The sequence below is a fragment of the Myxocyprinus asiaticus genome, chromosome 3 (assembly GCF_019703515.2).
Source record: "Myxocyprinus asiaticus isolate MX2 ecotype Aquarium Trade chromosome 3, UBuf_Myxa_2, whole genome shotgun sequence".
Lineage (NCBI taxonomy): Eukaryota > Metazoa > Chordata > Actinopteri > Cypriniformes > Catostomidae > Myxocyprinus > Myxocyprinus asiaticus.
The window spans coordinates 4,199,557-4,260,504 of NC_059346.1; the positions used below are offsets into that span (position 1 = coordinate 4,199,557).

The 60,948-nt window shown below is 36.6% G+C and overlaps 2 protein-coding genes across 3 annotated transcripts in view; one reads left to right on the plus strand and one right to left on the minus strand.

Annotated features, from left to right (window-relative positions):
- mapkap1 (MAPK associated protein 1) overlaps positions 1-15,246 on the plus strand; it is a 54,032-nt gene extending 38,786 nt beyond the window's left edge. For both annotated transcript variants that reach the window (XM_051667711.1, XM_051667720.1), the window contains exons 8-12: positions 4,755-4,862; positions 5,046-5,186; positions 10,990-11,127; positions 11,848-11,945; positions 13,835-15,246. In XM_051667711.1, the coding sequence (XP_051523671.1) occupies positions 4,755-4,862; positions 5,046-5,186; positions 10,990-11,127; positions 11,848-11,945; positions 13,835-13,957 (608 nt within the window). In that variant the 3' untranslated portion in view covers positions 13,958-15,246. The remainder of the gene's footprint in view (positions 1-4,754; positions 4,863-5,045; positions 5,187-10,989; positions 11,128-11,847; positions 11,946-13,834) is intronic.
- Positions 15,247-29,210: 13,964 nt separating this feature from the next.
- On the minus strand, positions 29,211-60,717 carry ajm1 (apical junction component 1 homolog). The gene is made up of 2 exons (XM_051667329.1): positions 60,585-60,717; positions 29,211-35,117 (listed from the first exon to the last, which is right to left on the minus strand). The coding sequence occupies exon 2, from the start codon at positions 35,061-35,063 to the stop codon at positions 31,785-31,787; it is 3,279 nt and encodes a 1,092-aa protein (XP_051523289.1). The 5' UTR covers positions 35,064-35,117; positions 60,585-60,717; the 3' UTR covers positions 29,211-31,784.
- Between the last annotated feature and the right edge of the window lie 231 nt (positions 60,718-60,948).

The window sequence follows — 60,948 nt, forward strand, 5'->3', positions numbered from 1 at the left end:
TGTTGCATACTTGCATTACTTGTGTGGATTTGGGGTATTTACTTAGTATCAGCTGTTTTATTTGGTGCCTGGCTTGATATTTCAAAAGACACACTTGCAGCTAAGCAGGAAAATTAATTTGTAGCTTCATGCGTTGTATCTAAGTCTCTGGTTATTACAGGATCATTATACAATGGATGGTTCCAGCTTTAAAATCTGATTGGATCATGGTTTGAGTATTTCTGTAACTGCTGATCTCCTGGGATTTTCACGCACAACTTTCTCTAGAATTTACTCCGAATGGTGCCAAAACAAAAAATATCCAGTGAGTGGCAGTTCAGTGGACAGAAATGACTTATTGATGAGAGAGGTCAACAGAGAATGGCCAGAATGGTTCGAACAGACAAAGTCTTCAGTAACTCAGATAACCGCTCTGTACAATTGTGGCGAGAAGAATATCATCTCAGAATGCTATTCTGAGATGCGGGTTGGCGCTGATTTGGCGGCATGAAGTGGACCTACACAATATTAGGCAGGTGTGTGTGTGTGTGATATGATGCATTTACGTGTTGCACATCAGTTGAATTATGTATAAATATGCAACACAAATGATACCTCATTATGTGGCTTGTTGAGGAGAGCTGTGTGGTTACTTTTCTAAGTGATCAGACAAGTCAGATAATAAAACTGACAGATTAAAACCATAGACTTACATTGAAGGAGGACTTGAGCTATATCTAGACACCAGAATATCAGAGGGAATTTGGGGTGGATACTTTTGATTCATAAAATTCTTAGATGAAAAAAAACTCGATTTTATCTCATTTAAGATGACTGTTGAATAAAAAGCCCAAATTCTTTACACATGGTTTAGCTTGAGAGGCAAGGTGTCCTAAATTAAAATCACGGGTAGGTGTGGGACCAAACATAATAATCTCAGTTTTATTTTCATTTAAATTTAAAAAGTTTAAGGACATCCATGGTTTTATGTCCTTTTGGCAGGCCATTAGAGGTCTGAGAACATTATTTTCTGAGCGTCTCAGAGGCAGGTAAATTTGGGTATCATCTGCATAACAATGGAAGGACACACCATGTTTCCTAAAAATAGATCCGATTGGTAGCATATATAAAGAAATTAAAACGGGTGCAAGAATGGAGCCTTGAGGCACCCCCCACGGAAGATGTGTTCTAGAGGACGAGAAATTACCAAGGCTAATTGAGAACCTTCTATTTGTCAGATATGATTGAAACCATTTCAAAACGGTTCCTTTCATACCCACATAGTGCTCGAGACGAGTGACAAAAATGTTATGGTCGACCATATCAAATGCTGCACTAAGATCTAAAAGAACAAGGATCACAGAATCACTAGAGTCAACGGTTTGTAAAATATAATTTAAAACACTTAACAAAGCTGACTCTGTACGTATGAAGTGCTCTGAAACCGGACTGAAATGTCTCAAATATTGAATTTGAATTCAGAAAAGACTGCAGTTGTAGTAAACTGTGATATGAAGGGCAAATTTGATATAGGTATATTATTGATTAAATCAGCTGGATCAAGGTTTGGCTTTTTAAGGGATGGTATCACAATAGCATGTTTGAAGTGATCTGGTAAAGTTCCTGTACTAAGACACTTATTTATAATAGATGAAAGACTGGTTTGAGAAAGCATGAGGGGATAGTATCTTGAGAACAAGTGATAGGCTTAAGTTGACCAATAATTTCTGTAAGAATGGGAAAAGAGAGAAACTCAAACTCACTCCAACCAGCAGTAGAAATTGGGGGTTCAGATGGATCATAGGCAGCAGGCAGGATCTGCAATCTCTGAACAGCAATTTTATCAACAAAAAATATCTAAGAAAATTTTCACAGATTGTAGATTTCGTCTCTGGGTGAGCTTTAATTGATGGACTAATTACAGAGTTTATTGTGAAAAAAAAAAAAAAGAGTTCTCTGCCTGTGACAGCTCATTGCAATAATAGCAGAATAATATTTGTCTTTGCTGCCTTTACCATTTTCTGAAAGTTAAATAAGGAGTCCCTTAGAGCTTCATAATACACCTGTAGTTTATGCTTTTTACATTTATTCAACTTGTCTACACATCCAAGTGAACGTGTGGTATCATTAATCCATGGCTCCAATTTAGGTTTCAGGGCCTGTATTCACAAAGATTTTTATCTTACCACTAGCAGTTCTCCAAAGAGTTCCTAGCTAGGAGTTTTTGCTTAACCTATTCACAAAACTGCTAAGAGCAAGTTTTACTAAGTAACGCGGAGTTGACCTCGTTGCTATAGATGACGTCACGTTTTATTAGCGCACTCTTTTAAATCGCTCTCAGTGATTGGTAGACAGGAAACCGCTATTTCTCAGCTAAGACAGACAACGATCGATCGATAGATGGATGGATAGAGGGATGGATGGATGTGTCAAAAGTTCCTCATACATTAAGATGGATGGATGGATAGATGTGTTGTTGAAATGAAATGAGCGTGCATCCCGTCAACAGCATTAAAACACCAGGTTGCCCCACGATTGGCATGATTCCCACGGGAATGCCCCCTTTTTTCTCCGCAGCAAGCATGCATCCACAGGAAAAAAATACACTATGGATTGTCGTATGATATGCGGTCTGGAGAAGGCATAGTTCGATAGATGATTCTGCTGACGAATGACAGAAGTTACAAATTCATATGCGCTACAGTTTTATTTTGATATGGTCAGAGATGTCTCAATGTCACCATTACAGTATTTATAATATTGTAATACTATATTATTAAAATACACTGACACAATTGTGATTCAGGCGTTACCTTCTTAAACGGTCAATGTCATAATAATATTCTAATACATAGAACTCAATAGCAAACACATAGCTACACTCTGGTAACCTAGCAACCACCCAGAACACCCTAGAAACTGCTTGGCTACACTCTGGCAACCTAGCAACTACCCAGAACACCCTAGCAACCGCTTGGTTACACTCTGGCAACCTAGCAACCACCTAGAACATCCTAGCAACAGTGTAGCTATGCTCTGGCATCCTAGCAACCACCCGGAACACCCTAGTAACCGCTTGGTTACTTTCTGGCAACCACCCAAAAAACCCTAACAACCGCTTGGTTACACTCTGGCAACCTAGCAACCACCCAGAACTCCCTAGCAACAGCGTAGCTATGCTCTGTCAACCTAAAGACCACCTAGAACTTAATAGCAAACACATAGCTACACTGTGGCAACCACCCAGAACACCCTAGAAAATGCTTGGCTACACTCTGGCAACCTAGCAACCACCCAGAACAACCTAGCAAATGCGTAGCTATAAACTGACAACATAACAAACACCCAGAACACCCTAGCAACTGCATAGCTACACTCTGGCAACCTAGCAACCACCCAGAACACCCTAGCAACCACATAGCTACACTCTGACAACTTAGTAACCACACAGACAACCCTAGCAACCACGCAGCAACATTCTGGAAACCTAGCAACCACCCAGAACACCCTAGTAACAACTTGGCTACACTCTGGCTACCTTGCAACCACCCAGAACACCCTAGCGACTGCATAGCTACTTTTACCATATTGCTCTTGCTGCTGTGTATAATAAAAGCTATAAGCCCCTCTAAGGCTGTGCGTTACAGTGATTTTACCATGGTAAAATGGTGGTGTTTTACCTCTTAACCATAGTAAAATAATTTTCAACTCTTAAATTGGCTTATTGCTTTATTCAATAATTGAAGAGCTTGACAACAATAAATGCTAAACTCTATCTTTATCTGAGCTACTGATATTTGTAGATCACTCTGTGGCTTTTAAGAGCTCTCAGCTCATTGAGATTAGAGCAGGGAAGTAGGCAGGGCTGGAAAGGTCACATCCCATGTTTCTGAATTAGTCACACTCTCTTGTTCATCAGTGTCATGCCAGTTATAGGGATTCACATTTTCTTCCATAGATTAAGAGAGCTACTGTCTTCACTGCCTCCATATAGTCAACTAGTCCCATACTTGCACTTCAAGCCAAGAATCTGAGAGCTGCATAAAATTTATTCTCTTCTAACTGAAGTTTGTTTTGCTTCAGTTGTGTTCTGATGTATCTCGCATTGTGCTCTAGGGAGTTGAGAACATATTTCTTTCTCAGTGGAGGTTGTCAGCTTTCGGAGGCTCTGGTGACATTTTGGAAATCATGAAATTTGCAAAAGGGTAAATATCGCCCAGAGTGTTTAGATTGGCAGCTGTATTGTTGGTTTTTTCTTCTTCTTTTCTGGAAAAATGAGAGAGTGTCTTGATTCTGCCTCTGGGCATGATTTCTCCTGCATCCCACAAAAAAAGAAGGACCAGTTAAAGCCATGTTTTTGTTTTGTTTGTGTTAAAACCAATTGATTGTTCTTACAAGGCAATAGTTATAAATTGACGTTCACAGCCCTCTATTGCACTAAATTAGTCGAACTTTAATGGCACCAAACGGCATTATTATTTAGAAAAACAAGTGGTGAAAGTTGGCTTTTTATAAAATGCCTGTGTTCAGAGATTTTACACACATACTGGTCTGTTAAGCTTCAGAGTTTCTCGTACTGCTTCGCAGTTTCTTTCCACTATAAAAGCAAATCCTCTTCCGCTGGTTTGCATGACTTCAACAAGAACTGAATATCAATAGAGTAGGATACAGTAAGAATCAAAATGTTCTGTTGAGCTCTGTTGGAGCCTCTTGAATGGGTTTGACCTCATAAGAACCTCATAGCAAATACTAAGTATTTTGTGGGCTTGTTTCAGGTCCCACGTATCGTCTGGAGAAGCAAACTGAACCGAACTTGGCAGTAGATCTGGACAGCACGCTGGAGAACCAGGGAACACTGGAATTCTGCTTGGTCAGGGAAAACAGTAAGTTCTGATGACATTTCAAATACAACACACTTATTTTTTATCTTTGAACACACACATTCTTGGAAAAGCAGCACTTGACAAACTTTTGCAAAATAATGATAACATCAAATGTAAAGTGCGCAAAAACAAAGCTGTGCAGACTTGCTATTTCTCTATTTCCCTTTATTTCTTCATCCGTAGGTTCTAGAGGTGAGGAGAGCTCCGAGGAGGACCCGCCCATAGACATCACAACGGTACAGGACATGTTGAGCAGCCACCACTACAAGTCCTTCAAGATCAGCATGATCCACAAGCTCCGATTCACCACTGACGTACAGCTAGGTACAGTATATGCAACAGGAAGCCTTTTTCAAATCTCTGTATTTTACACTTTCTGCCAATACACAGTCCAACAGCTGACCTCTCTCATCAACAAGGTGTTTCCGTATGCAGAACTTCTGCTTACCGAAAGTGTTTTTTTGTTTTTGGCACCATTCTGAGTAAATTCTAGAGACTGTTGTGTGTGAAAATCTCAGGAGATCAGCAGTTACAGAAATACACAAACCAGCCCGTCTGCCACCAACAATCATGCCACGGTCCAAATCACTGAGATCACATTTTTTCCCCATTCTGATGGTTGATGTGAACATTAACTGAAGTTCCTGACCCGTATCTGCATGATTTTATGCACTTCACTGCTGCCACATGATTGGCTGATTAGATAATCACATGGGTGATTGTTGGTGCCAGATGGGCTGGTTTGAGTATTTCTGTAACTGCTGATCTCCTGGGATTTTCACACACAGCAGTCTCTAGAATTTACTCCGAATGGTGCCAAAAACAAAAAACATCCAGTGAGCGGCAGTTCTGTGGACGGAAACGCCTTGTTGATGAGAGAGGTCAACAGAGAATGGCCAGACTGGTTTGAACTGACAAAGTCTACAGTAACTCAGATAACCACTCTGTACAACTATAGTGAGAAGAATATCATCATCTCTGAATGCTATTCTAAGATGCGGGTTGGTGCTGTTTTGGCGGCACGAGGGGGACCTACACAATATTAGGCAGGTGGTTTTAATGTTGTGACTGATCGGTGTGTGTGTGTGTATGTATGTGTATATATATAAATATATATTAGGGCTGTCAGTCAATTACAATTTTTTATCCCGATTAATTGCAGATTTTGAAAATGCTGAAATTTGACGTCATATATACTTATTTTCCTGTCATAATGCATTTATTTCCATCATAAGAAAGAAAACAACATATTATGGAACAATATAATGCTTTATTAACAGTTTCCAAACAAAGCCTTCCACAATATAAAGACAATGCACTAAAATATCACCAGTTCAAGTAACATTAAACATTTCCCAAATCTAATTGGGAGGTTGACTAATTGAAACAATTAGACCCCACAGGTTGAGCATTCATTCATATTTTCATTCATTTCATATTTCTATATTCATAATTTAAATGTTCATCTCATTATTTATGCATTTGCAACTGCTGTGTACATGTATTTATTCCTGTTCTGTAAAAATACATCTAATTGCCACTTCAGTTGCAGCTTCTGTGTCACCTTTACTGTGTAAAGATGGATTTAGTCCCCATAGGTTTAGTGTTCATTTCAATAGGCATTAAATCTCTTTTTTTCGCCATCCATGTTAACAAATTAGTGTATTTACATTGGAAGCAGAAGCAGCACATGAGCTGCACTGCTGCGGGAGTTTCGGCATCTATTTTTGCTGTGAAGTTGATATGAAAAGGTAGATATTGCACAGAATAAGCATATATTTTTAGTCTAGTGTGTTTTTATTTTAATTACAACTCATAGGAAAACCAAATAATAATAATAATAAAATAAAATCACACAAAAACAATATTACATTATTTTAATTATATATATATATATATATATATATATATATATATATATATATATATATAAAGCAGACATTCGGTTTTATCATTTAAAACTACAAGTCATAGACTTAAAATAAAACTGCCATTTTTTTATACTACTACATTGAGAGCAGGTCTAAAGGGTTAACGACAATACCCATATACAGCCGAGTGTGTTGCCAAATGTAAACAAATGCACCCGACAGCACATGTAGTCGGTAAATTCAGAACTTACCTCAGCCTTGTATTGAAAGACACTTGTATTAAAGTGCTCTATTGCCCTCAACTTTTTATAAGGATTAATTAACAAAGAAAGAAATGTGGGATGCTGTACCTGGCTGTTGGTGAAGATGGTGAGTTAAATGTTTTGGCTGGTGTTTGAACAATGAGATATCGCTATTCCGTGGTTGTACATAATGACTTTATTATTACGCTTTATTATTAAGTGTGATCGAGACAAACTGAGTGGTCAAACCGTCCTCTGTTGTCAGTGGCGTAGATTCCAGGTGGGATGGAGGGGTGTGGGGTATAACCCACCCAGTAATCAAAACAAGCGTGGAAACATGTAAATCCTTCACACTCCCTCCCAACAAGTGTTTATGCTGGCTAATGCTGTATTAATGGTAAATGCGTTAATTGCGATTAAGACAAATGAACGCATCAAACTTTTTTAATTAATCTAATGCGATTAACACGTTAATTCCGACAGCTCTAATAAATGCAGTTCTGGAAAAAATTAAGAGACCACTGGAACATTATCAGTTTCTCTGGATTTACTATTTATAGGTATGTGTTTGAGTAAAATGAACATTTTTGTTTTATTCTATAAAGTACTGACAACATTTCTCCCAAATTCCAAATAGAAATATTGTCATTTAGAGCATTTATTTGCAGAAAATGACAACTGGTCAAAATAACAAAAAAGATGCAGTGTTTTCAGACCTCAAATAATGCAAAGAAAACAAGTTCATATTCATATTTAAACAACATAATACTAATGTTTTAACTTAGGAAGAGTTCAGAAATCAATATTTGGTGGAATAACCCTTGGCATGCTCTCTACCAGTCTTTCACATTGCTGTTGGGTGACTTTTGCCACTCCTGATGCAAAAATTCAAGCAGCTCGGCTTTGTTTGATGGCTTGTGGCCATCCATCTTCCTCTTGATCACATTCCAGAGGTTTTCAATGGGGTTCAGGGCTGGAGATTGGGCTTGACCATGACAGGGTCTTGATCCGGTGCTCCTCCATCCACACCTTGATTGACCTGGCTGTGTGGCATGGAGCATTGTCCTGCTGGAAAAACCAATCCTCAGAGTTGGGGAACATTGTCAGAGCAGAAGGAAGCAAGTTTTCTTCTAGGTTAACCTTGTACGTGTCTTCATTCATGCGTCCTTCACAAAGACGAATCTGCCCGATTTCAGCCTTGTTGAAGCACCCCCAGGTCATCAATGATCCTCCACCAAATTTCACAGTGGGTGCGAGACACTGTGGCTTGAAGGCCTCTCCAGGTCTCCGTCTAACCATCAGATGACCAGGTGGAGGATCGGTGATGATCTGGGGGTGCTGGGGTGGGGGATCTATAAATAGAGTTCTTTGTGAGTGAAATACCCTATCCTTTATGTAAATGTAGGGGCCTGCACAAGCATAGAGCACAAATTACTTTCCTTTTTTCCAGGTAGATGGCGAAAAAGTACAAGCTGTAATAAAACAAGACCACATATTTGTACCAGACATGTGTAAAATTATTGTGAAAAAAGAACAATACTTTGAACCTCAAGTGCATTTACACAAACTGAATCCAATGCACAACTAAACTGTTGCAGCACAGTATCATTGAAAATTATTCGTTTTTTTAAATAAAATTTTTCTATTATTTAATATTAATAATATTGCAATGCACCACCATTAATTTTGTTTGTTTGTTTTTGTTGTTGTTGTTGTTGTTTTTTTGGACAGTTAGCACTTTCAATTTCAGTCTTTATTGTCCTTGGGAGGCATTTCAGTTAGTAGACAGCAGCCAATAACACAAAAACAATTAACATCAAACAAAACAAAAATTATCTTATGAGCTATTTATAAAAATAGGCCTAAATGGCAGAATATAATCAATAAAATTGTCTATCATGCAAATCTCCTTACCAGGGAGCTACTCGCCATCCGCGCAATTTATTTGTTTACAAGAGGATGAAATTATGAAAATGAAAATGGTTATCAGTAAACTCAAGACGCTGTACATTAGACGTCACATTGTGATGTCACTTTGGTCTTAATACGATAATCGAGAGATGTGTGTGAATGTGAGCACAGATTACGGGAAAGCTCTTGCGGTGTGAATGAAAACATTTTTTAGTCCCAGAACAGTTCCTGGAATGATTTTTCCCTGGATTAATGCTGGGATGTCTGTGTGAGAGGGGCTCTGTACTCGCAGGTCGCACGATAATGACACAGTTTTTAAAAAACGTAATGACCAAATGAAAAGTGCATTAAAATCATCGTGGTATTCATGGTGTTGTTTATTTTATATTGTCAGCAAAATCATTGCAAATTTATTGTGATTATTTTATGTATATTAGGCACAAAATAGCATTGTGTAGTATAGTGTAGTCAAGACATTTTTATTTGTATAGTGCTTTTTACAACATACATCATTTCAAAGCAGCTTTACAGAAAATCATGCATTAACAGAAAATGAAGCTGTGATATCTGTAATGTCTTAGAGTCATCGTTGTGCATTGTGTAGTACATCACTAAATACTATATTATAATATAGGTACCATATGTAAGTCTCTCCAGTTCTTTCTTGTTTTTCTTGACTTCTCAGTTTCTCTCTAGCTCTCAAAGCGCATAACTCAATATCGAAGACTTTATTTTTGTTATGAATACACAAAATATTCCAGCCCAGCTGTCAGTTACTACAATCCCAGTTCCATCCCAATTACAGCAGTGCTCCAGGCACAGGAAGCCTGTTTGTGCTGTGGAATCTCTTCTGGAATTTCACTGTGATTGACAGGCTGGAATTTTTCTTCTGACACGCTGATGTTTGCATGCTATTTTTTTTTTTTTTTTATGTCATTTGAATGATGGGCAGCTGTCACATCCATTATGGATAGGCTGTGTGTGTGTTTGTGAGATAGACCTGTAATAATTTTCCAAACCCCTCTCACAATGTTTCATATGGAATGAATGTTTCCCTATTCATATTTAAATTACAGCTTCAGCATATGTTTCATCTTTAAGATGTGGACTTCTTTTGTAAACCGTTTTGATATAAAACACTAATATACATCTTAATTGTCAAATGTTTTTGGGTCATTGACAATAAGGTTGTCTGAGGTGATACATTTTTTTTTTTTTAATCTAGTTTAACACACGTTTCAAGTTCGAAGACATGTAATCTTTGGATTTATGTTAATGTTACAAATTGTTTGAAAAACATTTATAGCATTTTGCGCACAAAAAAGTATTTAATGACTTTAAAAATGTCATGTGGTGCAACTATCATGTAAAAGGTATTAAAATAGTTCTTGCACCTTGAATACGTGTGTACACAACATCATCATTCATTTCAAAAAAAGTTTTCAAACATATGTTTCAAGGTGAAAATGTTTTGTTTTTAAATATTTTTTCATCATTTTTAATTTAAGAATATCAAGAAGTTTTCTCATGGTTGCACCAAATGACCTGAACCAAATGTGGCTTTTCATTAAAATGTCAAAATATTAATATATAATATGACATGACAAAATAATATGTTTTTAAATCTTCACACGGTCTTGCGGGTCTAAAGAGGTCTTCTCTGTTTTATGATTTTTGTCATATAACAAAATTTTTACCTACATGTTGGTTGCACCACGTGACTGATTTGGTGGAAAAAAGTTTTTTGAATATTAATCATACTTTAAAATAAAAATGGTTCACTGCATTTTTTTAAAAGAAATAATAATAAAAGATTATTCAGCACAACTCATGCCAGCTTATTTTTTTTTTTATTTTTTTTTTCATCTTTTAATGAGACTGAATTTTTTTACTGTCTCCAGACGGTTGCACCACATGACATTTTTGGCTTTAAGCCCCAGAAAAAATATTTAAATAACTTTGAACTTTGAAACATGTTCATCATAATAAGTAATTGTTTTGTGTAAAGTGCATTTGTAATGTATTTTTTTAATAACTTATTAGACACGGACAAAAAAATTAGCATCACGTCATTGACCCTTTTACTTTAAAACCCTTCTCCAGGTATTTCCGGTGAAAAGGTAGAGATCGATCCAGTCACCAATCAGAAGACGAGTACGAAATTCTGGATTCGACAGAAGCCGATCTCCATTGACTCTGACCTGCTGTGTGCCTGCGACCTGGTGGAGGAGAAGAGTCCAAGTCAGTTTTGCTCATACTTTAGTAAAATAATAATAATACTATAATTGTAATTAACTTAAAATTCATATTATGATTGTGGATTTATCCAGAAACAGTGGAGAAACACATGCAAAAAAAAATATTTTTGCATGTTCATTTATTAAATATTTTTACTTATTTGATACTCCTTTCAGTTACCATTTAACACATTTTTCCACATTGAAATCCATTTAGCAGATTTTATTCCACCATATGGGGGAAAAAAATCATAGTTAAGTATGTATAATATTCTATATGATCGAATGTATAATATTCTTATAAATTAAGTACAGCACTGCAAATTGGCCAAAGAGATTGCTTTTTTTTTTATTGCACTTGGTGTAAACAGGAAGTCTGTTACTAAAAACAGCATTTACGTCGTCTCTCTTTAAGGTTTGCATTTGTAAGTGATGCAGACATCTCTTGTTAGTTTAGCTCTCCAGATGCACGATGCTAACGGTGATTAATGAAGTGCAGAAAGATTGCTGAATTTGCTATAATCTGCTGTAATCACAGATGCTCCGACCAGAGTCTCACAGTCACTCTCAGTTGAACTATTTAGCGTGTGCTTTGTTTTTCCGCTGGCCATTACGTCTCATTCACAGTCGTGCATTCTAGCCTTTCAAAGTGAACCGCTTTGACCTTGAGTCTGTAAGGACCATTTTTATTTATTTATTTTTTATTTTTTTATTTTTTTTGTAGGTCATGCAATATTTAAGCTGACATATCTTAGCAACCATGACTACAAAGCGCTGTACTTTGAATGTGACGCTGCTACTGTCAACGAGATTGTGCTCAAGGTAAGTTTATTCTCATTCTAAGTCTCTCAATGTTTTTATTCACATTAATGATGGACCAATGTACAGTGTTATTTTCATTAATGAAAACAAAATGAAAACAGTTTAGTTAAAGGAATAGTTCACCCCAAAATGAAAATTCTCTCATCATTTACTCACCCTCATGCCATCCCAGATGTGTATGACTTTCTTTCTTCTGCTGAACACAAAGATTTTTAGAAAAATATCTCTGCTCTGTAGGTCCATACAATGCAAGTGAATGGTGACCAGAACTTTGAAGGTCCAAAAAGCACATAAAGGCAGCATAAAAGTAGTCCATACGAGTCCAGTGGTTCCATATCTATATCCAAATCCATATCTTCAGAAGTGATATGATACGTGTGGGTGAGAAACAGATCAATATTTAAGTCCTTTTTTAATATAAATTCTCCTCCCTGCCCAGTAGTTTGGTGATATGCACAAAGAAAGTGAATCACCAAAAGCAAAAAAAAAAATGTGAAAGTAAAAGTGGAGATTTATAATAAAAAAGGACTTAAGTATTGATCTATTGCTCACCCACACCTATCATATCACTTCTGAAGACATGGATTTAACCACTGGAATTGTATGGATGACTTTTATGCTGCCTTTATGTGTGTTTTGGTCCCTGTTGACTTGCATTGTATGGACCTACAGAGCTGAAATATTCTTCTAAAAATCTGCATTTGTGTTCAGCAGAAGAAAGAAAGTCACACACATCTGGGATTACTTGAGGGTGAGTAAACGATGAGAGAATTTTCATTTTTGGGTGAACTATCCCTTTAAAGCACTGTGGAGGATGTCAAACCTCTATCCCTTTATCTGAAATATAACTAGAAACTAACATGGTTGGACAAAACTGAAAATAAACTAAAATACTTTTTCCAAAACTAAATAAAATAAAATAAAAAACAACCTCAAATTATTTTTAGTTTTTAGTACACTGTATATTATAACATTTTAAACACTGACAATCCGACTTCATTAGACATGCAAATGCTAGAAGATAGAGGTAAGTAAAGACGACCTTCTAAAAGTTTTCGCTTTGTCAGCCATAAAATACTAAAACTAAACTAAAAACGAACTACACTGAACTAAACAGAAGAATCAGAAATTACTCAAACTAACAGTCGGAGTGCAATCTAATGAAAATTAAACTACATCGGAATAACCGATTGAAGATTAAATAATAAGAAAACTAAATAAAAACTATAATAAACCTGCCAAAGGGATTGTTCTCAAATAAGGCCAATCAGAGCAGAGTAGGCTCTCTGAAAGGAGGAGTTTAGAATGAATCCTTTAGAACGGATCATTGAACGAGTCGTTTTTGACACTGGGAAAAAAAGGTAATGCTGCAATTTAAATTATGAGCAAATGAAAGTGTTTTTTGACCTTGGATGCATGTAAATCTATTGTATGAGACCTTTAAAACAAAATTAGGCACGTTCAAAAACCATAATAGGTGCTCTTTAAGCCCTAGAAATAAAATTAAAATGACTTTGAACTCAGAAATTGTAAACATTTTCTTTGTAGAGCTGTATTCAAGTAACTGTTTTGTGTGAATTGCATTTTCAGTGTATTTTTTTTAAATAAATTAATAGATCCAGACAAGAAAAAAAAATAATGTTTGTAAGACATTATCATATTTTCTGATATTTGCTACCAATACAGTTTATAATGTATTTATATTTGCATTACATCAGCCACCCTGCTCTGTAATACTGGCCATAGAAAAAACAACGCATTGATAACACACTAATTCAATCTTAATTGTGAATTTAGACCTCTTTTTTTTTTTTTTTTTTTTTACTATAAATTGTGTATTTGTATAAATTTAGTCCCATTAACAGGAAGTACGTTTTTTCCTCTTTCAGGTGAACTACATCCTGGAGTCTCGTGCCAGCACTTCAAGGGCAGATTACTTCGCCCAGAAACAACGCAAACTGAACCGCCGTACTAGCTTCAGTTTCCAGAAAGACAAGAAGTCGGGCCAGTAGCACACTGGTGACCAAACCAATCAGTAGTCTCTGAACCAACCAGAGCGCGAGATGGGCCTGCGAGAAAAGAGGCAAAGAGAGAGAGGGAAAATCTGGGGGAAATATAAAGGATAGAGGAGGGAATGACTAGGTTAGTAAGAAAGAAAAGATCAAAAGTGAAAGAATATGGGACAGATTGGAGGAAAAGTGATTAGACATTTGTTGTCTCATCTGAATAGTTTTCAGCCTCTGAAGGTTGGCCTTTAACTGGACTGACAGTCCTTAATCATATCAGAGCGTTTGTGCTCTTTGCTGTCACTCGAATGTACTAGCAAGACCAACCAACAATCTAATTGAACAATTATATTAACGTTTGAAGCCACAGCCATCGGCCAGAACATACAGAAGCACTGAGTTCTGGAGCCCAAAACTGAGAACTTGACACGCTGCTGTTTGCGTCAGTTATTTACAAAGACTATTTTTTTTCCACTGCCTACAAATGAACTGTAAATAAATGCACACCAAACGAACGCAGATGGACATCGGAACCTTAAAAGCCGGACAGAGCAAGCAAACTGCATTAGCTATCCCATATAACTGCTGTATCAAAGATGTTAACTTAATCCGCTTTAAACACTGACATGCAAAGGGATCGCATTGGTTTTTTTAACAAAAATGTAAATAGTGACCACATTCAGGGTGGTTTGACAAACCCTCTTTGGCCATAGTACTTCAGTGCCTGCTACAGAACAATAGGACAAATGTTGCATTCATCGAGATTTAAAGCGTCTGCTGGTTTTGTTGAGGAAAAGCCGCCAAACTCTTGTTGCCAACAGAGGGGTCTGGTAGGTTAAAAAGTAGTTGACCTAAAAAGACTTTTCTGTCATGGTTTACTCACAGCTATGTTTTTCAAAACCTGTATGACTTTTTTTTTTTCTATCGAACACAAAATAAGTTATTTATATATGATATAATGTCCAAGCTGCTCTTTTCCATACAAAGAAAGGAAATTGTGACCAAAGTTGTCATTCAAGATTTTCATTGAATACGGCTTAAATTTCAGTCTGTTCCTCACACAAAGCCATCGTATGGCTTCAGAAGACTTGGAATATAGTGTCGTATGGACTTCTTATATGAAGCTTTTATGGTGCTTTTTTGTCCTTTTTGGAGCTTGACAGCCCCTGATCAACATCCATTTTTATTAGATGGAAGAAAGCAGCGTAAACATTCTTCAAAAATTCTCCCTCTGTGTTAAAGGATTAGTTCACCCAAAAATGAAAATTCAGTCATTGTTTAATCACCCTTGGGTTGTTATAACCCTATATGACTTTCTTTCTTTTTCTTAACACAAAGGGAGAAATTGTGAAATAATGTTGTTCTCGGTGATGTCATACAATGGCAGTTTATGGTGACCACCTCTTCAAGCTTCAAAAGGACACAAAAGTATAATTCAGAAGTCTAATAAATTATTCCATGACACTCATGATTGTTATAAAAGCATACGATAAGGTTTAGAGAGAACCAAAATCTAATGTATTATTTAGTAAAACTGTTGACTGACCGTTGATCTCCTGTGCACGTTCATGATAGGGCATGAGAGCAACAGTTCATGCAGCTCCCGCTCGCGATATTGGGGCGTTTAATGAAGACTAGTTTTGTTTATATAAAAACAGGTCCTCCACAGCGATAGTGACACCAGAACACAACACAGCTGCACACAAAACAGAGAACAGAACTTACTAAACATGTCTGAAGAGTTTGTAGTTGAAGAATTGATGCATTTCTATGCCCAGCCTTATTTTTTTTCAATGTTTTTGGACCTGTGCCAGTTCACACCTGACGGAGTTACTGCGTGATGCCGAAAATAGGAAACAATCGATCGATAGAATGTATCATCACTCATAACTGCTGGTTAGGACAAAAACTCTGATTATGTATAGAAAATATACCTATTATCGCGTGTCGTTTGCCATCAGGTTAGGACACAGTGTGACTGTGGCTGCCTGTAGAATCCTCAATGTTTCTGTTTGTTTCCGAGTAATCTGAAAAATAAGGCTGGGCATAGAAATGCATCAACTCTTCAACTAAAAACTCTTCAGACATGTTTAGTAAGTTCTGTTTTCTGCTTTTGTGTAAGTTTTTGAGTTTCGAGTTTTTGCTTGAACACCCTAATGTCGCGAGGGGGCTGTGTGAACTGTTGCTCTCGTACCCTATCATGAACGCACACAGGAGATCAACGGTCAGTCCATAGTTTCACAAAATAATACAGTACATTAGATTTCAGTTGGTTTCTCTCTAAACCTTATCGTATGCTTTCATAACAATCATGAGTCTCATGGAATTATCTATTCAATTTCTGAATTATACTTTTGTGTTCTTTTGAAGCTTGAAGAGGTGGTCACCATAAACTGCCATTGTATGACATCACTGAGAACAACATCATTTCACAATTTCTCCCTTTGTGTTAAGAAAAAGAAAGAAAGTCATATAGGGTTATAACAACACAGGGGTGAGTAAACAATGATTGAATTTTCGTTTTTGGGTGAGCTGTCCCTTTAAGAAAGAAAAGTCATCGAATGACAAGAGGGTACGTAAATGACAGAATATTAATTTTTGGGTGAACTATCCCTTTAAGGAATGACAGATATTTAATGATCAAAATGAAATTAATAACTATATTTTACTGTGATGTTTTTTTTTTTCCTCGGCATTGTATCTTTGGATTAGATATATTGCATCGATACAAGCACTGTCTATCTTTCCGACAGGTCTTTTTGTTTATTCTGTCCTCTTGGGCTGCAATGGGAATGTATGACTGTTTTTACCACATTTCTCTATAAATGTAAAAGATAACTTTATTATACTAGGTTCATTTCATCTGCATATGTAGGGAAGGTTCGTTCTCCGCACCAAACCTACCGTTGGTAACATTTTACAATACGTTTCTGTATGTTTATGCATTAGGTATAAAGAATTCTGATTCATGTTAATTTAGATATATAATATTGTTTATCGTTAGTTCATAATGCATTAATTAATGTATGGAGCTTGAACAATGACTAAAGTATTTACATTGAAAAAACAATTATTTGAATACTAGACATTTAACAAAACTAAAGATTTTTGTGGTGTATTTTATAAATGTATAAAATATGCCACAAAAAATACATTTATAATAAAAATATCATATATATATATATATATATATATATATAAATATATCATATATATATATATATATAAATATATCATATACATATATATATATATAAATATCATATATATATGTATCATATATATATATAATAAAAATATCTGTATTTTTAAACAGCACATTCTTTTTCTTTTTTTTTTTTTTTTTCTTTTTTTTTTACATTTTTTTTAGTGGTGGAATTAGCTGTGAAAAAAAAATAAAAAAATATCTGTCCTTTAACTTTTGCTCTAGTTTTTTACTATCTGAATTTAAGAGATTTGTATTTTGGAGTTCTTAATTCTATAATCTGAATTTTTACTGCTAATTCCACCTCTGAGAAATGCTAAATAAAAAAATCTTCCATTTAAAAATACAAATATATAAAATGCACAACAAACAAATACAAATCAACAGATTTTAGATTTAAATACTTTTGTCATTGTTCTAGCTCCATACTAATGCTAAATGTATAACTAATGTTAAAGCTTTATCAGTATATGTAGAAATTAACATTAGCCAAGATTAATAAATTCTGACGAAGCTTTGTTCATTGTTAGTTCATGTTAACTAATTTGGGTAACACTTTACAATTATGTTAATGCATTAGCTATCATGGACTAACAATTGATCAGTTTGATATTACAGCATCTATTAATCTTGGTTAATGTTAGTTTATAAAAATACAATTCTGTATTGTAAATTCAAGTTCATAGTGCATTAACTAATGTTAACACATACAACTTTTAAATTTACAAATGTTTTAGTGTATGTTGAATTTAACATTAACCAGGATTAATAAATGGTGTCAAAATATTGTTCATTGTTAATAATGTTAACAAATGCAACCTTATTGTAAAGTGTTACCACTAATTTTAATGTACACAACCTTATTCTACCGTTTAAAGGAGTTTCTTTCAAACATTGGGGGAAACTCTTACACTATATACTCCACTTCAAAAGCTGCTTTTGTCAAACTGGATTCAGGGTGTCTGTTCTATCCAAAACTATGCTGACTCAGGTTTCCGACTGCCATTTTGTCTTGACTGATCTTGTTTTTGTTGTTTTTTTACGTCTGTCAAAGGCTGAGAGCGATGACTGATGCTCAGTTCAACTGCAATTGATGGACAAAGAGAGCGTGTGTTGTGTTCCCATGACGGGGAAAACCACGGAATAGATATTTCAAATAAAACTTTATTTATAACGTTCCGATGATCTTCGGTGTTATCATGCGGCCTATGGAATCAACGATATTTGCTACAGTACATGTATACTGTATATATGTAGATTTTCTAATTAAAGATTGAACTACAATATGATTTGTTCTCTTGGTGTTTTTTAATTTTCAATTTTTGTGTATTTGATTAAGCAACACACCTACACTATTCGAGTGATTCCCACGAAACCTGTCAAGAAAATGTTCTTGTCCTATTTTAACCCAAAATCAAAAGAAACAAATAAGAAATTATATTTTGCTTATAGAAAATGAATCCTACTTTTAGGCCATTAACATTTTTACAGTTACACACATTTTACCCCCAATTCTCATTAACGCAATGCGGAAAAAAAAGTGTGTATTATTTTAATTGCAAAGTATTTATAAATTATAGTAATACCTTGGTTCTGTCTTTTAATTTTGCACATTTAAAAAAATAAAATAAAAAATTTAACAACAGCATCTTTTTTTTTACTGAAATACAGCATAAATAAATAAATAAATAGACTTACAGTAATAAGAATCATTGCTGAAAACTAGGGATGGGACAATATGGTGAATTTCGAAATATTGTGAACCAAAAAAAAAATGATGAACCATATATCGAAATTTGCAACATTGGTTTCTGTCCTTATGTTATCATAAATTAAAATGACCCATTAAACATCAAAATCTTTGTCGCTTTTTTCTACACTATTTTATGGAAGCCCATTTCTCCACCACGTAAAAAAAATAAAAAAATATATTGCTTTGGTAAATCAAAATTATGAGATACAAAGTCATAATTATGAGATACTTAATTCTCATAATTTAGATTTTTTTTTTCCCCCTGTCATTTTGATTTAGCATCTCATAAATTTGACTTTGGATCTCATAAGGTCCTTGAAGTGCAATTTATGATTTAATTTAGTATTTAGAAATGTATGAATTAATAATTGCATTTTACACTTATATTTAAGTACTGGAATACCTGGACAAATCATCTTGTTTTGTTAAAAATGGCTTTGAATTAAACAGGAACATTTCTCCGTCTCTACTGCAAGACGCTGAACTGCCACCACTGTTAAAGAGACAGTACCATTTTAGCGCTTATACAAATGAATTTAAACTCAATGTAAATACTTGTTAATTGTACACATTATTTCTAACAGCTCATATCATTATTATATATGCAATATAATGACATAATATTAATTGATACTAGAATTTGGAATTTTTACCTTTTTAAAAGCAGAAATGTGATTATAATAATGATGACAAATAAATAGGGAAAGAAACAAGTGCAGCTGTCGCTTGTATGTCATAGAGGAGGTTTGTGACTTTATCAAGACTATCAAAATACACATTTTAATGTTGTGTACTTGAGTTGTACAGTTGTTTTGATGAAGTTTAGTTGAAAAAGAATACCAAGTTGTATTGAGCAATTATGAGTTGTAGGAAATTCATTGAAATTACTATTAATTCTCACGTTAGATGTTAATGTAAATTGTATATTATATCTAGATACAATTTCACAGAAATGTTCATAAAAAAGATGTCTTCACATGGATCACACTGGTTTTGCTCTAGTTAATATATATTTTAAAATGTCAAAGAATTTCTACATTTGATTATTTCTTAAAAAAAAAAAAAAAAGGCATATTAATAACTTTTACATTCGTCAGTTATCATGCCAAAAATATACATCTTTTTACATGTATGAACAGTTAGGATCCTATTAATGACTTACAATATAGGTTTAGATAAAAACCATCAGGTTATGAATGATTTATAAGCTTGAATTCCACCGGGTCAAAATTGACCCGTGATTGCAAAAGATGTATGCAGATTCTGAACGCAATAGGAGGGTTAAAGTAATGCACTTACAATGGAGCAGCAATGTATTTATCTGCCAGGTATTCAGGTAAACAAAATGAATATTTCCTAGTTTGCATCCATTTAAATGTTTGTCGGGTTTGTTGTCACTGACGCTCGCATGTCTTGTGACCGATTGCAACTCGGTAAGTATGAAAATACGGAAGTGTAAATGAGATTTCTGGGAGATTTATAACGTTAAATAGCTACATGACAAAAGTTATCAATTGTAGCAACGTTTCAACTGATAAAGTCTGATATCCAGGGGCTGATGACGTCTCTGTATAACACAGTGAGAGAATATTTTTTCCAATGCAAGACACCAAGAAAGCTTTTTACCCTCAAGCTATTACAGGCTCTCTCTACTGTCACATTGAGTTTGTTTGGCTCAACTGATCCTACAGGACACTAGAGAGCAGGAACTGAACAGAGAGTCATCCAAGAACTATTCATCAATTTGTCTTGGATATTATGGTTCGGTGGATTATATACGTTAAGTATTTACAACTTAAGCTAAAAGTAATAATCATGTTTATGGGTCATTTACAAATAAGGTTGTCTGAGGTGAAAAATATAAGATATCTTTTTAAACTCCATTTCAAAATGCATGTCAAAAGTTCATAGAAAAGTTTGGAAATGCAAAAATTCCTACAAACTCGTGAAACTTTTCTTAATAATTCAATAATTCCTATACTTGTTTCTTCTGGCCATAAGAGGTATGCATATAATTAAGCAATATTTTGTTTTCAAAAAATGTCCTTAATATTAAAATATATGGATTCTTCACCTCATGATACCAAAGATAAGCAAATAATTTCAGAAAACAGCTTTGTTTAGTGAGGCATTGAAATAAAATAATAAAAATGTGTGCAACATTGTTCTGTTGCAGTATGTCTTTTGATTTTATGGCTGCAATCAACGAATCATGTAATAACTACATTTTTGCGAATTTACTTTTGAGTGCCATGTTCTGTGTTTCAATGCAGTTTCCTGGTGAAATGAACACTAGAGGTGCTACAACAACTGTTATATTTACTTTCACGCAAATTACGACAACAACGGATGATTATGACTTGATATGCACTTATTTTTCGCACTATTACCCACACACTGCTATGTCATGATATCGAAACTCTATCACTATAATGCATCCTTTGAAAAATGATTTTAACCACTTATTTAACCAAATGATTTTAACCACACTTATTTCAATGTGATTAGTTTCCACAGTGGCTCACATGATAGAGGGTTCGACTCTGAACTCAGCAGACCGTGATTAGAGCCCAGCCAAACACGCTAACTGACACGTGAGACGAAAGTATCATAGAAGCGACACAAAATGTTGTGGTTGCTTCAGAAAATTTTCTTTTCATGTCACTTTTGCTTTTTCCACACTATCGGATAGGTTTAGGTGTTTGTTTAGGGTAAGGATGGGTGAGTGACTCCAGCCAGGTCTCCTATGCAACCAAATTGGCCCGGTTTCTAGGGAGGGTAGAGTCACATGGGGTAACCTCCTTGTGGTCGCTATAATGTGGTTCTCACTCTCGGTGGGGCGCGTGGTGAGTTGTGAGTGGATGCCGCGGAGAATAGCGTGAAGCCTCCACACCCGCTATGTCACCGCGGTAACGCACTCGACAAGCCACATGATAAAATGCGTGGATTGATGATCTCAGACGCGAAGGCAACTGAGATTCATCCTCTGCCACCCGGATTGAGACGAGTCACTACGCCACCACGAGGACTTAGAACGCATTGGGAATTGGGCATTCCAAATTGGGAGAAAAGGGGGAATAAAATAAAATGTTAAGGGTAAGGATGTCTGTTTTGTTCACCTCTCACTTGCCTTCAGAGCACTATTGGCTAGGTTTAGGTTCAAGTTTTAGGTTAGGGAGGTACGTTTTACTCATTAAAGCCTCCATCTAATATTCACTTAAAAAACCTTGTCTGAGGGGGCCCTGGGTAGCTCAGTGGTAAAATACGCTGGCTACCACCCCTGGAGTTCGCTAGTTCGAATCCCAGGGCGTGCTGAGTGACTCCAGCCAGGTCTCCTAAGCAACCAAATTGGCCCGGTTGCTAGGGAGGGTAGAGTCACATGGGGTAACCTCCTCGTGGTCGCTATAATGTGGTTTGTTCTCAGTGGGGCGCATGGTGAATTGAGCATGGTTGCCGCCATGGATGGCTTGAAGCCTCCACACGCACTATGTCTCCGTGGCAACGCGCTCAACAAGCCACTTGATAAGATGCGCGGGTTGACTGTCTCAGACGCGGAGGCAACTGGGATTCGTCCTCCGCCACCCGGACTGAGGTGAATCACTATGCGAAAAAAAAAAAACCTTGTCTGAAAACCACACCATTTCTCTCACTTTTGGCGCCCCCTGCTGGACATTTTACTGGGAAACTGCAGCAAAACGTGTACTCAAGCACGTAATTTCATTTAGCAAAAATGTTGCCACAGTCATGTAATATTAATAAGATTATGCTGTAAAATATTGATGCAATGGCTTAGTGTTGAGTTGACAGTTGTAATTAGTAAATACAGATTCATAAACAGATTCTCTCGGACTCGACTCGGCTGTTACATGAGTCCAATTCGAACTTAAAACTGCACTACGGAACTTTTGGACTTATTATCGAAATATGTGGTTAAAGCCTTAAATTGCAAGTAGCTTGCAGAGGAACACTGACTTGTTTCTTTTGTCAGTTGTGTTTCGGTACTACTCCTCTGCATGGATGAATCTCCTGGTTTGAGGTTACCTGTTTTCACCATATCATCTCGGAGATATTCACCTGCAGAGTCCTAACGTGACATTTTATGTCGATGAAACAATTTTAACCGATATATTTCTTGCTTTGATGAAGATAACACTCTTTGCATATTTTAATATAATTATTTGTGTTTTAATATGGTGCATCCACATACACATTGATGTTTGTATTGTAGAGAGGTGAAACATGTGATATGGCTGATATTCTGTGCTTACAGACATGACGTAAATACGCAAGGACGAATGATGCAAGTCAGCGATTTTACGCCAAATCAGACCGAAAGCTCAAAATATTAATTGTTATTGCAGGCTTTCCATAGTGAATTGGGAGAGGCAAGAACTCAGTTTTGAACGTGGATTTTTTTTATGTACTCAATAATGGAATTTTGTTAATTTCTAACAAGGTTTCTTGGTCTAGGCTCGACTATGTTACCTCGAACCCAACACTGCCACTTGGGTTGTTAGATTTTATTATGTTAGGGACAATGTATACAGTCAGTCGGCCATAAAGCCACTTGATACAAAGCTAACCCTTGTGTTGTTATCAATGCCAGTAACCTAAATAATGGCTGAATATCTGCCAATTTATCAGCCTGGGCACCGTTTCCGATTAATGATTGATCTTAGTTGTTAAGAGCATTTCCTACGAGCAGTTTTACAAACGTGCATTTCTCAAAGCTGCACTTAACACAAACGCTCGAGATTAGAAAGCCTAATTAAAAATACATAGGCTGATATGATAAGTAGACCTATATAATTATTATCCTGCAAGTGTCTGCATACAGTATGTCTATGTCCTTACAATGCTCTTAAGCACTCTAACATTACTCCAGAGCAATCGTAGATCTACGTCAATTTTTAAGTGCTAGTTACTTAAGTTACGATGCTTTTGAGAAATGAGGCCCTGGTCAATATATTGGTCTATAAATAATATTTATGACCAGTAAATTTACTCTATTTACCTGATACATATATATATATATATATATATATATATATATATATATATATATATATATATATATATATATAAAGGGATCCTAGTTGCCAATGTTTCAATTTTGATTGGTGAGTGTAAACTTGCCCTCAAAATATGAGGGTTCCAAAGATGGCAGCCTGTAGCATGCCATGTGAGGTTACAGCCCCAACATAAGATGCACAAATGATGTTCAAGAAACTACTGATTGCAAACACCAACTTGTCAATCATTTTCATTTAAAACAGGATGGAAGTGGGACCATTTTAACAACAGGTAAAGTCTTGCCTTTGGGGTGAAAACAAAACAACATGCTAAATCAGACACCAGCTGGCAAAGGACATCCTCACAGATGCCTCTCTCTCTCGGGGTTCTTCACCAGCTGTGGCCCTTGAGAGATCTTTTTCTGCCCTCTATGGGAAACAGAGGTAGCCCCTGGTTGAAAATATCCTGAGATGCCGGCAAGACCAAGACAATAAACTTAATGCAGAGAGACAAGCATGGAGATGGATTTTCTCAGTTCTTGTTGCAGGGAAATGTGTCATGAAAAAGAGAGGGCTTGTTTTTGCTTTCTCTGGTCTCTTAGTGCAGCAAACCTCTCTTCACCTCAGTGTTTGTTTTGGCTGTGCAACTCTAAAGCATCTTTGCATCTCCACAGGATTCTAGCCAGGTGATGTCAGTTTGGTTTTAACACAAAATGCATTGAGTGTTAGTGTTGGTACCCTTGTTTATCGGGCAGCAAAGGTGCCTGGGAGATATTTAAGGTGATATTTTTTACACCTAGGTCAGTGTTCTTCGAACCATGTCATGCTGAGTTTAAATCCACCCCTGCCTGTAATTTTTACGTAAACGCACACAAAACTTACGGTTAGCTTAAAGGAATAGTTCACCTAAGAAATGTAATTATTTTATCATTTTACTCACCCTCATGCCATCCCAGATTTGTATGACTGTCTTTCTTCTGCTGAACTCAAACCAAGAGTTTTAGAATATCTCAGCTCTGTTGGTCAAGAGGGTCCAAAAATTTGAAACTCAAAAAAGCACATAAAGGCAGCATAAAAGTAATCCATATGACTCCAGTGGTTAAATCCATGTCTTCAGAAGTGATATGATAGGTGTGAGTGAGAAACATATCAATATTTGCTGTTTGAAATCGGAGATTTACAGTTAAAAAAAAAAAAAAAGGACTTAAATCAAATAGCAGTCTGGGTGATGCACGAGTGCTATCTGTGTACAGCACCTTAATGGAGGAGACGCTTTCCTGATAGCACATGGACATCACTCAGACGTCTATTTGATGTTTGTGTTCACATCTGTAAGACGTAGTTTTAAGTTGTTTGCTCATCTGCAAAACATCTATAAAATGCTTTCTCTTTGATGTCAAAAAGACTAAATCTGATCTTTTTAAGATGTTTAGCAGATGTTAATTCATATGTGATGCTTTCCAGATGAAAAAGATCTAAAACAGACATCTCGAAGATGTACGTGTGCTATCTGGGGTCTGATCTAAACAGTATTTTTAGCACAGTAGGTTCTTGCATAAAAGTGCTATTTAGGCAGATCACCATGTGCACTTTGAAGCACAGTCTATAATGTCTTAATGAGTTTGTTTGTGCATCGCAATACATCCACATGTTACTCTGCAAAACATGAAGCAATACAGACACATATAAGAGCCATATTCATTTTTCTCTGCTGCTGTTGTTTGATTTATACCAGAGAGCCTGCAGCATTAAAATGGATCCCACATTCATTCATTTTTCTTCATTGATATTTACCACAGTGGCAGCTTGTCAAACACACTGAGTGCCGTCTAGTGGTTAAAAAAAAGCAGGTGTTTTGGATGTACTTGTGAACTGTATTTTTTCCATATATCTGCTGAATGTGCTGAGCAGGTAAGTCGTATGGTAGTACATTAACTAATAAAATAAAAGTGTTATCCTAATTTTCATTTGGAAATGTTATTTCTCTGAGACGCTCATCTTAGAACTGAAGCTCTTATAGTCAATGAATTTCGATGGACTTTCCAGTCATGTGTTATTACTCTGGATAAGGATCGTTGATTCAGAAAGATTCATTGGTGATTCAATCAGACTGATTTGTTACTGGGTTTAAACGATTCATTGTAAAGAAGCAAATTAAATGTGCACTCAGTAACTTTTGACTTTGTGTCATCTTGGACTTACACTGACACCTAGTGGCTTGGATGCAGCATCATTTAAAATCAATAGTTTTCAGTTTTAGTTGCCATTGTAGAAATGTAGTATTCACAGTCAACCATGATTAATCAATGAGTGAAAGTGTCAACTAACAGGACGGTTACTGAGATTAGGCGAGTAGTATTCGGCTGGTCATGTGATGCTAACATGGCAGCCCCCATGTGCGGACCCTCTCCATGTAGAATAAAACAGCTTTTATAAGGTTACTGATATGACTGGAATCTTCATTTTAATGTGAGTGCTCATGATTTCCTGCATATGTTGCAAAATTACAATTCATGTCTTTAGGAGTTAAACTTTTTTAATGAGGAAAAAAATTACTGAGTGCACCTTTAAAAGAGGATTTGATCACAAATTGCACATCACATGCCACAAAGTAAGTTTTACTCTACACAAGAGCAATATCAAGCCGATATCATATATTAGAGCTGAGCATAACTAGTGAAACCATAGACATTTTCATGACTTTTCAAATTGCATTAATTTCCATTACTTCTCCAAGCATGGAAACCCATATTTTAAAATTCCATGTTTTCCATTACCTAATTTCTTTCCCAAACTAATACGTTGACTTTTTTTTTTTTTTTTTTTTTTTTAACACAAACTTGGATTAAAAATGCAAATAACTATCCAAGTTAGTGTAAAAAAAAAAAAGCTTGTTTATTTCTGAGACAACTGGATGCCTCTGGCTGGATTAAATATGCAATATTTAAGTCCTTTTTTATTATAAATTCTCCCCCTTGCCCAGTAAGTGGCAATATGCACAAAGAATGTGAATAAAAAAAAACTAAAGAAAGTGAAAGTGAAGATTTATAGTAAAAAAGGACTTAAATATTGATCTGTTTCTCACCCACACCTATCATAATTCTTCTGAAGATAAAGATTTAACCACTGGAGTCATATTAATTACTTTTATGCTGCCTTTATATGCTTTTTGAGCTTCAAAGTTTTGGACCCCATTCACTTGTATTGTAAGGCCCTACAGAGCTAAGATATTCTTCTAAAAATCTTTATTTGTGTTCAGGAGAGGAAAGAAAGTCATACACATCTGGGATGGCATGAGGGTGAGTAAAGGATGAGAGAATTTACATTTTGGGGTGAACTATTGCTTTAAGGTTTTACCTTGTGCTTTGCTGCCATCTGGAGATTAAACGTTGAGATGCAAGATGTGGCAAACAGTGACATCAAAATAACCGCAGCAGAAATGGTAACATTCACATTATATATGTATATATAATATATTGAATGCCACTTTGGTGAATTAAAGTACCAATTTCCTTCCAAAACAGCAAAATCTGTACATTATTCCAAACTTTTGGCCACCAGTGCATATATATATATATATATATACTGTATATGTGTGTGTGTGTACATGTTTATACTATATTGTGGGGACATTTGTATGGGATCAAAATCCCGTCAAAAGTATTGTGGTCACGTATCCGAAAATAACAAGCGTGAATCAAAATAATAAGCGTAAATCAAAAATTAATAAGCGCAAAAATAAATAAAAAGCGCAGATCAAAATAATTAGCGCAGATAAAAAAATAACAAGCATGAATAAAAAATATATAAACACATTTAAAATATGCTGCAAAAAACCAAACAACAACAACAGAAAAATGAAAGCAAAGTCATCAGAATTGCAAACAAATTCATGTTTTCTTTGGTTATATTACTGTTTTTTGTGCTCTCTGATAATTTTGCATATATTTTCATTTTTTTGTACGCTTACGCTGTATTTTTCTTTGCTTTTGTTTCCAAGTTCTGCGCTTGGTTTTCCAAAACTTGTGAGTAGAGTTTCATGTAAATCAGGTTTTGCGTCCCTATTGGTCCACTAGTTCTTGATTGACAGCTCCTCCTCTAGCCAATCATTCGAAGAGGGGAGGTGACGTCATAGTCCGTTAGCACATGTATCGAGTCAGCTGAATTTAGTTAGCAGAGGCTTCAGTTTAAGCATTATTTAAGACTTCCTATGATAATGGCCTACTCGGACAACACATTGTTTCCTAGAGCTGCAGAAAATACTCAAAACAGACACAAGCAGCGTATCTATCAACCACCAGTAATATAATATTGAGCAGCAGCCGTCGGAGTCGCATTGGAGTGACGTCACCTCCCCTCTTCGAATGATTGGCTAGAGGAGGAGCTGTCAATCAAGAACTAGTGGACCAATAGGGACGCAAAACCTGATTTACATGAAACTCTACTCACAAGTTTTGGAAAACCAAGCGCAGAACTTGGAAACAAAAGCAAAGAAAAATACAGCGTAAGCATACAAAAAAATGAAAATATATGCAAAATTATCAGAGAGCACAAAAAACGGTAATATAACCAAAGAAAACATGATTTTGTTTGCAATTCTGATGACTTTGCTTTCATTTTTCTGTTGTTGTTGTTTGGTTTTTTCAGCATATTTTAAATGTGTTTATATATTTTTGATTCATGCTTGTTATTTTTTGATTTACGCTTATTATTTTGATTCATGCGTATTCTTTTTGTATCATGACCACAATACTTTTGACGGGATTTTGATCCCATACAAATGTCCCCACAAGGATAGTAAAACCTGAGATCACCATCACTGCGGGGCCCAGCCAGCGGTCCCCACAAGGGAAATAGCTTAGTAAACATACTGAACGATGTTTTTTAGAAAATGTAAAAATGCATAAAGGTTTCTGTGAGGGTTAGGTTTAGGGGATAGAATCTATCGTTAGATCTGCATAAAATGCATGAAGGTCTATTGAGAGTCCCCACAGTGATATTAAAAACAAGTTTGTGTGTGATTGTGTGTTTGTGTTTGTGTGTGTGTGTGTGTGTGTGTGTGTGTGTGTGTTTGTTTGACCAAAAGACAATTTAAAATAAATAATGATCTACATGCTATTGAATATTCCTGCTCTGGAAAATGCAAAAAAAAAATAAAATAAAATAAAATAAAAAAAGAGACAAGAAAAAAATCTTCGAACTCACCACATGGTGGCGCCATAACACTGGAAATATATTGTGGCAACATTGCACCGTATGACAACTTTCAGAAACGAGACAAAAACAATCTTTCAAATACACGTCTTTTTTTATTTCATCTGTATTTTTTTGTCTTTGAGACTGTCTTTGTCTCACTTGTTTTCAGCATAACAGCAATGGTTGACACAATGATCTTGAAAAATATCACTCCTACTATATAGATATATTCATATATTTTACTATATACTTTATCCCTCATACAGTATATTTTCAAATATTAATTATTCAGGCAGGTCAATTATTTTAATGTAATGATGAGATAGAAAAAATAGAATCACATGCAATAATTTCTTTCTGTTTACCACTGTATATATACACTCTGCTGGGCAAAAACAAACAAACACTTGGGACATGTGCTATAGAGGTCAGTGCTTTGAATTCAGACAGAACATGTGCAGGGTTGTACTGTGATATAAATACACTGGGGACAATATAAAAATGTAGTAAAGCAGTGTACAGATTTGTCAGGCAACATATAATCTGAAAGTTAAAAGAGAGAGAGAGAGAGAGAAGGGGGGATCATACAGTTTAGTTGTGAATTATGAATTCACTGTACATGTCAAAACGAATTCTTTAGTTTTCACAGGGATCACAGGCTCACTGATTCTTGAGTACTGGAACAAAACAGGCTACTGAACTGAAAAAATTAAAATTGAAGTTTATGTACCAAAGTAAATTAATTAAAGGTAAATATGTGTTTTTCCTTGCCCATCACTCATGTGTCAACACCATCCGATTATAAATCATATGAATTGTTATGTCAAATATTGGCAGATATAGCATCTGACTTTAAAAGTTTTTTTTTTTTTTCTCTCAACCATGACTTGTCAATAGCGTCATTTGTAAAGAATTTGTCTGGGAATGGATTGGGTTTGTAAAGATCGTATTTCAAGTATTTTATTTTTAGGCATGAGATGTTTTATTTTAGCCTCAGTCACCATTCACTTGCATTGTATGGAAAAAGAAAAATGTAATGAAATGAATGGTGACAAAAACTAACATTCTGCATAACATCATCTTTCGTGTCCCACGAAAGAAAGAAAGTCATACGGCTTCAGAAAGGCACGGGAGTGAGTAAATGAGGACAGAATTTTACATTCTGGGTGAACTATCCCTTTAAAACTCACCAGAGCATGTGTGACCTTGTTGACCTTATAGCAGGTGAAATATGGAAGGAGGAAAATGTTTCATGGATATCTGATGGTGTCGATAACAAGTAGGGACATTCTAGTGATCATTTAATTGATCTCAAAGTGGAAATATTACAGAATTCAAAACTAATGGCAGGTAAAATTATGGGACATTAAATGGCATATCTCAAAAATCAGTGAGCTGTTTTGCTACATGTTGAGATTGCATTGTAGCTTTTGTGTAAAACCATCAATGTAAAACCAGTTAGTGACAACAAAACCACAAAACTAAACTACAGTATTTCTCCAAGCTTAATAATTAATATACCGTACAGCAACTCGAACCCGGTGCCATTTTTCTAGAAACAAAACTACAACTGCATCTCATATCATAACCCTCATAATCTTAACAACAATTAAATAATTTCCAAGTCTATTAAGTGATCACACGGGGACTCTATCACTGACACGCATGACAAGTGATGTCTTGTTCACAGTGTTTCTGATGGAACAGTACCTGCCAACGCCTAATGTGCAGCACATCACTGATACCATATCGAAAATGTTTTCTAGATTGACTTTGTCTTCAAGTTCATTATTGCTCAAGTAATTCTACGAAACACACATAAAAGCACCAATTACTTCATTAAGTTGGAACCTACTGAAACCATTTACAAAAATGAGTTACCAAGTTGGAGCACAAAAATTTAAGCGCTGAAACTTTGCCACTTAATTCAAAGCAGCTCTCTTTTTAATTAAAGCCATTCCTCTGAGTACTTTATATAGGCCATGAATAATCCAGGGCCTTTTGTGTGTACTGTGATTCTGTTGTGCACTTTTGAAGTTATTCTTAAATTCCTGTTCTTCCAGTTAATATAATATAATATAATATAATATAATATAATATAATATAATATAATATAATGCCTGTATTAAACATACCAATAAATATACATATTTTTATAGAAATAAAGTAATATAGTACCATATTTCTTTAGCCAAAACTTTTCAACATTTTTGAGGGACAATGTTGGTAATTTTTGCATAGGAAAATAATATTTATCTCTGAAGTAAGTAAATTAGTACATAATTCTGTAGTTTGCCAAAATAAATAGGATACTTATTTTTCTCTTTGTGAACAATAAGAAAACAATGATATCAAAAGAGAATTGCTACCAAATAGAAACTGCCACTGAAAACTAAGCATACATTAACCAACCATGGGATACCAATACCAAGTAAAAAAAAGAAAAAACAACAACAACAAAAACAAAAAAACAATGTAGATTACTCATATTCAACATCTGATGGACAATATTCTAACGTCGAATAATACTGACCTTGCAGATTTGAATACATTTTTTTTTTTCCATTAACAAAATACGTATCTACAAACATGTATTACAAATAAGCTTGATATATAGATATGTACTATAGTGAGATCTATGCATTTATCCATAAAAGGTGCACTTGTTTAAATAATGTCATCTAGTAGATGTGGGTTGGCTACCCAGTCCAAAGTTCGTGGCTCAGACGCTGCCATAATCATGCACATAAACTGCTTTCCGGTCCTTTTATCAATAGGGTAAATAGTGGTGGGTGTGAACCTCCTGTTGTTCTCAACAAATTCACAGAGCTTTTGGTAGACATTGGGATACTCATGGCGAAGGAACACCCCACGTATCCTCAACTCCCGCTGAATGTTGATGAAGCATATCTCTCTGGCTTTCCGTCCCTCCTCGCCTTCCTTGTCAATGTCTGCCATACCTGGAGGTGGGGTGAGGATCAACGTCTCCATGTCGCTTTCCTTCCGATGGACCTTCTTTTCTGGGCTGTAGGAGGCTAGAGCTACCTTGGCAAATTTCCTGACGGTTGGGGCTTGGACCCTTGGTGATGGTCCGTCAGGCACTTGATCGCCAACAGCGATGGATACATTCAAGAGGAAACATTCATTAGGGTCATATTCCTTTCCTGCCTCTTGGAGCTCCTCTGAATAATCCCCAAGGTTATCCTTGAAGCTCTCTAGCTCACGAAGTGATAAGTATGTTGGAGACATGAGTAAACTTTCGAGTCCAAACTGAAGAAAATTGGTGGACGAACCTGGATTTGGAAATCCCAAAAACAGCACACCCCTTCCCCGAGACAGGTATCCCACTTTGGCCATACGGGAGAAAGCTTTGTGGACCTCTGCCGTTTCTCGACAGTGCTTGATAATGTGGCGGCACACACTGCCAATTCGCCCATAGAGACAGCTCTCCTTATGGACATCCCAGTCTTCGCGGCGACAGTTGCGAGAGCAGTAGTACGTGTAGCAGCTGTGGCAGGATTTAAAGTAGAGGCAGGCATTAAACAATGTCTCAGTCCGACGGCATTTGTTGTTTGAACACATCATTGTATCATCCTCATCTGGGCTCTGGTCAGGGGAGCACTCGTCCGTACTTTTGAGCCCATCACAGCTCCCATCAGTGTCTCTTAGAGTGTCAGGATCAATTTTTATGGATGTAGGTTGTTTGTTAAGGGGCATACCACTTTCAGACCCTGCCGTTGAATCCTTTCTTGCTGAAGATACTGCTTCTTCTTCATCAATTAGTTTTTTGAGTTGATCAAGGAGGTCTTCATTGGTCCCCCTAGATGGAGGTTTGTAATCAATGACAAGGCCAGCTAGAAGCTCATCAAGCTGCTCTAAACTTTGCTGTAGGGATGTGGTGCTGTGCGTTTTTTCTTTGGTAGATTCTACAGGGTGGGGCTTTGCTTCATGTTTGGGGGCATCTTGACATTTTGAATCCAGCACATCCCAACTTGCAGAGCGTGGTTCTGATTTACTCAGGTTGCTTGGTCTGATGTCATTGTCTGTGATGGTAATTTCAGGCGTGACAAACCATAGTTTGCTTGAAGAGCTCTTGGCCTCAGTTGGACTTTTGTCAATCAAAGAGTTTTCGGATAAGGACAGTGCGGCATAACGCCTTGGCGAGCTCGAGAGGTTAACAACCACAGGTTTTGGTCTTTCAGTTTGTATCCCTTGGCAAAGAAGATTCTCGTCACTCTTACCTCGAGGCACAGGCTGTTCCCTCTCTACATGGGTATCAAGGATGTTATCCCAAGACCTTGAGTATGGTCTTGGGTCTGTTACGGTTCTTGCAGGCTCCATGCAAGGGTTGGCATACCAAGGTGTTGGCTTTGGCTCTTGTTTAACTCTTGTAGGAGTAACCTGTGAGACATATGAGGAGGGGTAGTGGCTAGAGTAGCCAGACACCTCTGAGCCATACCAGTCATCTGATTGTGGCTGAACTACACGGGCATGTCTTCTGCCCTCCGTGTAATATGCCCTTGCTGGAATATGATGCTCCATTGGTGGTGTGAAGGGGTCACGCATGTAGAAAATCCGAGGAGGTGCTGTTTGGATCTGGTAAGTCCTTGGGTCATCTCCATAGAAGGTTCTCGCTGGGGGTGTCTGTATTATGTATGCCCCTGGTTCACTTGCAGCATAGGTTTTAGGGTATACATGTTGTCCAGGGTAATGATAGGGGTACATTTCTGTGCAATATGGCCTGGCAGGTACAGTATGAACAATGTGAGTCCTTGGATCTTGTACATATTGTACTTTAGGTGAGTAGGTTTGGCTAGGAATGCTGTATCGGTCGTCTTGATAGTACATCCTTGATGGAGCTGAAGATCCATACTTCCCTGAATCCTCTGCATAGAAGAATTTAGTTGGCACATTGGGGCTTGAATGAGCCCTTCGTTCCCTTCGGTAATGTTCCCTTGGCTCCTGTGGCGAGACCACCTTTTGTAAGGGGATTTCCATAGGCTGCATGTAACTATTTGGCATACTTTGGGAATACTGGTACGCCTGCCTGAACTCTCCTGTGAAGGATTCAGTGGGTGTTGACGTCCTAGAGGTGGACAAATGGCGAGGCACTGTCAGACTCCGACTGCCACTGCTAGGATACTTTTGCCATGGAATGTCCACTTGGGGAGTAGGCGCCTTCTGGCCACCTTGTTGTATGGCTGACTTGTCTGGTTTAATGTCCACTCTGCACCGAACATGAGGACTAGTTGCAGGTTTCTCTGGCCTTCCTTCATCAAATCCTTCAGAAACGTAAACAGGAGAATACCGGCTTGTATCAGTCCTCTGTGGCTGTAATTTGATGGGGTGTACTTCGTTCATATGTGCCCGCGTTGCGGCATAGGAAGACTCTCTTCTTGGGGAAACTTCTGACCTTGGCTGAGGGATTCTATGAGCCCTTTGAGCTTCCCTGCCCCTCCTTGCAACTGGAGGAGAGGCATCGAATGATACCGGGGTGAGGCTGGTCTGAACCCTTGAGGCACTTCTCGATCTGGCCCTCCTCTTTAATTCGGTCACAGCAATTTCAGCGGGCATGTCAGCAGTTATTGGCTGGGTGGCGAGACGGTAGTTAATCAGGTCTGGGGAAGAAAAACGGTGGAGTCCATGCCCTTGTTGGCGACCTAAGGCATTCCAGGCAACCTCTGGATTGGCCGCATACCTCTCAGCCCTTCTGTATGGGTACTCCATTGCTATTGTATGATATTTGAGTTTGTCCATAGACTCAGTGTCAAAGCTACGGCAGTGCCTCTTTTCGCTTTTTTTTCGAGTGTCCTCCAGTTTGCTGATGGATGGGGAATCACATTGTTTTGAGGGATTACAGGATTTTGAGTGTGTCGAGAGGGAATTTACTTTGACATCTTGATACACAGTCGATACTAGTATGTCAGGTGGATCTGTGCGTGTCATCTTAATGAGACTCTTCTTATTTTCCCCATTAAATTATTTTTAGGTTAATGTTCCCTGCAAAAAAGGAAGAAAAAACACAAGGTCAGTTGTATTGCTACTTTAAAGCATCACACATGTCAAGTTCCTGTTAAAGGGATAGTTCACACAAAAATAAAAATTATGTCACCATTTAAACCCATATGACTTTCTTCCATGGAACACAACAGAAGATGTTAGGCAGAATGACAGCCACGGTCACCATTCACTTTCATTGTATGGAAAAAAGATGCAATGAAAGTGAATGGTGACTATGGCTAACTTTCTCCCTGTCATTCTACCTAATATCTCTTTTTGTGTTCCACGGAAGAAAGAGAGTCATACCTCTTTAAAAAAAACCAAAAAAAAAAAAACCAGAAGGGATTGTAAACAATGACAGATTTGTTTCACTATTATGTGCAAGCAACATTTAAAATGAACCTAAAGAATAGTTCACCCAAACATGCACTTTCTTTCTTTTACTGAACACAAAGGTTTTTAGAAGAATATCTCCACGCAATGCCAACAGGGTACAAAACTTTGAAGCTCTAAAAAGCACATAAAGGCAGCATTAAATAATTCAACGACTCCAGTGGTTACATCCATGTCTTCAGTAGCTAAATAAATCTCCACTTTCACATCTAAAAGTCACATGAACCGCATGTTTAATTTCACTTTGACATCTGAAAGTGAAAGTGGAGATTTATAAAAAAACAAAAAAAACAAAAAGATAGCCCTTTCAGCTCAGATGGGAAAAAAATATAATTGTCAAAATATTAATAACTACAGTCTTGACCAATGCACAATAGATATCATTTGAAAGCTTAGGAGCCCTACATTATTACCAAAATTGAACAAATGCTTTGAAATTTTCAGATAAATCAGAAGTATTCCGTTTTGATAATTTATAAAAAATATTGCACTGTACATATTATTGCAATCAGTAAAAATGTCAAACTCATCAAAGAGTTATGAGTCAGATGCTGTTGGAAAGCTCTCAAAGAGTAGAATACAACCAGCCCATTTGTTTTACTCACAGACAAAAAAATAGTTAATTATGTTGGTGTTGCTTATATGCCTCATTTTCACTTATAACGTCACAAAACATACAAGGAACAAAAAATGCCACATACCATTACTTAGAGGATTATCTTTCAAACAAGTCTCACACAAGGTAATCAGATGCATAGATCATTAGTTAATCCACACAAAGCACAATGTTTTATATGACCACCAGGAGATGGCGCCAAGTACGTGACACAGACGTAATGATGACTCAAATGGCACAGAATGAAACTCATTCTGTGAAATCTCATTACTAAAATCATGTCTGCATGCTATGCAAACCATTAATCATTGTTGTGTTTGCATGTGCAATTAGTTCTTATGTACAATTATTATGTTTTATTTGTTTGAAGAGGCTTTTAGACACATGGAGACCTTTTTGGACACAATGATAAATTATTTTTGTAATGCTATAATTTTGTCGTATCAACACAAAATTTTTCTCAGATACAGTTGACATTATTGGGAACAAAACAAAAGCAGTCTTTCGGAGCTACCTTATTTGCAACCAGAGATATTTAATGTCAAAATAAGAAAATATGGGTTAAAAAGTAAATTTTTGTGCTCAATTTATTTATTTATTTTTTGCGATTTTTCAACAGTTTCTTAGGTTAAGAGTCTCAGAATGTATCATAATCTATATATAATCTATATTAACAAATGTGAAAAGTTTTATTACCAATGATACCAAACACTTAACCATTCTTATTTTTGTTTTTTTGTTTTTTGTCAAGTTATATGCCTTTAATTTTGGGTATGCCACTGAAACAGGAAATCTTTAAAAACACCTACAGCTTAAAGGGTTAAATATTGATCTGCTTCTCACCCACACCTATCATATTGCTTCTAAAGATATGGATTTAACCACTGGAGTCATATGGATTACTTTTATGCTGCTTTTATCTGCTTTTTGGACCTTCAGATTTCTGGTCACCATTCACTTGCATTGTATGGACCTACAAAGCTGAGATATTTTTCTAAAAATCTTTGTTTGAGTTCAGCAGAAGAAAGAGATTCATACACATCTGGGATTTCTTGAGGGTGAGTAAATGAAGATAATTTTCATTTTTGGGTGAACAATCCTTTAATGGTTAATATTAATTGTTTAAACTGCACTGTGTTGTTTAGGAACATATGTTGGCAGGATGCATGTGATTAAATTGGAGGTGGTTGCTATTGGATGCTGTTACCCCTGGCAACATCATTATACCATATCATATCATTAAACCATGTAAAGCGTGAGAACTGTCTCCTTGATACAAAAATCTCTTGTTTAATCTTTAAAATCTATAAAAGATTACACAATTATGAAATCCAAGCGCTTTTTAAAATTTCATAAGCTTGACAAATTCAAAACTCTTTGATCAAGGCAGGACAGAAATGTCTTTTCTGCCAAATTAGGCTTTTTGAAGCCTTTAGACTTGTCATTCTCATAGAACTTTACGCATAGTTGTGTCCAAAATAGCTAGAGACTAAAGCTAAATTTATTAATAATCTGATGTACCATAACACTGACAGAGCAGCAGAGATTAAATGTATACATACTTGTGTTACACTTACTTATTTACATGCTTAAAAATAGTATGTTCTACTTAAAAAAAAAAAATTCTATTTTCTTGCAAAAGGGAATGGAAATAGTACTAAAGCTCTCTTACACATTCCCAGACCGAGGAAGCTACATTAAGTTTCTACAACACACAAGGAATTGACACCTCTGCAAACATGACTGTCCTCAGACACTGTTTACTCACACATCATCTTGTCTCGCAGCTTTTCACATTGCTTCAATAATGTGTAACACTATATGTGCCTACCAACACATGCACAGCCGCAAGAGTTTGCATGCAAGACATATTTCATAAAAGTCCAGCTGCTTTGGAAATGCCACTTTAGTGTATGAAAAAAAGATCATTTTGTGCTTGCTAACAGTCCAGGAGAAGTAGATAAAGGTTGAATGATATAAAGATGTCTGAAATGGTGGAAAGGAAAAGTTTTAAACATGTGCCAAGTTTTAAGACATGCATTCTTGGTATTCATCAAAATAATTCTTCATATGTTCTTAAAAGCTTTGCATGATAAATAAGTGATATTTTAACCCTATAACTCCACCTGTACCAAATTTGATAGGCTACATTCTAAAGCCTGTGCATCATTAATATAATCACAATTTTGCCGAAAATACTGTTGTCTGCAATTAACTAGATGGCTGCTGCCACCTGGACACTTCTGGGCATTTCTTGATGGAAAAATATTTTTTAACATTTTCCAAAAATATCTTGTATTTTGTATTCCATGCACTTGTTTTTTGATGTGAAATCTTTGCTGATTTTAATAAAATAAAAGCAACAGTAATAATTATATTGTTACTGATTTTTTAAATGAGTATTTGCTGAATATAAGCAACTTGTGCTTGGTTAAAATTTTGTATATTAATTTATTGAAAACCCCCCTTTGAAATCCATGTATCAAATATGATACAACAGGCTTTTGAGGAATATCTCTCAATCACTATTACATTCCTTTCATGCCCACCACAAAAACAATAAGAGAGCTTTGAAAATTCTGTCATATACTTTCTATAAGATACATTTAAAGTGTGAACTAATATTTCTGTGTATTTTCATATATGCATATGAAAATGTAATTATAAATATCTCATTATTTTACATTACAAGCTATTATGATGTCTTTTTGAGACCAGCGAAAAAAGTTTTACAATTTCCCTTTTTGAAATGTCAATATAGTATTTGGTGCATAAAATACATATGATAAAAATTGTTTATTGAAAAAATAATATTTTATTCATATTGTATTTGATGTGCTGAATTGAACTGTGATATATTTCGATCCATATTTATAGAGCAAGGAGAGGAAGTTGTCATGGCCAAACTCTCAAATATTTGGTATCTCTGAAAAGCCCAGGGAGTCCTCTGATAATACCCCAAGATTTACCACTGTAGCAGATATGAGCTAAGAAAACCTAAATAACAAGTGTCCTACACAAAAATGAAATGCTGGGCCTCAGGAGGATAATTGCCTTTAAAAGCTATTGTATAAAATATGATACCTAAAAATGTTTTTTCTTTTTTACGAATTTTATTTTTTTTTTTATAGTTTGTCTAATGGTACTTAAAACAGTTTAATGTCAAAAAATAAAAATTTTCTTACAATTCTTTCACATGTCAGGCTTTACAAGGTTAATTTGGGATGAAGTGTGTAATTTCTGTGCTACTTGTGGCATCAAATGGAAGTGCAAGAATAATGACTGTTTTCAAATAGGTTTCCCAAAAACTCACACAATCTTCCATTGGTTGGCAAACAGACTGTACTGCCCCAACCTAACAGCATTTAGCCAGTGTTGCTGTATCAGGCTAGTTGGGATGCTCAAACAAACAGAACAATGTTTTAAAAAGCACCACAGAGCCAGATGTTTCAGGGGAATCATCCTACAAATAGTTTACTTTTATTTGTCTCTGCATATTATGAATTCCGAACAGTACAGCTGGCTTTTCTCTCTCTTTTTTCTGTCACACAGGAGCTTTCAAATAAAGGTTCTGGTACATTCTGTCAAAGTTTTTTAACTGCTATATATCCCCCCAGAGGGCCGGAAAGAATACACTTAGCCATGACATTGTGAAATAGGTATTGTCATGTCCCAATTATAAAACACAGCACAGTGACAAATCTAATCTGCATAAAATACTGTTATTTTTTGTTTCAGAATTAATCAATTAATTTATTATTCATGAATCTTCGTTTCTTCTGTAGCAATTAATTAACATGGTGGGAGAGTATAAAATTAGTGCAGAGACTTATAGTCAATAAATTGGATGAAAAGCTTAGCATCAATGATTATATATATATATATTCAAACTATCTGTTATCTGTTTGTACTACCAATGGTAGACATGTTCGTGAACCCTGTTAATAACAACTGTTAGTAGCGCAGAAATCACACAATCTATAAAATGTTGTAATAAAAAGGTAAAGGGGATCAGTATCTTACAGAAAAATTGCCAGCAATAAGGACACTTGAAGTCAAGATATCATAAATCTGAACCGTGGCCTCCTTTTAGCTCATCTGTAAAGTGTGTAAACTTGTCTGTACTGTGATATCTTCACTGTCATCTCTCTGCATCTGGGGTCAGCTGACCCTTTTAACCCAGCGCAGAGGTACAGATGGGTGTGAATTATTGAACATGAGAGCCTCTTCACCACCACATGCATCCTTTATAGATGCTCAGCTTTATTGTATTCAGAAGATACAATATACAAGAAAATAATGACAACATTTTCCTATGGAGTATATTCTAACACTTTAGCTTTTTTTAGTATAAGGTATACTGCTCAAAAATGTGTTTATTTTCTATGTTTATACTGTAGATAGATAAGACAGACATATTGAAAGACATAAAATTATGATAAACTGTTATGATAAAAAAAAAAAAGTTTTTCTGATGATGATATTGATGAACATATTTTTTAGCAGATTCTCAAAGGTTTTTTTTTCTTCTCAAATTGAATGTGAAATCACAGTTCATCACAATACTGTAATTAACCTCAAAATAACCTATGCATTCTTGCCCTAATAGGACAGGGTGAGAATTATTTAATTTTTTTCGGAAATAGTTTTGTGCGCTCTCGCAATAGTTTGCATTCCCTTGAAATAGTTTTCATGCACTCGCAATATGTTTTGCATTCCCTGGCAATACATTTACCATGGCAATACTACAGTAACCATATTTTAACCTTAATATTCGTAGTAATACTATAGTAATAATAAAGGAAAACAAAAACTATGTTAATACTGTAACGATGCGTTGCTGGTGCAATGACGAAAACGAAGACGATGACGTGACGAACCCAAGTGCAGTTTATTTTCCAAACGTGGAATCCCAAAACCCTGACTACAAATGTGAAATAAACATACACATGAACTTGATAAACTTAACATGACTTGGCTTGACTATAAACAAAACAAAGTTACATTCACAATACCTGACAAAGCACAATGGGAAAAGATGAGGGCTTAAATACATGGACAGGGGAGAACACATGATAAAGATAACCAATGAACAAACAGAACTCTAAACAAGATAATCAAACAATGAATCAATGAAAACAAGACACATGAACATGGAGGGAAAACAGAACATCACCTGACTAGGGACACATGACATGAAACAGGAAATAAACTTTTTCAAAATAAAAGACATGAAAAACATGGATCAACAAAATACACATGATATATTGGGCAGCTCCCGATGCCCCAACACATGAACAAACACATAAAACATGATATAATTTCAATGATGTAAGAGTCAATGGAAGGTGGGGCCCAGAGAGGCTCGAGGGGCAGAGCCGTGGAAGGTGGGGCTGTGAGATACTTGAAGGGCGGAGCCATGGAAGGCAGAGCTGTGAGAGACTTGAGGGCGACACCATGGAACTTGGTACTCGGAGAGTAGCCGAAGACTCGAAGGGCCAGGGTGGAGCCGATGGCAGGGAGGACCAAGGCGGTGCTGGAGGCTCGGAGGAGCAAGGCAGAGCTGGGGGTTTGGAAGACTGAGGCAGAGCTGGTGGGACCGAGGACCAAGGCGGAGCCATAGGGAAGGAGGTCCCCGATGGAGCTGACGGATCGGAGGGACGAGGTGCAGCCAGAGGATCGGAGAGCCAAGGCGGAGCCAGGTAACCGACAGACCAAGGAGGAGCCAGAGGTATGAGGGACCCCGGCAAAGCCGACAGGCTGAAGGACCGCAGTGGAGCTGAGGGAACGCAGAGCTGAGGCAATGTCAAGGGACCAACAGGCCAAGGCGGAGTCCAGGGCTCGGAGGGTCCAGGCGGGGTCGGAGGGTCGAAAGTTCCCCTTGCCTGCTCAGGAGAACTAAGGGTGGGTACAAAGGCAGGAACCATCTCCAGGTCCAACTGCTCAGAAGTGGCCTTGACATGGTGTGGAACAGACTCAGGTGTGGCCATGACGTGGCATGGAGCAGGCTCAGACATGGCATGGAGCAGGCTCAGACGTGGCATGGAGCAGGCTCAGGCGTGGCCGTGACATGGCATGGAGCAGGCTCAGGCGTGGCCGTGACGTGGCATGGAGCAGGCTGAGGCGTTGCTGTGACGTAGCATAGAGCATCAGAAAAGAGGTGGGCTAATTTAGTCCAAATTGGAAACAGTCTTTGAGGGCAACCTCATTAAAGTCCACCTGGTCAGAGCGCAAAAGTCCTCCCTGTAATCCTCCAGGGGACGATTCCCCTGACGTAGGCGGAGGAGCTGGATAGCTGGGTTCATAGTTCGGTCAGGTATTCTGTAACGATGCGCTGCTGGTGCAATGACGAAAATGAAGACGATGACGTGACGAACCCAAGTGCAGTTTATTTTCCAAACCTGGAATCCCAAAACCCTGACTACAAATGTGAACTAAACATAAACATGAACTTGACTTGACTTGGCTATAAACAAAACAACAAAGTTACATTTACAATACCTGACAAAGCACAATGGAAAAACATGAGGGCTTAAATACATGGACATGGGAGAACACATGACAAAGATAACCAATGAACAAACAGAACTCTAAACAAGATAATCAAACAATGAACCAATGAAAACAAGACACATGGAGGGAAAACAGAACATCACCTGACTAGGGACACATGACATAAAACAGGAAATAAACTTTTCAAAATAAAAGACATGAAAAACATGAATCAACAAAATATACATGACAAATACAAATCATATGTAGTAAAACTATAACCACAAGATGAATCATGGATACTCTATAGTAAAAACCTGGTTACTATATGGATACTGTGTACTGTATTTAAACCATTGTTTCTGCCAAAAAAATAAAATAAACATGGTTACTTAACTTCCTTTTCATATTTAGCCTACTACAATATTACTGTAGTAAAACCATGGTTTCCAACAAAAAAACACCCATCAGATTCACAACCATCTGTTACTATAATATACATTATATTTAAACCATGGTTTCCACCAAAAACTATGGTTACTACAGTCTACAATATTTGTATAGTAAAACCATAGTTAAACTATGGTATATGTATAGTAAAACCATAATAACCACACAATAAAATTTTTATTACCATAGTTTTCATTTCCTGTATTATCACTATGGTTTCACTACAAATATCATAAAGTATGGTTAAACTGGTAAAACTATTGTGAGGGCACGCAAAAAATAAATTCCCACCTTGTCATCTAAGGGGCTCCGTACATTCTGGATCCATTATAAATTCACGTAAATCTGAGTATTTTGGGGGGATATAAACTAGAATGGCAACCAGAACAAATATCCCAACAAAGAATATTACAAAGCTGCAATGTAAAGTCCCATTTCTATGATTAAAGAGATCAAGAACTTATCCAGAGGCTCGTTTCACAAAGCTAGTTGAACAAACTTCTTAAGCTAAAACTAAACTCAAACTTAACTTGGTTGCTACTGAAACCGGCTTTGTGAGACAGGCTTTAGTACGCATACTAATATTGTCACCAATAGTCTAAACAAACATTTATACATACATCACAAAATCTGAAATTTCAGTTGGATTAATTGAATTGATTTATGTTATGCTCCTACTGTTTTTTCTTACCAAAATAAAGAAGATATCTGAGTGTTCAGCCAACGCACGAAAACGTCCTGAGTCTATTTACATTATTTACATCAAACTGCATGTTGCACAGTGACAGTAAGTTTTCTGCCAAAGCCCAGAGATTGGGCACAGACATTGACCAAAGATTTCAAATAAAAAATAAAAAGGAAGAAACTATTTGCACTTAGTGTAAATTGCAACAAAAAGCATCTTCTTTGCACTAAGTGCAAATAGTGTTAGATGCTATTTGCACCCCTAATGAAATACAAACAGAGTAGTGGCATCACTGCAGTGTGTTTATTGTGTTTATTTAGAGTCCCACAGACACCCTACACCAACCCCTACCCCTAAACCTAACCTTACTTACAAAAATGTACCATGGTTTTACTACAGTAACCATAGTAACCATACAGTACCATGGTATTTTAAAGTAGTGATGGGAAGATCGGATCATTTTACTGACTTGAATCTTTGAGTCTCGTTCAGAAAAATGAACGAATCTTTATTCAGGTCATTTCGTTCATTTGAGCAGAATTAAATTAAAATGTTACATTTTCAATAGCCAAATCCCCCCAACACATCTACTTATGCAAACTTTGAATATAGTCCCAATAAGGAAAAATTATGAGAAACAGAAATGATTAGTTCACCTCTGGAAACTTCTTGTCCGAGTCGTTCGTTCTTTTGTCACATAACAGCCATATGTGCATAGCGTACGAACGACTCGGACAAGAAGAGTCAAAAGGTGAACTAATCATTTCTGTTTCCTGTACAGCGCCTATGCAGTTTTCACGTAAAAAACGAATGGAGGTTGCGCAATGCACATGCGCGGCCAACACAAAATGAACGAATCACTCTCTGAGACTACTCGTTCTTCCAAGTCACATAAAAGATTCGTTCAAAATGAACGAATCATTCATGAACGACCCATCACTATTTTGAAGTAAAATCATAGTAACCACAAAATTAAACATGGTTACTATTTAAAAGCCATATTACTGTTGTAACACCATGGTTAATTGCATTAAACTATGGCTTCTGCAAAAAAAAACAAAAAAAAACAAAACATGGTTACTACGTTATTACTATAGACTATAGTTAAGTTTACATGGCTCAAACCTGTCTCCCAACTCCCCGACCGTCACTGTGACCAAATCACTGTAAGGAAATCAACCTTTATATTCATTTTTATTTATTATTATAAGTACTATTAAAGGAAATATTAATAGTGGAGACAGGATGGGAAAAAGTGGGACCAACGGCAGAATTGAACCCGGGTCATCCGCATGGAAAAAACACATACACACCGTCATAACACCCAACGCCACTGCAGTGACACTAGTGTGTGCTGTTTGCCTTCAATTTCTGTTTCCACCAGACTGCTGGTGTGCAAATAGCCATACTGTGTGGCAGGTGCTATTTACACCTAGTGTAAAAAAGTTTTTTTTTTTTTCTTAAGTAAATGTACTGCTACTGAAGAAATAATTCACCTGAGTACAAGTAGAAGTGACTCAAGTAAGAGTAAATAAGTAGTTTGCCGAAAAACTACTCAAGTATTCAATTTTTAGTACACAAAGATATTATGTTCTTGAAAGAAATGGATGCTTCCTTTCACCAAGGATGCATTAAATTGATCAAAAATACTGCCAAAATAATTAATTGCTAATTATTATTACAGTTTGATATAATTGTTTTAAGTGGTATTTATTCCATTTCTTTACCCTTGATGGCAAACATACTGTATACTGTGTCACCTATTCCTTACAAAAGCATTCTAAAGTGCTAATTTGGTACTCAAGATAATTTTCTTATTATTAGAACAATTGAAAATGGTTGTGCTACCATGCGGAAATCACAATACAGTTTTGCTGAGGTACTGAGTTCTTACAAGTTGCTTTACACGTGCAAGTCAAATTTTTATTTTAAAAATAGGCAAAAAGAAACACATTTCTCCTGAAATTCTATTTTCTCCTAAAGTCTATTGTTTTAGAGAGATGAAGGCTATTCCATGCATTATTGTTTTGAGGATCTCTAACCAGGATAGAGAGGGAAGTGGACGGCTCAGATGCACAAACAAAAAGACAAATAAATCACAGTCTCTATTTTGAGAAACAGACTCCTCACAGGTCCTAAACTAGCAGCTTCTAAATGCCAAAGACCTGCATTGCTGCAAGAGGATTCTTGGACAAACAGAACATTTTAAGAATACAACATTTTATTTAAATAGAAATAGCATTTGTAACATTCTAAATGTCTCTAAATCACCTCTAAACTCTATAATGTGCACTGTGACTGAAACACTTTCCTATTTCAGGTTTATTCTCATTCACGCAAGTATTCTGGCTATTAAATTAACATACTGTACAAAACTAATATAATGCAATATCATAGAGGAGGAAATTTATGCTCCATGATATTGCAGCAATTATCCAGATATGGAATAAGATTATTAAGCAAACTGTTATCAACTCCTACATGCCAGCTGAATAAAATAAGGCAAAAATAAACATTTCACACAGTGTTTAATGAGAGATATGATTGATTCAAACACTAAATGTGGTTGTTCTGTATATGTATTATTGTATTACAGTTGTAATTAACATGATGGTTAACAAATTGAGATATTATTATTATTAAGCAAATTGTAGCATTTGGTTACATTATGTTTTGTGTGACAGATAAACAGCAGCACAGGGCAGGGAAGTACATTACAGCACCGTAAGCGAGAGTGTTACCCGCTAGGACAGTTTATTTTGAACAAGAGGGGCAAATGGTTACGGAATATAATGTGGGAGTACAATACTGAACTGATGTGGAATGATAGAAGTGGAGAGCGAGGGCGGGAATGACATTGATGTTCAGTGAAAAGTCAAAAGAAGATCACAATGTATGTAATTGTAACTACATCAGATATTATTAATAAAACACAGGAAGTTGCGTAAGCATTTTTTGCCCCACTATTTTGAATTTCGAGTCATCTTTTTTTCTTTTTTTTTTTTAATGTTTCAACTTGCATCTGGACTTTAAAGGATTCAGATCTCTTTTTTTGTTCAATTTAGTTGTAAGACATCAGCTCACTTTTCATTCACACAATTATTTTTTGGAACCCATTCAACTTAAATATTGGCTGTGTCTCGTTTGGAAGGATGCATCCTCCGGAGGTCGCATTTCACGGCCGCATACATCATCGAGGCTGTCTCGTTTCATAAAAGCGAGTAGGACACTTCGAATGCAGCCTTTCGAATGTGACCTTCTTTCAGGGAATTCAGATGATGCATGAGGTGTATCCTTCGTGGGCACTCACAACCCACAATACTTTGCTTCAACGGAAATGTCTAAACAACAATTACGCCAATTTGCCCGTAAATATGATGTTCAAACGCAAGGTATGTTAATTACCAAGTTGAAGTACCTCAGTAGATGGGTGCAGAGTATATAATATGTATAATTATATTCATATATAATTAAAATAAAGTATTAGACTAAAAGTACACCTGTAAAATCTATTTTCTTTTCTCTTTACATCTTTATAACTCTCCTAAAATGTACCTCATACATTCCCTTCCAGAGGGACTTTGTTCCCTTCTCACTCAAAGCGCTCACACTTGTTAAAGAGTGGCGTGCTGTCATAGCAACCATGTTACATTCCGTTTCTGTTTGTCCTACGAAGGCCATCTCGTTTAAAAGAGGCTTGTTTAAAGGAGGACACTCGGTATACTGCAGCCTTCAAAGGACGCGTCCTACCTAGCATGCAGCCTTCCAAACGAGACACAGCCATTGTTATAAATTGTAAACAAATACTAATGATGACAATAATAATAATAATAATAAATTGTTATTAATATTAATGACTTTTAATTTTAATTTTAAATACAACAGTAATATATTTAAATCGTGCACTTTTTAAACCCTCACGCTTTTATTTTGACATTCTGAACTCTTCAGGAAGTCCTGTATGTGTCTGTTTGTAGGCAAGTTCACGGTAGTTTAATTCGCTTCTTATTCAAATTCTTGTAAAATGCACCTCTGGTGCTGTTTTAAAAGCATATTATAAGTGAACTGAACTATTGAGCATCTACATCTGAGATGTTGTTCGTGAGTAGCGCTCAAATATTGCGCAACACTGTGAAGGCTAAAAATAGTCATGAGTGTGTAAACAGAGCAGCACCATTCACTAACACGCTGAAGCTGCGCATACTATATATTTACTTATTAAACACAACCTTTTGTGATTCACGGAGCTATCGCACATCTTTAAGTGGCTTTGAATAAAATGCACGTGTCATATGAACTGCTTTAATGGTGTTTTTATGGTTCTTTTGTGTCATTTTTGGAGCTTGACAGTAATGAACATGACTAACACACAGTATCGGATTTGGATCGGGCTCGTCGGACCGATACCCGATCCGTCTAAAAGCTTCAGTATCGGAGCCGATACCGATCCAGGTATCGGATCGGTGCATCCCTAGTTTGATCAGTGGTTAAACGTGTTCAGACGGTTCCCTCGTACCTGAATGAACGGCTCCTTTCCAGAATAAAATGAAATATGCAGAAAATCACCGTATTACAGTTCGTGTATACTGACAGGGCAGAAAGTCTTGGAGAAGCTTGAGAAGAGAGGACACTGGCGGCTGTTTATGCAAGCTGCTGTGCTCATGATGCTGTGCCCTACGGGCTTCCGTCATGCCGCGCACAACGCCTTTTAGTTTATAAACAGATTTAGTGCTCATAACTTGCCGATTTCTTCTTCACAAAAATTCAGAAATATTATGTAATTTTGTACTTTGTAAATGTGGTGAAATATAACTGTGGCGCAGTTGAATACTTCATTTTTAAACAACTCAAGTAAAAGTAAAAGTACTGTTATTTAGTTATATTTAAAAAAGTAGAAAAATTTGAAAAATGTAATGGAGTACTGTAACAAGAGTAGTTGTAATTTGTTATTTTCCACCTCTGATATATAGTGATTTAAAAATACAGTAATGCTGGGAACTGAGAAAATGTAATGCGTCTAAAAAAACTGCTGAAATGACTTTGCACGATAAAAATTATAATGTTTAATGTGCTGACCAAATGGAAGTCAGTCGACACATTTTTGGAAGAATTGTTAAGCCTTCTAACACACAGCGAGATCTACTTTGGTCTTATATTACGCCAATACGCCATATCTCAAAGTTTATTCCTCATCAGCAATCAGACCCTCTACACTTTTATCAATGGTGGTCTGATCTCATACAGCAACTCATTAAAAACCTGCAGAACCTTCCCATTTCAAATGTGATGGCTGCCAATGCGATCCAATCCACAGCGACAGCCCAGACGCTAATTCTGCATAATGAGACTCCCATTTGATACGGGAGACAATGGCTGTTCTTGTGAAAAGCTTCAAACAAAAATGGCCATTCCTGCTAAAATACCACTGCAGAAATGCAAATGTGTGCAGCTCAGACTGCATTATAGCTCGTACAAAACACTCTTGACATGAAGACAACTGAAAAGCATCACTGCTGATGTGGGAAAAAGAGCCAGACTATGGGATGTAAGAAGGTCCTAATGCTTTCAACCCAACTCTTAAACTCGAGTTTAGCTCTCCGAAATAAACTTGATGGACAATATCAAAACAAATGGTTTGCTCCCTTCCCTGAGGTCTCTTGAATAACCATCTTTTCAGGCTGAGTGGGCTACATTGAGTTTGATACATTGATTTTAAAGTGATAATTCACCCCAAAATGAAAGTTCTCTTAAAGTTTGGAAAGTGGATGGCGATTTATAGTTCAACGCTCTAAAAAAGAACCATAAAAGTTAATTAAAGTAAACTTGTCTTTTGCAGCCATACGATAGTGCTGTGTGAGTAACAGACTGAAATTTAAGTTGATGTTCACTGATAATCTTCCTCTCTGATGAATCTCTAAAATCTAATTTGCGGTTTAATTTTTTTAACTTGCCATGTCACAATCAGTCATGTGACACATGAGAACCAGCGGTGTTTACCATCAATGATATCAAACCTGTCGCCATGCATCTAAAAGCAACATTTTAGAAAAATAATTTTAAAAATTATACCAGGCTTAAGGCCTTTTCAACCAAACCGTTTTGTCGGTGCAATTGTTCATTCTGAACAAACTTTTGAACGGGAACAATGGATTCTCATGCCACTATTCAAACCGGGTCTGATAAATCGGTTTAGATTTTTTTTTTCTTTGGGCTGCGATGAAAACTGACTAACCAATGAGATAAAAGCTTTTTGTTATTTTACCAGAGTCGCTGCAGCTGCTCAATCCAGCACGTTGGTGGCGCTAATCAACTGGCAAACACCGGCATTGGACGTGCAGCTGATACACACCTCCGAAAATTAAAAACGTAAAAATAAATATTTACAGTTCATGAACGCTTTGTACTGCAAACATAAACCTGGTCTGTTTTTTAAAGTCTTAATGTACATTATTTAATATGTACATGTATATCACTGTGCCTCTTATTTTCTCATGGCATTAAAAATAGCAGCGAGGTTCGGCAATTCGTTTGCACTAAGCTCGTAGTAAAATATCCCATAAAAAGACTCTTTACATGCAATATTTTACTGTAGAAACAAAATGCAGCACCACACTGCTTTTTATTGCAAGGACAATTATTCATCAAAATATCTTTATTTGTAATATTATGTAACATATTTTAAACTATACCTGTTATTCTTAGTGTACATTATTCCACTATTTATATCACTGTACCTTGTGTTGTATTATCCAGGCATTAATCCAGATGGCACCACGTAAAGACTCACCGAGGTAAAAGGCACTCATTCTGTGAAATCATACCTTTATGCTATGCAAACCTTTAGTCATTGTTGGCATGTGTAATTAGTTCTTATGTACAATTATTTGTAGAGGCTTTTGGACACATGGAGATGTTTTTGGACACTATGACAAATTATTTTTGTAATGCTGTAATTTTTTATAGCTTTTTCGCGTCAACACAAAATTGTTCTCGGATACAGTTGACATGAATGGAAACAAAACAAAAGCAGTTTTTCAGAGCTAACTTATTTACACCCAGAGATATATAATGTCCAAAACAACAACAAAAAAAAAAAATTCTGGGCTAAATTTATTTGTGTGATTTTTCAGCAGTTTCTTAAGCCGAGAGTCTCAGAATGTATCATAATCTATATCATTAATTAAAAAAAAAAAAACGTTTTCTTTACAATGATACCAAACACTTAACCTTTCTAAAGGGTAAACCTACCCAACCCTTACCCTAAACCCCAACTCTAACCCATTGCTAGGGTGTGTTGGCTTGTTGATAGGCGTTGCTAAGATGTTTTGGCTAGCTACGGTTGCCAATCGTCCGTATTTTAGTGATCAAAATTGAGTTCCGTGTGAAATCTATACAGCACGCCGTTTGTCCCATAGTTAAGTGTTTCACTACTTAACAGCTGTGAATGTTCCACAAACCAAGAGAAATAGTCCTGAAACACAAACCTTTCACATCAGTTGTGTGAGTTATCAGCTGTTTCAACACACTTGACACAAGCGGCCGGGGGGAAGATCTAAGACAACCAGTGCACGTTTTCTGTCAGAAGCAGGAGAATTTGTAAATTCAAGTGCATGATAATTGGTACTGTGATTCCAAAAACAACAGTAAACGCACCTATTCATGACATGACGTTATATTGCGTTGCTTATGTCAGTGCTTGTTCTAGAAGAGAGACTCAATTAGGTGAGAAAAAATGCAGCACTTTTAGTACAAAAGCACAAAGCATGTTCAGTTAAAACGCTGAATGTGATAATAAATACTATTTACTATTTTCATATTAAGCTTTGTCTCTCCCATAAAAATACATTATAATGAATGGTACTTAAAACAGTACTGTACTAAGACAGTGACCCTGGAAGGCAAAATTATTATAATTTTTCAGTGATATATAGGCCTTCCTTTTTAACACATTCGTCATACAGTATACTGTCTACAACATGTTGAGCCAAATTTTAAACGGAAAGCCAGAGCTTTAAAAATGGAAAAGACTTATGGGGCCTGGGAAGCTCAGTGGTAAAGACGCTGGCTACCACCCCTGGAGTTCGCTAGTTCGAATCCCAGGGCGTGCTGAGTGACTGAGTGATGTGGTGAGTTGAGCGTGAAGCCTCCACACGCACTATGTCTCCGTGGCAATGCACTCAACAAGCCACGTGATAAGATGTGCGGGTTGACGATCTCAGACGTGGATGCAACTGGGATTTGTCCTCCGCCACCCGGACTGAGGTGAATCACTACGTGACCATGAGGACTTAAGCACATTGGGAATTGGCCATTCCAAATTGGGAGGGAAAAAAAATAAATGGAAAAGACTTAAGCGTAATAATGGGGAAGAAAATGCTTGACAGAAAAATATTGCATATCTTCACTGATTGCAGCTTCTGGCAAAAAGTATTGTTTTTTAAAGTGAAGATTTTATTTATTTATTTATTAAATGTATTCCCTTTTCTCCCCAATTTGGATTGCCCAATTCCAACTAATTAGTAGGTCCTCGTGGTGGTGCGGTTACTCGCCTCAGTCTAGGTGGCGGAGGACAAGTCTCAGTTACCTCCACTTCTGAGACAGTCAGTTGCATCTTATCACGTGGCTAGTTGTGCATTACACCACGGAGACTCCCAGCATGTGGATGATGTTGAACTTTGTATGACAAATTGTTTGCTATGTTCCTCACTTGCAAGTCACTTTGGATAAAAGCATCTGCTAAATGACTAAATGTAAATGTATTAGGGGCCGTTCACACAAACTTGTTTTTGCATCCGTCAGCATTGTATTTAATTGTTTTCATGTGTAAACAAGTTCTAGGTGGACTTCATTAACTGTTGCACAGCATTTCGTGCAGGAGAACTGCTGAAAAAAAAAGTCTCGTATTTAGAGCTAGAATGTCCCGTATTTGGCTGGTACACAGTTGGCAACCCAAGTTCTAGCTGACTGCTAGGCACTGTTAGGGTGTTCAGGCTTGTCACTAGGCTTTTCTAGGGTGTTCTGATTGGTCGCTACGCTATGCTAGGCTGTGTTGGCTTGTTGCTAGACGTCGCTAGGGTGTTTTGGTTGGTTGCTAGGTGTTTCTTGGGAGTTCTAGCTGACTGCTAGGCACTGTTAGGGTGTTCAGGCTTGTCACTAGGCCTTTCTAGGGTGTTCTGATTGGTCACTTCGCTATGCTAGGTTGCGTGGGCTTGTTGATCTGGCTTGTTAATCTTGTTTTCTGGCATGTTGCTTGGGTGTTATGGTTGGTTGCTAGGCTGTGTTGGCTTGTTGGGTGTTTTGGTTGACTGAAAGGTACTTCTTTGGTGTTCTAGCAGACTGCTTGGCGCTGTTAGTGTGTTCAGGCTTGTCGCTAGGCCTTTCTAGGGTGTTCTGGTTGGTTACCAGGCTGTTTTTGCTTGTTGCTAGGTGTTGCTGAGGTTTTTCTTGTGGACTACATTTATTGTACTTTTTTTGTCATTTTTGGACCTTGCCAGCCCCAATTCCAGCTCAGACATTTTGCCTAACATCTTTTGTGTTCCACAGATGAAAGAACATCATACAGTTTGAAAAAACTGTTGTTGTTTTTTGGGGGGGGGTGGGGTGAAATACTTCTTAACTATGCAGTCTCCGGCCTTGATATTCAGAAAGACATTGGCATCTCTGTCCTCCTGGCTGCTCCTGAAAATTCCATCATCATCATTTTCCCTGCCAGCGAGATTCCCAGTTTATGACCTTGTTTTAGTAAAGTGTCTGTACTGCTAGTCAATCGGTGACCCTTAATCTCTAATCTCAGTAATCCACTCTCACCCGTGAACACAACAGGAGTTTGTCTCATAAAATGAGAATGGGGCTGAGTAAAACACAGACTAAAAACAGCCCTGGGGAGGTGCTTCAGGGGGGTCACGAATTACTCTTATCTGCATGTGAAAATATCCAGTTGCCCAGCCTGAATCTCATTTCCAAGCCACAAGAGGTTGTGCTTTTAAATGCCATCTCTTCTACAACCAAAAACAGTGAGTGCGTACTTGCGCAACAATACTTTGAGAACTATCAACAGTCAGCTCTACAAATAGACAAATAAAGAAAACCACACGTACATGAGCTTTGAAATCATCAGTTTTTACTAGATTTTGTTGTAATTCAGCATACTATGCTATTAAGTATTGCTATGATATTAATATTTATTTTTTGGTAAGGTTTTGGAATCTTCTGTATGTTCGGTAGGCCTACATTGTAGTTCACTGACCGTTGATAGGGCACAAGAGCAACAGTTCACGCCGCGTTGGGGTGTTCAAGCAAAAATTTGTTTAGTTTATCTAAAAACAGGTCCTCCACAGTAATAGTGACAATAGAACACAACACAGAGAACAGAACTTACTAAACATGTCTAAAGAGTTTGTAGTCGAAGAACTGATGCATTTCTATGCCCAGCCTTATTTTTTCCCAAGTTTTTGGACCGGTGCCAGTTCACACCAGACAGAGATACCTGCGCGATGCTGAAAACAGAAAACAAGTGATCGATAGAAAATACCTTCGCTCGTCACGGCTGGTTAGGACAAAAACTCTGATTCACATAGAAAATATACCTATTATTGCATGTTGTTTGCTGTCAGGTTAGGACACGATGTAACTGTGGCTACCTGTAGCCTCCTCTATTTTTCTGTTTGAGTTCCAAGTACTCATTAAAAGAAAATAAGGCTGGGCATAGAAATGCATCAATTCATCGACTACAAACTCTTCAGACATGTTTAGTAAGTTCTGTTCTCTGTTTTGTGTGCAGCTGTGTTGTGTTCTGTTGTTGCTGTTGCTGTGGAGGACCTGTTTTTAGATAAACAAAACAAGTTTTTATTGAACGCCCCAGTTTCGTGAGGGGGCTGCATGAACCGTTGCTCTCGTGTCCTATCATGGGCGTGCACAGGTCAGTCCATAGATTCACTAAATAATACTGTACATTAGATTTCGGTTGATTTCTCTCTAAACCTTATCGTATGCTTTCATAACAATCATGAGTCTCATGGAATAATTTATTCAACTTCTGAATTATACTTTTGTGTTCTTTTGAAGCTTGAAGAGGTGGTCACCATAAACTGCCATTGTATGACATCACTGAGCACAATTTTTTTTTTCACAATTTCTCGCTTTGTGTTAAGAAAAAGAAAGAAAGTCATATAGAGTTATAACTGGTACGGCCCATTTCGAGAACAAGTTTGTAATAACTATGTTATTTTGGGGAAAAGCTGCAATTACCATGGTCATTTTTGAGAGGTATTTTAATGCAGCTGACTAAGCTAAGAGGACTGGTAGAAAGTAAAGTAGGCTAAATGTCCAAACTCCTATTTAGCCTGTAGTCTTACCAGAACTTTAGGAGACCTTTCAGAAAATAATACAGATGAGTTATAGATAACTGGGAAATCAAAGTTACAAAATCAGTATTTAGGTCTTTTTCTAAAACATAATATTCCAAATGCAAAATACATAAAAAAAAAAAGAAGGAAAAAAAAAACTGTTTTAGTGAATAATAAACCAAGGCAAATAATTGCTAAATAAAAAGACAAGTTGATTTTACGTTGTTTGAACGATCTTGATTCTTAAATCCCAAGATCGATCTTTCACTCTATGTGGCAACCCTCTATCATGCATGTAAATCGCTCACATGTGCGACCAAATCTTGCGCTATGCGACTAAAAATGTCTATTATTAGCTACTGTCTAGTAAATGTTCAGATGAGGAGATGATGACAGAACTTTAATTTGGCTGAACAATATGTGCCTCTGTACAGTAAGTAATTTTTACCATATATATGAACTATATGGACAAATTGCCTTTAAATCATATTTATGTGAAGAATGTGCAAATAATTCTAATGAAAACATCTCTGGGCACTAGTGGGTAAAGCACTGAACCAAACAACTCCAGCACTACTGAATGTGTAACAGATTTTGATACTCTTATGACGGACGTCACAACCTTGGCTTGCCTTCAGCGAACAACTAATGCCATTTTTTGCCTCTCATTTGCATATATTTGAGCAGTTCTCCAGTTTCTGGTACTCTCATGTGTGGCTCCACTGTCAAACCCACAATCTCCAGCACAAACCTGCCAATCATTTCCGCTCACTCCGTGCCATTGGCCCTGTTCCGTAACAATAACCGCAAACCACTCTCAACTACACTGCAAGTAAAAAAAACAAAAAACAGGCATAACATTCCTGGCAAGACCAGTATGAGAGGCCCATTCAATGAAACGCTTTGAGTGAATCATGCTTTGTTGAAGCTCTTTGACCCAGATAACAAAAAAAATAAAAAAATAAAAACACACACACAAAAAACAGGAAGTTGCAATAACCAGAGCCAACATAAAGCTTCTCATGTCTGAGCATGTGAAAGCTTTTGGCATTTGTGAATGTTCAAAACAAGCTAAAAATAACACAATTTTAGGACTTTGGTCCAAAATAAAAAACCAAAAACCTCAAAGAGAAGTCCAGAAAACTTCATCTGACCTGGGCACTTTGAGGTCATGTAATATTTAAAGGGGTCACATCTTGCATATTTTTAATAATATAATTTTCTCCTTTATAATGGTCACTTGTAATGTTAGTCAAGGTATTTTGCACCAGAAATCATTGTCAGCATTTTCTCTCTGACCCTTAGAATTAAAGAGATTGTTTATGATGCTGTGCCTTTAAAGGAACAGATCACCCAAAAATGAATATTCTGTTATAATTAGCACTAAAAACAACACAAGTTCATGCAGGACAGGGCAGTCTCATGACGAAGATGTCACTGTAGCAACTTTACACCTGCATTATGAAAACATCATTGTCATTCCCTTCTCATCTCAGTTTGGACGATTTATTTCGTCACATGCTCACCAGTCTTCAGATTTATCAAGCGTGTTAAACCGCAATATGTTTTAAAATATTTATAAATATATTAGTTTAGTTACTGTACATTATACTACCCCATTCTTCAATAATAAATTCTTGGCAAAGTCTGCATCACTTTGTGACAAAGGCATAGTTCAACCAAAAATGACAATTACTGGTAGATACGCGACACTGATGTGTAAACATGGACGGTCATGTGTTGATCTAGTCATCTGTTTGACGTCAGAAAGATATAGATTTATGGACTGGGTAGGAGTGTTGTATTATTGAAAATGACTGTTTTGTACAATACAATTTTATTTAAACAGCAAGGAAAAAATGTATTGCTCATGATATGACCCAAAGGAATAGTTCACCCAAAAATAAAAACATTCTCCCATCATTTACTCACCCTCATGCCATCCTAGATGTGTGACTTTTGTTCTTCTGCAGAACACAAATGAAGATTTTTAGAAGAACATTTCAGCTCTGTAGGTCCTTTTAATGCAAGTCAACAGTGTCCAAAACTTTGAAGCTCCAAAAAGCACATACAAGCAGCATAAAAGTAATCCATATGACTCCAGTGGTTTAATCCATGTCTTCAGAAGTAATATGATAGGTGTGGGTGAGAAACAGATCAATATTTAAGTCCTTTTTTTAATACTATAAATCTCCACTTTCAAAGCACTCTTCCCTCCTAAGAGGAGTTGTTCTTTTGCTTTTGGCAGTTTGCATACTTTGTGCATATCGCCACCTACTGGGCAGGGAGTAGAATTTATATTAAAAAAGGACTTAAATATTGATCTGTTTCTCACCCACACCTATCATATCGCTTCTGAAGACATGGATTTAACCACTGGAGTCTTATTGATTACTTTTATTCTGCCTTTATATGATTTTTGGAGCTTCAAAGTTCTGGCCACCATTCACTTGAATTGTATGGACCTACACAGCTGAAATATTTTTCTAAAAATCGTTCTGTTCTGCAGAAGAAAGAAAGTCATATACATCTGGGATGGCATGAGGGTGAGTAAATGATGGGAGAATTTCATATTTGGGTGAACCATTCCTTTTAACGTGGTCCTTTCTCTGTTTCCTTGAAGGCAGCACAAATAATGCAATGGTTGCTTATGAAGTAAAAATAGAAAGCAAGAATCAGTTGAGTGTGTATGTAATGTATGCGAGACAGCTTGTGCACAAGCATGAGAGTGAGAGAGTGATGTATGTAATGCAATCTTGACTGATCCTAATGAGATTCCAGTGAGACCGAAGGCAACAGCTTTTCCTATGATCACTGTCAATGTAACATTGTAAGAAGCCACGGGACTGCAAATACAGCTCATCACTTAAAGGAATGGTTCTCCCAAAAAATGAAAATGTGTGTATTTACACACCCTCACGTGGTTCCAAACCCATAAGCTGTTATTTTCAAATGCAACTCAAAAGGAAACTTTTTGAAGAATACTCATGCAGCTATTTTCCCTACAATGAAAGTTTGTAGTGACCAAGTCTGTCAAGCTCCCAAAAGGACAAACTTGTGCATTATATTCCAGAAGTAGACTCCAAAAGGAGATGTAAGGCTGAATGTAAGCCTCAATCACAGAGCCCCTGACAACAGGGGAATTATTATTGTTATTTTTTTAAATAGTTTTGCATTTCCTGGCAATAAACTTATCATGGTTTTACTACAGTAACCATGTATATTTTAACCATAATATTTGTAGTGAAACAATAGTAATAATACAGAAAAATAAAAACTATGGTAATACAAATAATAATTTTGAAGTTACTATGGTTTACTGCAAATATCATAGTTCAACTATGATTACTGTAGTAAAACTATAGGCTGTGTCTCGTTTCAAAGGCTGCGTGCTAGGTAGGACGCGTCCTTTGAAGGCTGCAGTATACCGAGCGTCCTCCTTTAAACAAATCTCGTTTAAACGAGATGGACTTCGTAGGACAAATGGAAACGTAACGTAACATGGTTGCTATGACAGCACGCCACTCTTTAACAAGCACGTGCACTTTGAGTGAGAAGGGAACAAAGTCCCTCTGGAAGGGAATGTATGAGGTACATTTTAGGAGAGTTATAAAGATGTAAAGAGAAAAGAAAATAGATTTTACAGGTGTACTTTTAGTCTAATACTTTATTTTAATTATATATTAATATAATTATACATATTATATACTCTGCACCCATCTACTGAGGTACTTCAACTTGGTAATTAACATTCCTTGCGTTTGAACATCATATTTACGGGCAAATTGGCGTCATTTGTTTTAGACATTTCTGTTGACGCAAAGTATTGTGGGTTATGAGTGCCCACGAAGGATACACCTCATGCATCCTCCGAATTCCCGTGTCCTACTCGCTTTTCTGAAACGAGACAGCCTCGATGACGTATGCGGCCGACAAATGCGACCTCCGGAGGACGCATCCTTCCAAACGAGACACAGCCATAGTTTACAGTTTCAAATCATGGTTTCTGCCAAAAGATATGTTTACTTTAGTCTACAATAATACTTTATTTAAACCATGGTTTCCATCAATACAAAAAAAAAACAAAAAAAAAACAAACATTACTACAACCATGGTTACTATTAAAAACACAGTGTTTAGTAAAGCACTGCTTTTCACCAAAATAAATAAAATAAGATAAGATAAAATAAAATAAAATAAAATAAAATAAAATAAAAACACACTACAGTCATGGTTACTACAATATTACTATTGTAAAATTATTGTTTCTGCAAAAAAATAAAAATAAAAAAAAAATAAAATAAAAGCCTTATTACAGTCATGGTTACAATTATTATAGTAAAACTGTGGTTTTCGCCCAAATAAATAAATAAATAAATAAATAAATAAATAAATAACACATTACTACAGTCATGGTTACAACTATAGGGAAACTGTGGTTTCCACCCATATAAATAAATAAATTTAATTTAATTAAATTAAAACACATTACTACAGTCATGGTTACTACAATATTACCATAGTAAAACTATTGTTTCAGCAAAAAAAAAAAAAAAAAAAAAAAAAAAAAAAAAAAGGCTACTACAGTCTACAATATTACTATAGTAAAACCATGGTAACTATTGCGAGGGCATGCAAAAACATTTCAGAAAAAGAAAAAAAATCCCTTCCTGTCTTACATCTCTGTTTGTGTTCCACAGAAGAAAGAAAGCCATAGAGGTTTAGGACGACATGAATGTGAGTACATAATGACAGAATTTAGATATCTGAGTTAAAGGTAATTGCTTTTCAACTCCAGCAAGGAGTTTCCGCCATGCAATCTAGTGCACACTGCTCTAGTGCACACTGCAGTTTATACAGCGTGCACACTAGAGTCTCTGGACACCACTGCACGATGACGTATAGCCAAGAGCATCCCACACCACGTGACACAAGTAGACCATTTCATCACGCATCATTAGAGGTTAGTTGCACTTGCACTAGGAGGATGTCCCCAGCCCTGGACATGCATCTTTTGACGTCGAAAAATCAACGACTGCATTATATAACCTTAATAATAATGACATCACCACATATAAAATGGTGCCAAACATACGTCTGTTGCATGCAAAAAGTAAGTTGCATGCACAGGATAATAGTTTTCCAATGCGAATAAGATATTTACGTGGGTGTTGGTTGGACACCTATTGCAAACTATCACTAAATGATGATTAAAACACGATGCATAAAGCGGAATTCAGATTGCAAGCTCGCCAATAGGTTATTCCTGCCGTATATGAGCAATATGCATTGACGACTAGACTCACGATTAGCCTCCTGCGCAACTATTTCCCCAAAGCATCAAATCATTTCCATAGCAACAAATCATTTGCAATGCGCTAACGTTATCTGTCACATGTCAATGCGCTTGTTTTCAATGTCAATGTCAGGAAACCTGCGATCATCTGTCACGAGCGCTGCAAAGATAGATCTGATGAGGCTCTTACCGTTTTAATCCATCCGCCAAAAGCATCAATATCCATCATATAAAAGCGGTTAGGATTGATAATGTGCAGAGAGTCGCATTTTAACAGAAAACGCCTGTAATAGAGCGACTTATCGGTGGATCGTGTCGTTCTCCGCGTCTTTCGCTGCGCATCCGTGGCGTTACTATCAGCGATGCTCTCCTCAGCACCCGGCGTTCCCAATGCGTCTATTACGCGTTCAAAAAGGGGCGTGGCAAACGACCTTAACTTTAATGTACAATGTTTGTTAGTTCCGTGACTGACTTCATAAAAACAAGTAGGAGTGCCACATAATTGGGTGGCATTAAAAAAAAAAAAAAAAAAAAAAAATTAAATGCCAAAACTA

Coding starts and splice junctions, on each gene's coding strand:
- ajm1 (XM_051667329.1), bottom strand. CDS start 35,063: ATGACACGCACAGATCCACCTGACATACTAGTATCGACTGTGTATCAA.